The sequence below is a fragment of the Pinus tabuliformis genome, chromosome 8, assembly GCF_031772625.1.
Source record: "Pinus tabuliformis cultivar Carrire ecotype Pingquan chromosome 8, CPIR1, whole genome shotgun sequence".
Lineage (NCBI taxonomy): Eukaryota > Viridiplantae > Streptophyta > Pinopsida > Pinales > Pinaceae > Pinus > Pinus tabuliformis.
The window spans coordinates 1372392240-1372464328 of NC_142294.1; the positions used below are offsets into that span (position 1 = coordinate 1372392240).

The window sequence follows — 72089 nt, forward strand, 5'->3', positions numbered from 1 at the left end:
TAATCGTATATTTGTTTATAACTTGTTCTGAATTTTAATTGAAAAACTTCAAATAACAAACTTTGATTAAGGCTTCCCATACACCAAAATACTCACACATATATAAAACAATAAAAAATTTAACTGGATGAATATTAAAAATTATTTTAATATTGCTAATTTTTCTCAAAATTGAATATAATGGGGAGTTAGTTAATTATGCAAATAGTGCGATAAATGTATATGGATGATTGCAAAAAAAAAATAGCTAAAGAAATAAACATTGAAGATTTGGTGGTGTTGGGAGATTCACTTAACCACCATCTTTTTAGGGGATCTTTGCTTAAAGATTCCAAATTGCAAAGAATTATTGATTGAATCAAGAATTTGAAACTAGCTTTCTCTACTATTAGCTTCTTTCATGTTTCTTAGATGGGTTGAGAATAAGCAATTCTGCTATAAATGATTTCACTACTAAAGATGTAAACTTAAATGCAATAATCATAATGAAAAATGATATTCATTCCTGGCAACTATTCTTTAACAATGGGTTTCCTATGCACTGTAAATTTCTATTATTTTTATTATTATTTTTTTGTGATTCATAAACCTTGGAGAGTCACTGCTATGTCCACAAAATATTTGTACCATCCATAACCTATGACTTTTTAATAACAAATATACTTTAACCACAAAAATTGAACTAATTAAACAAATTCTCAAAACAAAAAATATGAATATTTTTTATAAATAAGATATATATATAACTTTCTATAAATATAACAAATTTATATCAAATAAAATATAACTATCAATTATTAAATAAACAAGGACATTTACATCGTATGCATTACCTATAAAAAAAATCATCTTAGAAATTTACATCGTATGCATTACATATAAAAAAAATCCTCTTATTTTTAGGATATCTAAGCATTATTATTTAAAACCAATTTCATCATTAACCTTTAACTTAATAATTGTTATTTTTTAATCCAACTATTCTATTAATTTATACATGTTTTTTTTTTTTTTTAAATAAATAAATATAAATAACTTTCAAATAAATCTAAATCAATAAAATATTCTTTAAATCCCTACCTTCTCTTCTTTATAATCTAATTAAAAAAAATATTATAAAATAAACCTCCCATACTAAATGAAATATTTAATAAAAATTATAAGTTAATTCAAATAAATATATCATGGCCACATAATAATCTACTCTAAAATTAGTTTTGGAATAGAAAATGGAAGGGATGTGTTTAAGAGCGCAGTATTACAAGTGGCGTCCACGTCCGATTCCACTACATGCGATAATGCAACGACAGAAAATTCCAATTCCACTAAGTGAAGGAAGTAGGTAGATGAGGAGATGGTTGCCATCTCCATGGACGCTGAAAATTTGTGAGAAAGAACAGTAAATTGAAAAGGCGTGTTTGAACCCGAAAACACGTCGCCCGCCACCAATTAGCAGATGACTAGATATATCCCCATCAGTCCAGAATCGTCCCTTACGGAGATCCCAATCAACCAATACAGCACTAAAACAGAACTCGTCACTGCCAAAATTTCAACGCCGACGCCCGTGATGTGATGGGCAGTGTATCGAAAATAGAATAAAATATATATTTAAAAATAGTATTTATATAAATTAAATAGTTAGTAAATGTTGATAGGCATCAATTCATAATAAGTATCATTAAATGGTTAGTAAATGTTGATAGACATCAATTTATATTATTCTATATTATATCTGATTTTGTCGACATATTTTTACGGATGGAGTAAAAAAACTTTTCTTTGAGAGTCTTGACATCCCTATTATATTATATAGATGTGGGGTTTGGGATTGCAGTATATCTAGAGAATAGGGGAAAAAGCTCATCCAAAAACAATTTATAACCTACAATTTCAAGATTAAAGGAAATACTCCTTACTCCATCCTTTTGATTGAAGCTAGCCTTTCTCCCATTAAAAGCATGACAATGTTTAGGTGTCTCTTTACAACAGGGAGTCAAGAGGTTCCCTAAAATTTCTTTTAACTCTAGTCAAAACCCCTACTTGTGGCTCCAGGCGAGGATAGCATAAGGATACATAGCCTTGGATGTACCATTGGGGGATAATGAAAAGATCGTCTTGGGAACTAAGGATAAAATAAAAAATACTATTACTTCCAAATTTAAGGATAAGTTGCATAAGGATACCTACTCTTGGATGTACTATTGGGGGATAAAGGAAGAGATCATCTTGGGAACTAAGGATAAAATAAAAAATACTAGTACTTCCAAATTTAAGAATAAGTTGTGGGACAGTAATGAGTTAGAAGGAAAAACAAATCTAAGGTATTATAAAGAGGAGATCAACCCTAATCTTACTAATTTGAATTATCTTTTTGATTTAACTAGTGCTAAGAAGCAAATTCATATTAAGAAGATAAGAACTAATTCTCATGAGATTTGCAACCTTGGTCAATTCCTAAAACACCTTGGGACTAAAGAGTCTATCACTTTTGTCATTTTTACAATACTAAGAAAGTTGAAGATGAAAAACAATTTCTCTTGGATTTTCTTGCTTTTACTCACATCCATTCCAATTTTCAAAACTTTTTCCACACTACCAATCTTCTTGACTTGTTAGACCATATTGCTTTTAGTGAAAATTAATCATCGTCATTATCATCAAAATCAGAAAACAAATTAAATTATAACTTTATTTTAAATTATTATTATTATTATTATTATTTATTCGTTAGGTTATGTGAATCTTTGAAATTGTTAAAATACCTAACATGTAATTTGAAATGATTAACATGCATGACATGGGGTTTGAGTAATCTCGATGGCACCTTACCCTTTTCATCATCTACTCTGAATCCCACACAAATTATTATTACCATTAATTATAAAAAATAATTAACATATTTAATCAACCTATTCTTAATAGTAACTATTCTCTATCTAAATTATTTACTAAGTCAAATGCAAACATAGAGGTTGCTCATCATTATGACCTGTAAATTGTAGAGCGTGCTTCCAAATGTGGACCCGGCTTTGGAGACTTCTAAAATGCTATTAAAGTCAAATACCAAATATAGTAGTCAATTAATTTGCAATCAATCATTCATTTAAAAACACTTCAAACCAAAACACCCAAAAATTGATACCTATAATTATGGTCAAAATTTTAATAGCAAAGCTCAACGCAGCAAGATGTGGACCCAGCCTAAAAATCAGCTCGTTTACATATATCCACTCAAAAGCAACTATGACAATAGAAATTATCAGTCAGAATTCATTGCGAAACTCCACATTAAATAATCGCGATCGCTTAGTAAGCATTATGAGAAGCAAAACTAATTAATAAATCTCCTAAGTTTACACTTGTTTTAATTTGAATTAAATTTTATACGTTTACATAAAGAGAAAATGGAATTTTATAATTTTATTTTAAAATTGAATGAAATTGTATACATTATAGAGAAAATAAGATTTTATGTATTTTAGATAATTATTTTTTGAAAAAATATGAGCTATGGATTTTTGGAAAAATGAAAATAATTATCCAATTTTCAATTAATTCATAATTTACTTAAAAATATATCTTAATTATATATTTACACAAAATTTATAACTAACACATAACCAAAACTAAAAACAACTATTTTTAATTAATTTTTTTTTTTTTTTTTAAAACAACCTAGCACAATTCCTAAATGAAAACCACCCAACACAATTTCTACTTCAATCAAAACAAAACTATAAATAAAATATAAAATATTAATCAATAATAAACCATTTAATCAAACTAAACACAAAATTAAAAAACAATCCTATGCTTTAACATAATATACACAAATCAATAATAAAACAAATGTTGCCCAAGAATATATTTTTTATTAAAAAAATTAGAAAATATATAATTAAACTTAATATATACGGATAAATAAAGTGTGATATTTTAAAAGATAATTAAAATGAGAAAAACAATAAATTATTTATTATAAAAGCAATAAAAATTTTAAAATTAAAATAACAAGTTTAAATAAACTACTATCAATTTGTATAACTCTCAATACCATAGTATTAACTTTGTGTAATGAGTAAAAAATAACATAAATATATATCATATATTATGCTAATAATAAGTAAATATAATATTATTATATTTATAATATATTTATTAACATATATATAATAATTACTCTTTTAAATTTAAATAGTTAAAAAACTTTTGGCTTTTATTATTAGTTTTTTTATATATAAGTTCATTTCCTTTTAATTTTGACTTTTTTTCATTTCATTCTATTTTATTATAATTTTAATTCAATTGTGTAATAAGATTTCAATTCTTTTCACTAATAAAATGATATAAAAATTATTTTTTTTTCTATTTTTTTTTTTTTTTTTTACATTAACAAATAGATATAAATTAATTATTGTAATTCTTACCTAACACCAATAAACAAAAAAAACAAAACATTCAAGAACAAGGGCAACTGCGTAGCGGCAGTCCCTGCCTATCTTTATCCATATGCCAAAAAAACATGTGTTGCAAAAATTCCGGTGCAGGACAGGGAGTTCAGGGTGACTCATATTTAGAAAAAGGCGAGGATCTGTATGTTTTTATTTCCAATTAAAGTAAACAATAAGGACCGGCATGGCCAATCTAACTCTTCCTGTAAAAATCTATATGTCAGTTAAAAGATTCTAACAGAACTGAAGGCAACATGATATTGCGGACGCACATCAAAGATGTGGGCAAACAATTAACGTTGAAGTATTGACAAGGGAGCATTGTCCAAACGTTAATTCCAAATTCCTCCAATCCGTAAAAGCGTTTTTGTTATTATACCTGCCATAGGCATGGTATTATACCTGCCATAGGCATGGTTATGGCGTTCTCTGGGTGTTGACTTAAGATTAGTTGATGGTTGACCATCGACCTTATTTTATCTAAACCAAAGTTTCTATAAATATTAATTAAAAATAAATCTTAAATATCATTTATTTGAAATATTATTGGCTGGATAACTTTGGAGTCTTATTGCGCAGTTGCTGCTCATTTTCCTTTTTAACCTAACAATGACCTATCCTTTAACCAAAGTTCATATTATCATTTCTATTTTAGGTTAGCATTAATCCATTTTAAGTTAGCACTAATCCACAGCATAAAATGTTATTACATTTTCATGAAAATGAACTTTAGATAATTTTGAATTGATTTTACATTGTAAACCGTGTCTAATTTTCGGTGTGGCTCTTGGCATGTTCACCATCTGCCATTAATTACTAAACACTATCTCTCTTAGTCATAAGCTGCTTGTAGTTCGAGTGAAAGAAACATAAATTTCTTGGCCTGACTATCTATTCAAGGCTCCTGGCTTTGTTCTTATATGTATGATGGTTTTATTGCTAGCTCTAGTAACCAGTAACTCATGCCTTCCAGCATCATTCATAACTTGCCTCCCCCCTCATTCGTAACTTGTGAAGATTTGCTGATGTCTCTGTAGTTTGTACCTTGAAGTTTGAAGGGTTGGTAGCCTCAAGAATGTCTTGCAGTTTATATGGCAAGTATTTGAATACATGAACATGATCTCGCAGTTTATATGGCAAGTATTTGAATACATGAACATGATCTCGCAGGTCTTGCAGCTTGTCCTCAAATTTGATTTCATTTGTCCTAGAATTAATTTCACTAAATAACGGTATGTGACTGTTCTCTCTTCTCCTTTTCCCTCTGGTTCTTGGATTTGGATTTTGTTTTTAACATGCAAATGAACAAGAAGAACATCATAAAACCTGCCACACTTTTGTCTACACACCTGCATCGAAGCATACACCTGAGATTGGCCCATGCTCCCGAAGTCCAGTTTAGGGTCTCCTGTTCCTTGACTTCAAGGTCAACTTCGCCTTCTCCATAAGGGGGCGCAGAGGCCTGGAGGTTGACGTCACACTTGGGAGGAAATGAAATCTAGTATTTTCATTGGGCTCTGAGCCTGTCTTTACGCTTGAATGAAAGAAGGAATGGTGTATAGCTTTTTAACTCTACTGGATCATCAACTTCAACAAATATTATGACTTTTCTGGTTTGGAATCCTACAATTCAATGTTGTATCAACACCCCTGATGGTGACCAGTTATAGTAATGAAATATATAGAAAACAAATTGAATCTAGGGATTCAGATGAAAAAAGCAATTTCTTTCAATGGCGGATCAATGGCTTTCCTGTGTTGATTCTTCGCATGATTAGCTAATTATGCTTCCTTCTCTTCGATATCATTCAAGGTAAACCGCTAGTGGTAGGAATGGATTTAAAATTGATGCATTACATGTCTCCTACCCAAGTTGTTCTTAGCCATCTCACTCCTGTCATTTTCCATTCCTAAAGCTTCTACCCAAGTTGTTCTTAGCCAGCTCACTCCTGTGATTTTCCATTCCTAAAGCTTCTAAGGCCTCATCAGCGGGTTGGTCTTCCCACTCCATTTAGGAAAACACTCGGGTAGGAGACATATGTAATGCATATAGCCATCCTTTCCCATGAGCTCGTCATTTGGCCAAGCTCTGCACGCAAACCCCATCACTGTGTAAGTCCGTCCCATTCTTTTGGGCATCCTTTCCTATGGGATCGTCATTTGGCCAAGCTCGACATGCAAGCCCATCACTGCAGCAAGTCGGTTAGGGAAACGATTCTCTATGCCAAACTCCCAACATTAATAGATCGAGTCATCGCATCAGATCATCACATCACATTACATCAGATCTGGGTTGCACACAAGCCCACCAACCCATGATCAGATCTGGGTTGCACACAAGCCCACCCACCGACGAGCGAGAGTCGCAGTTGGCGCTTTACATTCTCTAAACGACCTTCAGCTATGTAGATCATTATTAAAGTTTCATATCTTATGTAGATCATTATTTACATAACAAGTAGCATGAAAATATAATATTGATTTAAATTAAGGTGACAATAATTAATTAATCGAATTTTTCTAATAGTTGTCACTACTAGATGCATCCTGCCACATGTGGGCCCTCTTGCATGTAAACCGTGTTTCCGCAAAAGTCTCATGTGGGCCCTCTTGCATCTAATACGTGTTTTGCACAAAAGTCTCTGGAAAGTACTAGCTGAGTAGTTTTAGGGAGATTATCATAGTTTTAGAGACTACAATTCCTGTTATGTAAAGCACTTTATCATCAGTTCAATTGTTTGAATGGTTAAACTGTTGCATCCATTAATGTTGTCCTGCGCTATTAGGATAACTGGTGCAACCATTTTCTGCCCTTGTCCTTTGACTCCACTGGTATCAGGTTGCACCATGTCTGCTGCGCCTTCCTCCTCCAGGTTCAAACAGTCCGAACAAATCACCCAGCGTATCATCTTTCCCCTCCACAACGTGACCTTCCTCCACAGGTTGAATGAGACATTTCTCGAATGCAACCTCCTTAGTAATCCAAGCCTTGTCTAGCCGCCAACAAAGCTGAGCATATTGACCAGATGGGAGGCTGGCTTTCAGTTACAACAAATGATCTCTATAGCCTTTACCGATTGATTGCAGCTAGTCTCTAGTATCGGAGAGCAGATCTATCACTTTATGCTTGCATCAGGGTACAACGGAACCAGGGTTTTTAGAATGAATTCCATTCACCTCTTTCTCTAAAAAGGAGAGGAGGTCCAACTTATTAACCTTACCATTCAATATTTCAGAAAGAGAGAGCGTCATGTTTTCCGATTCTATATTTATATACAATCATAGATATATAGTGTATCACCAAATAGTAACCTTACCATTCAATATTTCAGAAAGAGAAAGCGGCACGTTTTCCGATTCTGTATTTATATACAATCATAGATATATAGTGTATCATCTGAAAAAAAAAAAAAGGGAAAGCGAGCGTATCATCTGGGAAAGAGAAGGGAAAGCCAGCGTAATTACATATATGTAATTACATTATTCCAGTGTAGTTCATAATATTGCTATCAAGTTTTTTTTTTAGTTTTTGAAAACAAAAGATATATTTGCAAATAGCAGGATATCCTTATTGCAAATAGCAAGATATCCTTAGCATATGCCTAGGACACAAGATGCATTTGCAAATAGCAGGATAAAATCATATGCCTAGGACACAAGATGCATTTGCACATAACAATTTGAAGACACAATATGATTATCTTATGACTTTTGAATGCACAAAATATGACTATAAATAGTAGTAAAGAAGTACATTATACACATTTGGTTTCTTCTTTTAAATTTTCAGTATTTCTGTCATTCTTGACCCAGGATGCACTTGCACATAGCAATCTTAAGATACAGTATGATTATTATATGATTTTTGAAGTTTCATTTTGTATCAGTTTCAGAGAGTGCTTCTATTTTGTTTTGTATCAACGTTTTATTGATACAAGGATCCCGATCTGGAAAAGAATTGGAGCTTGTTTTGTATCGATAAATTATTTATACAAGGAACCTGATCTGGTTAAAAGAATTAGAGCTACCACAGCTCTGGAAGTTCGATCCACTGGCATTCAATACATATTTGTTCCATGTGTTCATGTAAGACTCTCCTACGGATGTGCTTTGATTGCTGTAAGACTCTTGGTATGGATGTTCTTAAAAGAAATTTATTTGCTGCTCGTGCGCTCAAGTGCAGGATGCCACCGCTTTCAAAGTCATTGCCATAAGAGAATTAGTTGCGGGAGATGTTGCACAAGCTCCATTCGGATACCGCGTGAACAAACAATGTTTTTACTTCTGAGTTGGGCCTTGGAATTTAACAGAGTTGATGCTGCCAGTTCAAACTGTCCTAAATTGCAATGTTGGTTTCATTTTTGGTTTCCTGGTTGTGTCTTGTTTCGGCAGGTATACCATTGCATTGCAATCTTGTTACAAATGTTTTTATTACAAATGTTTTTAAAATGCGTAGAAATAAGTACACGAATTATATAATCGAAATGTTAATTTCATATTCGTAGAATCCCACAAAAGCGTTCGGTGTCACGGATGGAGATATGCGAAGCATTAAATTAAGTATACACAGATAAAATAATAAATATACGATATTTATCAAACAACTTGCCGTCCTTTGCAACGAACAACGTGAAGCGGATAATAAGACTCCAAAAATTTTCCGCACCAAAACTTTGGTAAACTTTGGTTAGACTTAGGTTAAAATGGCAATATAATAAAAATATAGTAGTCAAACTACTCGGTCAGCGATCGATCGATCGCCAATAGTCCCAGGCAGGGACTAATAATAAATAACTTCAACAAACCATAAAGAAACAACCCTAAATAAATACAAAACATTGACCAAGATCCAAATCACGAAGTAGTATGATTCCAACTGTCATGTCCCCGCTTCTAAGTAACAATTTTTTTTTTATATTTATCAGGTTTAACCGTACCCATGTTACCTTTTGTGGATTATTTTACCATTCACCAATGGTTAGTCTCCTCATGTCGCTATATACATACCACTTGACATATGGTAATGGTTTTGTTTAAGAGTTGATGTACTAATTTTTAGATCTTTATTAAATCTCTGTATGGCTTTACGCATGATATCCACGTGACATTCAGTCAGGTGGTGACTTTTCGTTTCTCTCTCGTCATCACATGGCATCCATTATTCGCTACTATGTGTATTAACTCCTGCCCTGCTCCGTGTTATACGAGGCCGACAGGCTGTCCAATATTTTGCCTTGCATGGTATTCCCCGCCTCATCTACAGTGGAGAACGCCCCTTGCTATCCAACGGTGGCAGATTATCGTGGGTTGCCATCCTAATCTTTCAATTGCCTTGGATGACGGGCTCATTTGGTTAGGCAACTCTCTCTGTGGCCTGCTCTGGCTCCGCTCTTGCATTCAGTCCCAAAGGGCTCAACTCACAGACCCTGCTCGAATGCCGACAGATTTGTCACAAACCCTTTAGGTAATCAAATGAATAGAGTCTAGTTTTCCTTCTGCATCCTTTGGGCTAGGCATTCCTTCGTTTCACTAAGGAACTCATGTTTTTTTTCTCACATGTATCATGCATCTGCAGGTTGGCTTGGTAATGGAGGCATTCTACAGCACCGAACGAGTGTTGTTCATTGGGTGGCCGGAGTTTTCCTTTAGTGGGTAAGTTTCTTTGGTAAGGATCGAGGATAATTTCTTTGAAATTTTTACTGCAGCTTGCTTTACATCCACCGTTATCTAACTTGTGTTGCATGGGTTGCTCTCGTACAGGCTGGGCGTCTGTCCCTCACACGGTGGCCTAGACATGACTAAGGGAAACCCCACCTTCGTCCTGTCCAGAGTTCCAGGTATGGGGAAACCTACCGGCCGTGGCCTTGTTTGTTTGCTTCAGAGGTTCTCTTATATTTTAAGGAGGGCAATTCTCCTGGTTGCTTTCATATTTTGATGAGCGAGGGAGTGGTGGGCATTTTCGTCCCCTCCAGACTCCAGTTTTCCATTGAAATGACTATTTAATTTTAATACTAGAGTTGGCATCCGACTACAGTTTCTCTGCTCAGACCATTGTGTATGTATATAAACTTTCACGCACCCTGTTGTTCATTTGGCTCACGGCAAATTAATCCTCTTGCCTACTGGACTGTATTTTATTGTAAAAGGTTTATTGCTTTTATCAACAGGGTAGTCCCCTTGTTAATGCTTGTTAAAGATTACCACACTGCGGCTTTTCTATACAGGAGATATAACTCTTTTTGTTTCATAGTTCATGGTCTCGCACAATTTTTACTTATGTCACGTTCTTTTTTTAAAATGCAAATACACATTCAGTTAAGATAGTGTTTTAGGTATTGTCTTGCGGCTGGTCTTGTTCTATATGCATGCAATATTCTACGTCGAGAGGGTCCGAACCCTGCACCTCATTCACAGTTTTGTTTGGCTTCTTTCTCATTAGTTCCTATTTGCTACCAAGTTCTTAACTTAGTAAGATGTGGAAGGGTTAACCGCGGGAGGTTAGTAAACCTACCCTACCTATTTGTTCTTTCATGTGCATTACCCTGTTTTTCTTTTGGGTTTTTCCACCGCTTAGATTTTGTTCATGGAGCGGGTCTCCCGCTGCGCCATACTATTTTCTGGCCCTATCTCATTACAAGGGAAAAAAATCTTACAGCACCCTAAGACACAACTTGTATTACTCTCTACTTTAGAATTGGTGATTTTCTTTATGGTTGGTTCAGCTCGCAGCAAGGCAAGCGCTGGTTTTTCTACTTATATATGTATATGTCTTTTTAGAATAGACTCAGTCCAAAAATTGCAAGCCACTAGAGAATATTACTGATCTTTAATCGATTTTGCGCACTCTCCTATATTCGGGTCTGTCTGTGCTTTGCATAGTGTATTCACACTTTGTTTATTGATGATTCCCTATGCGGTTGGTCTAATTTTCATTGTCTTCCTAAGGGTTTCACTTTCTTTCATTCTCTGTCGCCTGAAAACTGATCATTACATATGGTATAATTCCTCACAATGAATTCATTCTAATAGCCCTTGCCAAAGACTATTATCGCCCAAATTACCAACATGTTTTAGTTTCAAAACTGAGTAGAGAAAAATTTGTCTAATAGAGACGTTATAGTAAAGTTCTGGGTTTGACCCTCTTCTTGAAAACGTACTGCCACTACTACCTGGAAGACAATTTACATTAAGAACTACCTGGCCTTCCTATTTACTTTTTTTTCCTCTTTTTTTTTGTACCCTTCCATACTTCTCTAAAGGACTGCAACCTACAGAAATTAAACCTTTTCTTTTCTTTGTTTCAAGTCAGGGCCACATACCTGTGTCGCCTCCTGTAAATGCACCTTTTCTTTTTATGTTCCGAGTTAAGGTCACCACTGCTCTCTACAGCTAGTCTTTCACCCGACCATGAGACTGTCTTTCGAGACCAATCTCCCCCCTAGCTTGCTCAAAGACTACCATCTTTGCTAGTTGCACGCGCTCTGTGCCCTTACCATCTGATCCTCACTAGACGCGGTAAGCCCTCTCCCTTTTTCCTGCTGCCTGTCCTCTACAGCACAGCCTTTTTCTCTCTCTTCCCCCTCCTCTTCCTGGAAACCATTCCACGATTGGGGGAAAGAGCAGTTAGGGTTTTTCAACTGTTTTTTTTTTGTATATATGTCTTAACTTCTCTCCTCAGAAGTTACAGGATATCCCTGTTCTAGGAAATCATTTTTTCTTTATCTCCATTTACTGAAAAAAATACAAATTTATGCAACAGGTAATATTCTTTTTTTTTAAACTATGGTAAATAAAATATTTAAAATAGTCTGGGGATATGACACCAACCAATGTGAATATGCATAGTACCACACTAACTTCAATGAAACATATATAACCTGTTTCCACCATCAGAAACTCATACATTAACAAGGTGACTAGAACAAAATTTATGAGTCATTGATTATGACTTGTATTAGTATAATGATATAAATTAAATATTTATACTATCTATTTTGTTTTATTCTTTATATAATAGAAATTTTAAAAACGCTATTTCAAAATATATAAACTAGAAATTGTCCCAAAAGGTACAAAGAGAGGCCGATAGGATTATTAAATTAGAATTGTTGAATTTCTCTAGAAGAGATGTTGGTTCAAGCCTAACGGATGAGCAATTTGAGCTGGCTAAAGGCCTTCTAATTGTTTTTTATTATTGTAAAATTATATTGATAATTCATATTATACGATGGATGAAATGTAAGTTAATGTTACAGAAAACTATTGCCAAAGAAAACTATGACAATCAATTACCATTTGCCCATAAATAAAATAGTAGAAGAAAAGGAAACTATTTTGCACGTGGCATGAAGTTGGAAAAAACAAACTATCTCTCGCTAGGATGTGTTGCCACACAAAGTCTCTGCTGAGTCTGAAACAAGTGCTGAGTTGATTGCTTTAACTTGCCTGGAATAGCAACCTTGAGTGCTTTGATAATTGTACATTTGTTGGGTGCTGGTGATCGTATCGTCTCCTCGTGCATTTTGATTATTATTCAGAGAGTTGAAGAACATTCCACTAGAGTCAACAACGGATACATTTTTATTAAGTGCATTTGAAACATTTATTACAACCATAGGAGCATTGAAATCTAAATATAAAGTGAAGAAGTCATCAACTTTAGAGGATAATTCTATTCCTGTGGCTGCCTCTACAATAACCTTACTATTGGTTGCTATCGTTTGGTTCACAATCTGTCACTCTCCAAGTGCTTGAAAAGTCATTAAATTATCATACGTGAACTCTTGCGAAGTATTAGTAATGAGCTTGCCATGAGAGGATTCTACCCAGCCAGAGGAAGAGATCCTCCTATTGCCAAATGTGTGAAATGATCCATCCAGCTCTTTGAAGTTTGACACCAGAGACAACTCCAACTCCGGCTCCTCGTGTCCAATCAATTGCCCTATGATTGCACTGCTAGAGTTCCCATCAAGCCACAGGTGCAAGTTCGCATCTATAAACCAAACATCCAGAGCATTGGTCACGCCGAAACCGAATGTGTGCTCTTTTCCATCCAACAGTTCCCCCAAAAAGGGTGTAACCTCAATCTCATAACTAGGCAGATCAAATGTCCCAATACCAACCAAAGGATCCCAGAACTGTGTATCAATCCCTCCTGTATAAATCACAGGAAAAGGCCACACAACACCTACAAGGACCCCATCGATAAAGGCCACCAATTCTCTAAAAGGCCCATTACCAGGTCTAGTCAAATTATTTGCCTCAATATACACATTGGGGGGATTGTTGTACCAGAACTCATCACGTTGATGGAATGAAGCAAAAATCTCCAAAACTGCCTTGTAAGCGTTAGGTGGTAGTTGCAACGACTTCGACTGCACATCAGACGAATTTTCTATCTGAAACCAGGATCCCCCAATATGAGAACTAGGAAGCGAAATAGGCAGAATCAGATCTGCAAACCCTGTGTTATCTAACCCGTTATTCCCAGAATCTCCATAAAAATTAAATGTTATATTGACATGATAAACCCCAGTATAAGTCTTATCAACTACGTTATCAAGCTGGACTTCAAGGATTTGAGGCTTATCTAACAATGAAGAATATTTAGTAATATCCTTCTGAATGATCCATTCAATCAGTCCCCCATTGGGTTCTGCTGTACAAGTGCGCAGGATCTCCACTTCACTCAACCACACCCCTGCAATACGGTCATACTGAAACCCATCACACGTTGCCTTCCACTCCATCACCACTTTCGTCCAATTCTTCTGACAGTTTGGGGGTGGCGTATACTTTCCTATAACTGGAGGATAATTATACGTGTACCCAAAATCGTGGTCTAACAGTTGGACAGAGCATGGATTCTCGTGGGAACCTCGATGGGTTTTGTAACCTCAAAAAATTCCTCAGCATTGCCTTGGAAGGGAGACAGATTTACCCGGTCTCTGGGTGGTCGAGCGAATGTAGTAGAGACCTCCCTTGGCCTCCGTACGTCAATGATGGCAAGAGTTGGAGTGGCCAGCAGTAACATCACCAGCATCTGCCAATGGATCTCCATCTAAATGCAAAATTCAACAGTCTACTGATCAACCCTCTGCTCCTTGCCCAGAACTTTATAATGGAAAGCTCCTTGACCAGTGCTTTATAATAGAAACAACAAGGCTGATGCATACTCTGACGGGTGCATGGCGTCCAGAAAATCTTGCGTTTTGCCAAAACGAGCACCCCAGCTTTTTCTTCCACCGGATACGCGGAGATAAGGCCACTAGATTTTTGCTTTGAAAACATTACCAATGTAGGAATTTGGAAAGACTGTTGAAGTTCCTCGAGGTGAAAATATCATCACTTAGGGTGCCATAAACTCCACGAACTCTCCTCGAAGCTCGACGCACAGATGTCAAGTGGAGAGTAAAAGTTTTCCGTGCTTTCTTGATTTTCTGTTGTTTCGTTTTCTGGTTCACATCAACGATTGAAAGTGTCTCACCTGATCGAACTAGTAGGGTAAAAGTGTTGATGAAGAAGTTGATGTATAGGAAGGCCTATCGGCCTAAAAATAATTGAAATAATAAAATATTAATGATTAAACTTGTACTTTCTAAATGTAATGTGGAGTAAATTTAAAATTAGAATAAATAAAAAAGTAAATTTAAAATTAGAAAATGGTCATTCTAAGGGTTTTCTTCCCAATTTTTCATCATTACCTCTCCCCACCCCGCAAAAATTCAAATAACTATTTCTCCGCGGATAAGTACAAAAAAATAGAAATTATGAAAAAAGATATCATAGATCGGCTGACAGAAACTCGCAGCAATCGGACTGATTTTACAGCCCGCACTCATGGTAAACTTCACACTATTAGAAAAAACAAATGGATCATTCTGGTGTGACTTGTCATTTTTAATTTAATTATGCATTTTGAATTGTTTTCGAAATTCAATGAACATAAGCACGCATGGTAACTCTCAAACTAGGTTAGAAAAAGCATTTGGATCATCAAGTACGCATGGTAACTTTCACACATGGATCATCAAGTACACATGGTAACCTTCACACTAGGTTTTAATTTAATTAGGCATTATTCAATATTTTCGAAATTCAATGAACATAAGTACGCATGGTAACTTTCACACTAGGTTAGAAACCTTTACACTAGGTTAGAAAAAGCAAATGACCTTCACACTAGGTTAGAAAAAGCATACGGACCATTCTTGTGTGACTTGCCATTTTTAATTTAATTGTGTATTTTGAAGTATTTTCGAAATTCAATGAACATAAGTAAAGTTATTTGTTTGTCTTTATTTAAATTTATAACATTTTTCAAATATTTCAAATGGTATACACAAAGTAAAATTGACAAATGGAAACTTACATAATGACGGACACTAAAAACAAAAAATGTTACATCTTGAGATTGTAGTGTCACCTCAAGAAAAAGTAACTGTGATGAGCATCATAGCAATGAGAAAAAGCATCTTCAATCTCATTGGTATGAGCAAAGTGGGATCTGACGAGGAACGGCTTATCTTAGGAGGCAGCCAGGAGTGAAATGTACTCATTCATTCACAGGATCACAAAGACACACAGTCTGCAAAAATGGCGAGGGCATTAGGGTTTTCAATTGCTTTCATTTTGGCACTAGCAGTCCTAGCGGCTTGTAGCGCAAGACAGGATGAACGTATGATCTCTGACTCTTTGTTTTTCACTTTAACTTTGTAGATTTTTACATTTTCTGCTTAATATTACTTTTCAACACAGTCATAGTATACATTAATTTGAATAAATTCTGAATAGAAATATGTTAAGCAGGATGTAGTTTGTTAAATTAGATGAAAATACAATAATATTTAGTAAACAAAATAAAAAATAGTAAACCAATCATTAACTTATTACAATATAACGCAAAATATTTATCTCTATTACATAGACTAATTCATCAATTCCTCCTGCAGAGGGAATGCAAACCAGTAAAGGACGAAAATTATCTGAGAAGTCTCAGGTAATAAAAGAGGATGTGATCTCTGTAAATTACCCAACAATCTGATAAATAAGATTGGCTGATTTTTGTTGTTATTAATTACTTTGCAGGTATTTGCAGAATATGAGAAAGTTGCAGAAAATGAGAAGGGATTTCGGAATACAGCTAGTCCAGCAAAGTTTGCAGAGGACGGTGCCGCATTCAATGAAGATTATAAGGATCCCGGAGCAAATACAGACCCCCATGGTCCAACTCCTCCGTCCACTTAGAAAAAACAACTCGGCAGGTAGCAAGGATATGGCTTTATGATGATCGCTTATAATGTTTAGTGAGGTAGCGAATCCTGTAACTTCTTTACAGCCTATTGGAAGTGGGCTTTTCCTTCCGGAAAAAATGTGATAGGTAATGCAGTAGAATATTCAGAACAGTGATAATAGTGGAGTAGTTGATATGGCTGCGGCGTGTATGGATGTGAATCATATAATATAATATCATTTCTTAAATATCAACTCTTGTATGGATGTGGGTCATATAATATAATATCATTTCTTAGATATCAACCATTGGATGCATCACCATTGTAGGATGTGGATCATATAATATAATATCATTTCTTAAATATCAACCATTGGATGCATTCCCATTGGATTTTTATGCCGTGGTTTAAATAAGCTTGTATATTTTACTGGTATATTTGTTGAGTTGTATATTTTAGGGTTGTCAAGTCAGTTTTTTATCTTTTATAGTAGGAATTGACTTTGAAAATTTTTATTTTCATATTTATAATTTAAAATGCAAAAATGTAATGTATTTTTGGTATTTTTGAATGTATAAATATTGTGATATTTTTTGAGGGAAAAATATAATTTATGTAACAAATTTTTGAATATAAAAATAGATTTGATTTCTTTTTTATTTTAAGTATTTTTTGTTTAAATTTAAATTTACTATTTCTAAAAGAATATAAAATGATTTAAAAAAATACTAAAAAGGTAAAACTTATCTATATTTTAAAGTATAGATTTTTTTTTATATGAGTGGTTAAAGAAAAACATATTTTAATTAAAGAAATCATAATTTGATTGAAAAAAAACTTTTTATTATTATTATAAACAAAATCTTCATATAAAATGTAAAAATGTTATATATTTTTGGTATTTCTGAATGTATAAATGATCTAATAATTGTTAGAGAAAAGTAGAAATGATGTAATATATTTTGAATATAAAAATAGATTACAATTTTTCTTTAAAATATTTAGATAGCGTATATTTAAATTATTCTAAAAAAATCTAAAATAACTTTCTAAAAAAATCTAAAATAACTTAAAAACTAAAAGATAAAAATTATTAACACTTAAAGTATATTAATTATTAACCCTAAAACTATATCAATATATCTATTAGTTAAATTTAATAACCATTAATTAGACTACAAAAAATTATTATATGAGGAGTTAAAGACATTTTAATTAAAAAATTTACAATTTCACTACAAAAAGCTTTATTACCATATTAAAAAATAAAATGAAAAAACTACACTTATTAAAACCACTTGACAATATTTATATTTTTATGTTTGTTTGTGTAAAGTATTATGTGTGAATGGTTGTATAAACAACTAATGATTTGCTTCGTGTGAATTTAAAGGCGGTTGTCTATAACGCGACTTTTTGAAAGCCTTTCTGGCGGGGTTTTCCGGTGAAAATCCGGCAGCAATTTATTGAAATCTCAAGTTTGATAGCTAGTTTCTGCACAATCAAAGCGTCCCAGGGGTTTTTCAGGGTGCTGAATCCAAATATGCAGTTAAAAAAGCATTTTAACTGCAATAAATCATGATTTAATTTCAATTTCTTCCGCCGGATTCCATCACCGAAATCTCCAAAAAATCGCATTATGGACAACTCCAATTTAAAGTTGATGCGTTTTTGCGTTTTTCACGGTATTTGTTGTCAACATATAATAGCAATGTTATAAAACTATAATAGCAATGTAAATGTTATAATAGCAATTCGAATTGACAATTCTGATTAATTTATAAATAATTTTTAGCATGGCTTGAATGATTTGAGCGAAATAAAAATTGAAATGGTTGGTTTATAAATAGGGAAAGGAAAATTTTGATTTCATTTAGTTTATGAATAGGAAATAAAGTAGTAGGAGAAATTTTATGGAGCATGTTTCGAGAGTGAAAAGTAAAAAGGTTCAGGGAAACATAGATAGTATAGTCATTTTGAATGAAGATGAGGGAAATAAAATAGGAGTGCTTAGTTTATATAAAAATATTTGATTTATAAAAAGATATTTAATTTATGGGTTGGAAATATTTTTATGCTATTTATTTTATGGAAATAGGAAATAAAAAAGTAGAAGAAGATATTTTATGGAACATATTTCCAATGTGAATAAGATTTTGGAAAACTCATGTACCAATTTAGATTGAGTTTAGAGGAGTTTTAATTAAGGTAATTTTTTTTAATAATGTAAATTTCCAAAAAAAAATATGGAAGAGATTTGAATATAGAAAGAATTACAAATATATTACACAATTAATTTTTCATATATATCACATTAAAATATTTTATTTATGGTCCATGTTATATTAAAATTTTTTATTTTTTATTAATATACATTTAAATACAATTTCTTCTATTAAGGAGTGTATATCTCCCCATATATTTAATAAATATTTTACTTGATGTTTATATTAAGATATTTTATTCATGATGTATATTGAAATATTTTTAAAACATTTACTTCCTACTCCATATTATTATCATTATTATTATTTTCAAAGAATTTTTTATAATAAAATTACATGTTGAGTGTGCATGAAGCATTAAAAAAAACATGAGTGATAAAGTCCAAAATCAAGCATTTTTAGCATATCTAGAGGCATAAATAAGAGTACATAGCATATAGAATAAAGATCAAAGGAAGAAACTGCAAGACGATACGATAAGTCTAGGAGTATGGTAAAAGGGACAAAAATAAGATTAATGAAAATACTTTGTTTCCTTTCATATATCATAAAATTGTAATAAATCATGTGGTGTTTGTGTCATGTGTTATTCGTTGGAGGCCTTTAATGAAGGGTCTTGGAAAATAAATTGATGTATCTTCATTTACCTATTTGTTGATTTTCCATACTCCTAAAATCTTGAGTAGCACTTTCCTTAGAGATGGTTTCTATTGTACAAGTCCTTTCTGTGTAAATATGTTGACAAGAGATTGATTAAAACATTCTTTCAGATTTAAGACTCCCTTAAGAATGGAACATAAAGTGTGAATATGACATTGTTGCACTTCATTAAACCAATAGAAAACAATCACGGAATCACCAAAGATCTACAATGAGTGAACATATTTTTCTATGTTAAAAAGGAGAAGTAGCTTGAGGCTGAGTAGCTTTGAATAATTGTTTGTGCTGCTTCCAAGACCACTCTGAAGTTTATAAGTGATTTTCCTGGGGGTAGAAGATAGACCCTTCTGCACATGAACCATATTTTGAAGCTGCACCATCCAAGAAAACTTAGTGGATGGATCTGTCCACCTATTCTACTACCACAATACGAGGGCTTGAGAATTTTCTTTGAAAGGGAGGAGGTCAAAGTTTGTTTCCACCAGGTCTGGGACCAAAAATCTGTCCTTGAAATGGGTATGTTTATGACATTCCATAATCCCTAGTATACAAGGAGTGGTAGGTTTTTGTAACACCCTAGAACTGTCAACATTTTACATTTACTTTACCATGAAGACTTGGTAAAATTTGATAAGACAATTATGGTTCATAATAAATTATTTGATTATTTTTATTATTATTTTATTTTGTTAAAAATTAAGAAGCCTTGGAATTTACGGGAAGTGACCCAAGAAAAAGATTTCAAGCATTAGAAAATAATAGATTGTTAGTTACAATTATACCTCCTCATTTTCCCAAGATATGAAATATCTTAGTGGGAATAGGAGGATGCCAAGGATAGAAAGATAAGAAGCTGGAGGAATTCGTGAAGAGGAAGGATAAAAAAAACAAGGTAGGAAGTTGCCAATAGGGTCTTGAGCTAGATTATAAGTGAGTGGAGACCTCAATTAAAATTTGTGCAATAATGGCTGGACAAGAGGTCATGAGGCCAGAACAGACCCTAGAGGTCAATGTCTCTATACTATTCTCAAGGTTGAGAGCTTGGGGGGAGTTCAGAAGTAATCGCCATTCTCGTGATTGGGAGGTGAGGTCAATTCCCCAATAAATTCCTTGATTGTTATTTGTTAGATAAGTATTTGGAAACTTTGTGTAGATACGAAAAAGTATTCTCAGTTCTCTTGAATGATAGGTTTGGAAGAACAATAGAGGAATTAAGAATATAGTGGTTGGTAATAGAGTTATTGTGATGATTAGAATATAATGATTTGACTGAAGATTTATTTTCCTTTAAAAGATGAATAATGTATGTCTAAGGAAATCTATGGTTAAAAAAACTTCATTGTAAATAGGTTTCGAGCACCCCCTTGGAATCATAACCTGTGAGTGAGTTTCTAACATTAATTAAATGATAAGGTGACTAGCAGAGCCTCAGGAAAGTGTCAAGCCAACTGTGATGACCAGTGAATAAAATGGTAATGATCGAAAATGGATCCAAAACACCATCTAAGTCTTCAAAATCAAAACTATCGCAAAAGGAAAACCTTCACAAAATGGAGGAAAACACTATCGAGAGCAAAAAACATGAAGAAATTATGGAAAACAGGCCTATTGGAGGTCAAAAGAATGATGCACAAGAACCGTCGGATCTGGCTGATCAACGGTCTAGTTTCGATCGGCATATCACAATCGGCAGAGGCTATAGGAGGCTACCATATGAAATATGAAATAGTGATCAATGCGGGTCAACAAGGATCGTCAATCAAGCGTGCAGATCGACGGCCTAGGTTAACTGGCAATATCACAATCAATAGATTACAAAGGAGCGCTTACAAACAGCCCGGGGTCTATGCGATATGCAATTGCGATTAATCGCATCGCAATATTGCGTCAAAATAATACAACGGAGTGGGGATGCTATAAATATGAATTGCGATAGTCAGACTCGATGGGGTTATAGATGATATTTAACATATTTTGGGGTTGTAGATGATATTTAACATATTTTGAGATTCAGAAAACAACATTTTTCTGTGTATTTCGCATTTTTGCCAAATAAATGAAATACAAAGGAAATGTGCCCGATGTGATAAAACCGGACCCAATGGATTTATAGATGAAAATACATAACATTTCAAGTCCGTGATAAAGCCATTTTGCATGATTTGTAGTGTTTTAATGTATTTTTCAAATACAAAGGAAACCTCAGCACAGGGGCACTTGCGACTTGCGATATCGATTACAGGCAGACCTGATAGGAGTATAGGGTGGATTTAAGGATATTTGAAGTCTGATGAACTGTAGCTTGGTGAATTTTCCTGTGTTTTTAGTGTATTTCTTTGTGTAAATAGGGAATGCTATTTTTGGGGATTTCAGAGGCCCGATGGTTCCTTCCGTTGCAGAACAAGTGGCCATCTTCCTTGGAGACATTATGCCATGATTAGTTAACGCTCAGAGGCGATTTGAGTGGACAGAGGCTGGGAGCCAGAGAGCCCCGAAGAGGAAACAAACAGACAATGCTGATTGGCTTAAAAGCCACAGAAAGACAGAGACAGAGACAAACAGTGCCGAGACAGAGAGAAAACAGAGCCAGAGAAGGAGAGAAAGAGTCTGTGTACTCAAAGAGGCTTGAGGGATTCAAGAAAATTCCTGCTATTTTGTATCTGTTGTGTTGAGACCCAAATTGAGATCACATTTTGTAAAACTCTACTCTTGAAGACATAATAGAGAGGTCACCACTGAAGGCTAGACCAGGAGACGTAGCCCAAGAGTTTTGGGTGAACTCCATATTAAAATTGTTGTGTTATGTGTGTTTGTCTATTATGTTTATTTAACTGCTTCCTTGTCTATGTTATTCACAATATTATCGATCCATTGCACTAAGTAATATAGGCAAATCCATGCACATGAGTCTGTAATATCTTAAAATTAATCTAAGATCTTCAGTTTTAGATCAAGTGGTATCAGAGCTTTAGGTTTTCTAAGGTTAGACAAGCTTGTGCTGGATTGTTGAATGCAAACTTAGGTCAAAGCTCCAATTAGGAGAAGGAGAACTGGTTGAGGCTAATCCAGAAATTGGAAGAGTCTATCCTAGGAGGAAAATGGCAGAGCAAATTCCATTGGAATCATAATCTCAATTCATGGATAGTTTCATGACCATGAGAGCCATGGTAGAAGAGATGTATCGAGAATTCAAGAAGGGTCAAGGTGAAATCACTTCGACACCCAAACAAGATAAAGGATCAGAAACCTTCTCTAGATGCCCCAATGGGTAAAGGGAAAGGGGAAAAGCTTCCTCCATCATCTCCTCCACCATCACCTCCATCATCCTCATCTTCTAGCCCTGAAAAGAAAAAGAAGAAAACGACTTTGATTAAATTAGATGTAAAGTTTGATTTGCCAATCTATGATGGAGAATTAAATGCAGAAAAGTTAGATAACTGGATTAGATAGATTGATGTATATTGTAGGGTGCAGAATATTGATTCAGAGAGGAGAAAGATTCAGCTGGCTAGCCTTCACCTTGGAGGAACTGCACTAGTGTGGTGGGAAGGCAAGACACGAGCTGATTTGAAGAAGCATGGTAAAAAAATTTCTACCTAGAATGAATTTGTTTCTGCCATTAGAAAACAATTCTATCCACTAGCTTATATGTAGTAAGCAATGATGAGTTGGAAAACTCTTCGCCAATTAAAGGAGCAAAGTGTACAAATCTATACCCAGGAATTTAGAAAAAAAGCTTCAACTCTAGGCATTTCTCTAGACTCACCTGAACTTTGCTGAAGTATATAGGTGGTTTTCATAGCTATTTGAGGCACACCATTCTCATGTTTAACCCCACTAGCCTAGATGATGTATCAGTTCAGGCTACACATCTAGAGGCTAGAGGCAAGAATGTGAACCCAGAGATTGGGGGATCATCAAAACCCTCTGCAAGCAAAAACAAGGAAAAAAAGAAGTTGAGATGGAAAGAGAGGAAGACAAACATTGTATAGAAAGGCAAACCTTCATGCACTCATTGCAATAAGGATGGACACGATGATGAACACTGCTGGTCTTTGCATCCAGAGCTGAAACCCAAGAAGTTCGGTGGTAAGAAGAAGAAGATTGATGCTGCTATTCAGAAAGACTTGGGGTCAGACTCAGGTGATGAAACAACAATCACAACCACAGGTATAAAAGGTAAAATTTCTGAAGCATCTACAAGCAATTCTGCACAATATATTGATAATGAAGAAAATGAGAGGAAAAGGCATGAGCTTTTTCATATTAGAGTTATTTCTAAGCATCAAAAGATTGATACTTTATTTGATAGTGGATCACAAGTAAACTTGATTTCTAAAGCAATTGTAAAGAAGCTGGGACTACTAACCACACCTCACAAGAAGCCATATCCATTAGGTTGGGTATGTGATAAAGCAAAGCTACAAGTGACTAGACAATGTAAACTTAGGTTTGCATATTGGGTCAACATTTGTAGATGAGGTTGAGTTAGATATAGTTCCCTTGGATATATGTGGAATTGTTTTAGGAAGTTCTTACTTGTATGATAGAAAAGCCATTTTCTATAGAGCTGAAAATAAATATCAACTCACTAAAGATGGAATAGAATATATTGTAAGAGCTCATAAACTCAAAAATAACTATTCTCTCATAAACTCAGGGTAGATGAAAAGAATTGTAAATTTATGCATGCAATTTTTACTAATGGTTGTAAAGGAAAAGAAACCTAATAAAACCAATGTATTTGAGGGCTGTGATGCCAAATAGAAAGCTGATTTAGAAAAATTTGTTTCAGAATATGATATCCTATTTCAAGAACCTAAAGGTCTACCACCCAAAAGGGGAATAGTACATGAAATTCATTTGCATCAAGATGCTCCATTTCCTAACATCGAAATGTACAAGTTATCCACTTTAGAGAATGCAGAGATCAAGAAGTAGGTAAAAGAGCTGCTCGATAAAGGGTTCATAAGACCAAGCACATAACAATGCGGATCTCCAATCGTGTTGGTGAGAAATAAAGATGGTTCATGGAGGATGTGCATTGATTATAGAGCACTGAATAAAATAACGATCAAGAATCATTATCCTCTTCCTCGCATTGATGATCTGTTAGATTAGCTGAAAGAAGCAGTTTACTTTTCCAAGTTGGACTTGCATAGTGGCTATTGTCAGGTCAGAGTAGCATAACAAGATGCATGGAAGACTACTTTCAAAAAAAAGCAAGGGTTGTATGAATGGCTAGTTATGCCTTTTGGCTTAACTAATGCTCCTACCACTTTCATGAGAGTTATGAATGATGTACTCAGACCTTTTATTGATGATTTTGTAATTGTATATTTAGATGACATTCTTGTTTTCATTAAAACATGGGAAGAACATTTGAAGCATGTAAAGCAGACTCTAGATGTTTTGAAAAGAGAAAATCTCTATGTACAGTTATCAAAATGTGAATTTGGCAAAACATCTTTAAATTATTTGGGTCACATTGTAGGGGGTGGTGAATTGAAGATAGATCCCTCTAAGGTTGAAGTCATTATGAACTGGCCTAAACCCAAATTTGCTACAGAAGTTAGGAGCTTCCTAGGAGCAGCACAATATTGGAGAAAGTTTATTGCTAACTTTTCCTTGATTGCAGCTCCCTTACATGCTTTAATAGGATTGAACAAGGTGTTTCAGTGGGGAGGCAAACAACAGAAAGCCTTCGACACCTTGAAAGAAAAAATTAGTACAACACCAGTATTAGCACTGCCAGATCTTCAACGACCATTTGAGATTGAAACAAATGCCAGTGACTAGGCCATGGGAGCAATGTTGATACAACATGGTAAACCCATATGCTATCATTCTGAGACATTTAATTCTGTAGTAGTTAATTATCCCACATATGATAAAGAATTGTATGCATTAGTACAGAGTGTGAAAAAGTGGAAACATTACCTAATGGGCAAAGAAACAATCATCCATACCGATCATCAACCACTTCAATATTTGCACTCACAAACTAAATTGCAGCAATCAAGACACTATAGGTGGATGGGTTTTCTACAACAGTTTCATCTTGTCATCAGATATAAGAAGGGCATACACAATAAGGTTGCAGATATGTTATCCAAACAAATCATAAATGCATCTACTATACTTAAGCATAACTCAGTAATGCATGAAAGTTACATTTAACAATATGCTCAAGATATAGATTTTAAAGATGTATATGCAACTTTAAGTCATGGAAAACAGGTAGAAGAATTGGCTTATTATGTTAAGGACCAACTCTTGTATCATTTGGGAAAGTTATGCATTCCACAAACTGGAAGAGTTAGCATAATCTAAGAAGCACATACTTCTCTTATATCATGTCATTTTGGTGTAAGTAAAACAATTGCACAACTGCAAAGGTTATGTTATTGGCCAAGAATGCATGAAACAATTTCTAGATATATTAAAGGGTGTACTATGTGTGCTAAAAGCAAGCCCAATAATAGAAAATTTGGCTTGTACACTCCACTTCCAGTTCCTTCTCGTCCTTGGGAAATTCCTTCCATGGACTTTGTTGGGGGATTGCTAAAGTCTAGAAAAGGTCATGACTATTTATATGTTATTGTGGACAGGTTCAGCAAAATGTGTATTTTAATACTTTGTAACAAGCATATTATAGTTGAACAAACAATGAAGTTGTTCCTTCAGCATGTATGGGTTCATTTTTGGTTACCCACTTCCATTGTATCTGATCGAGATTCTCGATTTGTTGGGAAGTTTTGGTCAAGTCTGTAGGAATTGATGGACACTAGACTAAAGAAGAGCACAGCCTTTCATCTGCAAACAGATGACCAAACTGAGATAGTCAACAGGATAGTGATCCAGTTGCTTAGGGGCTATTGCAACAAGCATCCCAAGCCTTGGGATGAACATTTGTGTTATGTGCAACATGCTTACAACCATGCTAAGCACTCTTCTACACAGAGATCTCCTTTTGAGACTTGTTTTGGTTTTACACCAAGGTCTCCCTTGGATTTTGTCTTTGGAAAAGACATAGCAGTTGATGGACACAGTGGTGTGGAAAAAGAAACCAAGTTCATTGAAAAGATCCAAGAAATTCACCAGGTAGTGCAAGAATAGCTGGAAAAGAGCCAGGCCAAGTAAAAGGCAAGGCATGACAAGCATCGAATTGAGCATAGCTTCCAAGTTTGTGATCGAGTTTGGATGTATATCAGCAAAGAAAAAATGCAAGGTGAAGGTAAGAAACTGAAGCCAATAAAGTATGGGCCTTTCAAGATACTTGAGAAAATTGGTGAGAATGCTTTTCGCCTTGATTTGCCAGCTTACGTGCACATCTATTCAGTAGTTAATGCAGAGAACTTGAGACTTTTTGAACCTTCATTGATTGAAGATCTCGAAGAGCAAATTCAATTGCATTCTATTGATGATCTGTTGCCTGAATATCTCAATGAGTTGCATGAAGATACAATTTTGGATAAGAAGGTGACAACTACGTGCAAAGGCGATGTTGAGTACCTCAGAATTGGACTCAAAAAAGTTCAAAACCAAGCAGTGCATGATGTATAGAAATTGGATAAGTGAGGAAGCTATATCCTCACTTGATCGATGCTTAAAAACCAACCTTTTGTGGTCCGAAATCTTTTTCAGTGGGAAGGCGTGATCCAAAATGGATCCAAAACACCCTCTAAGTCTTCAAAATCTAAACTATCGCAAAAGGAAAACCTTCACAAAATGGCAGAAAACACTATCAGGGGCGAAAAACATGAAGAAACAGTGGAAAATAGGCCTATTAGAGGTCAAAGGAACGACGCACAGGAGCCGTCGGATCTGGATAATCAACGGTCCAGATCTGATTGACATATCGCATTCGGCAGATGCTATCAGAGGATACCATATGAAATATGCAATAGCAATTAGTGCGGGTCAACAAGGATTGTCGATCAAGCGTGTAGATTGACAACCCAGGTTAACTCACAATATTGCAATCGATAGATTACAAAGGAGCACTTACAAACGACCCGGGGTCTATGCGATATGCGATTGTGATCAATCACATCGCAATATCGTGTTGGAATAATACAATGGAGTGGGGCCGATATAAATATGACTTGCGATATCCGGACCCGATGGGGTTATAGATGATATTTAACATATTTTTAGATTCGGAAAATGACATTTTTCTATGTATTTCGCATTTTCGCCAAATAAATGAAAAACATAGGAAATGTGCTCGATGCGATAAAACCGGACCCGATGGAACTCATAGATGCAAATTCATAACATTTCAAGTCCGCCATAAAGCCATTTTGCGGGATTTTCAGTGTTTTAATCTATTTTTCAAATATAAAGGAAACCTCGGCATAGGGGCACTTACGACTTGCGATAGAGATTACAGGTGGACCCGATAGGAGTATAGGGTGGATTTAAGGATATTTAAAGTCCGATAAACGACAACTTGGTGAATTTTCCTGTGTTTTTAGTGTATTTCTATGTGTGAATAGAGAACGCTATTTTTGTGGATTTCAAAGGCCCAATGGTTCCTTCTGTTGCAAAACATGTGGCCACCTTCCCTCGAGACATTATGCCATGATTGGTTAATGCTCAGAGGGGATTTGAGCAGATCGAGGCCGGGAGCCAGAGAGCCCAAAAGAGGAAACGAACAGACAATGTTGATTGGCTTAAAAGCCATAGAATAACAGAGACAAAGACAAACATTACTGAGATAGAGAGAAAACAGAGCCAGAGAAGGAGAGAAAGAGTCTGTGTACTCAGAGAGGCTTGAGGGATTCAAGCAAACTCCTGCTGTTTTGTATCTGTTGTGTTGAGACTCAATTTGAGCTCACATTTTGTAAAACTTTGCTCTAGAAGACATAATAGAGAGGTCACCACTGAAGGCTAGACCAAGAGACGTAGCCGAAGAGTTTTGGGTGAACTCCATATTAAACTTGTTGTGTTATGTGTGTTTGTCTATTATGTTTCTTTAACTACTTCCTTGTCTATGTTATTCACAATCTTATCTATCCATTACACTAAGTAATATAGGAAAATCCATGCACATGAGTCTGTAATATCTTAAAAGTAATCTAAGATATTCATTTTTAGATTAGGTAACAATAATAAACATGCTAATATGAATTCCACTATAAGACTAGCAGATTGTGCTGAACAAAGCGATTGAGTCTATATGCAGATGCAAGAATACTTTGAAAGTAATTTTATCTTCCATGTCTATAAAATCTTATAAGCAAGAAACTACTTAAAACAAAGTGAAAAAAATTTAAGTTTAGAAATATTTGGAAGAAATTTTAGATGCTAGGTCGAGCCAACATGAGTCGAAAACCCGAGGTCTATTTGAAAACCCAAGAAAACAACCCAAAAATCAGTTTGGAAAAGCCCACAGGCAGGGAGTATAATATTTTCACAAAAAAAGGAACACAAGGACTTGAAATTAATCCCTCATATTATTCAAATGGTAGAACATAAATTCATGCAATTCGATTTATAAAATGAAAGACTGGAAATCATTATCGAATATATAAATAACGCATAACTCAAAGTCATGAATAGAGTTGAACACAGAAAAGTTGCAACATGAAGTAAATGGAAAAACTCATAATAATGTAACTTATTAATCAAAATACAAATTACTGTTCAAATAAGTGCCTAGGATATTGCATAGTCCGACTAAGGAAAGCATACATAGCTACGAAACATGCCAGAAGTGAGAGTCCTTCCATTGGAGAATTAACAAAGTAAATTTACAACAATCCTTGACATGTAGAGAAGGGTAAAAAACCTGACTTAAGCCCGAGACTCATATGTTAAGAAAATCCCTTCATATTAAATAAAAAATTGGTCACGACAGACCCAAACCCTATGAGGAAATTCTACCTCTTAATCTCTAAATCCTTGTTGACAGGATAAACCAGTAGACTTTGCAATGCCCTCAACAAACAAAGGTAGCGTTCAAGAGCACCTAGGAAGCATAGAAGGTTTGTTAGTTGGAGCCAAATTTATGGGTGTTTTCTTGTAAGAAAACATTTACAATGATAGAAGGGTAAGAAATTACCTGTAATCACCAACCTCATGATTATTAATTTAGCACAAATGAAGTTTAGACCCATGAAAAAGCAAAAACCAATGAAAAATAAAAAAAATATACCTGTAGGAAACCCTTGTGAAGTGGGGAAACCTAATTGAGGAATAATCAACATAATATACAATGTTAGTATGAATAAAAATCTCCCAATATACCTATAAGGAGTTAGAAAATGTAGGGAGGTCTACCTAGAGGACCCGATGGAGCCAAAGACCAAGTTGTGATAACCAAGATTTCAAATCAATGGTAGGGGATAACTAACATAGTCGAAAGGATAAAAAATATGAAGTTTGAAGGAAGATAAATATAACTAAGAGTATGTAGGGTAAAACCCTCACCTCAGCCAAACTTGGAGCAAAAGCATTCAAATCGAAGAAGTGAAATGAAGGTAGAATCAGTAGGGAAAAGGAGTTGGTTACCTTATCTTGTGAGGATAACGCTGAGTTGTTCGATCTAAACCTAGCAGATCGAGGGCTGGATCTTCATCAAGTGCCCTGACGACATAATATTCTGGATAATTTGGTGCTAAACAAATAAAGTATGGTCATACAATTAAGTTCATATGTGTAGCTTCAGGGAGGGGTGGCAAGGTCCTCACCCCACATTGTCACTTTTTACTAATGTTTCTAAGCGAGATGAGGAGAGAAGCGAGTTTCATATAACCAACTATTGGAGATGGATTTGAGCCTATGGCTAAAGGGAACCCAGAAATGTGGGTTCAATTGGGAGAAGAATCCCATAACATGAAGGGCATGATGCTAGAAACTATACAACAACTATAAGAAAAGATGGCCAACTTAAGAGATTATAATGGAATAATGTGATTGGAATAGGGAATATTATGAAAATAATCTCGGAAAGGCAAAATCTAGGAAATCTTGATCCCAACCCTGATAATGAAAACATGATAGAAACACATTAATAAAGAGAGGACAATCCAGAGTCCGAAGGAGCTTTCAACAATAATGAGGAAGAATATGATAACATTTAAGTTTGCAAGGGGACGAAAAGACATAATGTTGAATTGCAGGAGGAATTTAAAAATATTAAATCCACAAAATTTGGTGGGGAGATTGAATAAAATGCAGAGGCCTAGTTGATTAATATGGACAAGTACTTTCAGATCTATGAATATGGCGATAATTTAAAGGCTAGGCTAGCTAGCTATCAACTGCAAGGAAAAACCAACATATGGTGGGAAGAAACTAAGACACTATGGGGAATTAATGAGAAGGACGTGAGATGGGAAAGTTTTCAGAAACATTTTAAAGAAAAATATTTAACTGAGCGATTTTATGATGAAAAAGCTAAGGAATTTCATGATCTAAGGCTAGGACATATGACCATTGATGAATTTGTAACTAATTTCACATCCTTACTGTGATATGTCCCTTACATTTGGGAGGATAAATATAAGGTACAACGATTCATTAGAAATATGCTGACATTTATGAAGGAAAGATTAGAATTTGACAATCCCAAAAGAATGGAGGAGGCAATTCGTAAGGCTCAACTTTGCTATCAAAAAATGAAGAAAAAAGGAGCGAGAAAAATAATTTGGGCAAGTAAGAAAGGATAGAAGAACTACTGAAGTGGAAAAAAAACAAAACCTGTTGGTACCAAGAGCATGCAAAAATGGCAACAAAGTAAGCAATTTAGGAAAACTCAACATAAATTTAGATTCAAGAATGAGCCCTCATAAACTGAAGTTTCTAGCAAACCTGAACGAAGTCAAGCAACAAAGCCTCCCCTACAATGTTGGTTCTATGGGTAACCTCATTTTTATAAGAACTATTGACATTGTACTAGAATGGAACCAACTATGAACATTCAAGAGGATTCTATGGTTGGAGAGGTAGCAAGGAGTATCTCAAGAATCAACATTTCCCGGGAAGATCACCAAGCAGAACATCAACCTTTGATGTTAGAACTAGAAGGTAAAATAGCTAACTCTATTGTTTCTATTTTGGTAGATCCAGGGGAAAGCTTAAGCTATGTCAACCCCAAAATAGTTGAGTCATTTTGGTTACAAGCTAGTAAATATAAAAACCCCTTTTTAGTAAAACTCATTATCAAAGCTAAATGAAGGGTGAATGCTAAGTAGACAATTGTCCTATTGAGGTAGCAAGACAACAGATTAGATTAAATTTGAATATGTTACCTTTAGGTTCCTACGATGTGTTGATTAGAATGGATTAGTTAGAAGGGCATTGGTCTCTAGTGAATTGTAAGGATAAAACCATAAGCTTTCTCACTTAGGATGGTTGTAGGAAAGAGATTTGAGGAATAAAAAGGCTTGTTAAATTATGAATGATTAAAAAAATTAGTTAAGTAAAGGTCTGTTGTAGCGGATACAACCACCCTCCAAAATTTTACCTCAACGTCATTTTGGAGCCTCCCTACCGACTTTTCACAACACCTTGTCTTAATTTGTCAAGTACACAAGCTTCAATGTTTTCCTTGCACAAAGGCCCTATCAATCATAGCTCGATGCATGCCCCTCACAGGCTGATCACCTGGACTTGGTCCAGTTGCAGGCTGAGAAACTCCAACAAGAAATTGTGCAATTCTAGAGGGAAACTAGCCTTCCCTCCACAAATTGCGCAATCTTGGCTGGCAGCCTACTGGGCCCAGAATTGTGCAATTCTAGTAGTCAACCCTCATAGTGAAAATTGTGAAATTTTCCCCAGCAGGGCTGCTTGGCCCAGAATTTGCTCAAATATGGGGAGAAATCTGCTGCTCTGCCAAACAATTGTGTAAATATTCTGGGGAAGCTAGCCCAGTTCCCACTTAGAAATTCATATTTTCTCCCAACAGTTGCGCAGCCTCTTGCATGTGTAGCTGAGTTGACCAGTTCCCTCCGAGATTGAGAAAAACATACTTTCATGCATGGACTACTTCTCCCAAGGAAGCATGCAAAGGAATCCCTTGTTTCAAGGATCTATTTTTGGCAGTTGGAGGTTACATGCAAGGATCATTTCAGAGACCTCCCACCAAGTGTCATTTTCCCTAGATTTGTGGAATGTGCATCACAACCTTGATGTTATCCAAACTAATCAACCAAATGCTGCAGAGCTCATTCCTCACATCCACCTTGCAGCTCTGACATCCCACATCACATCTAGGAGTTGTCAACACATTCAACTTAGCTATTTTGGGGTAAGCCTGCTTCCCATCTCTTGTGTTGCATTCCTGACACGTTTTGTGTTTCGATTTGTATGAACGTTTTCTGCTTTATTTTAGTGACTACTTGCTATTTTTTTGATACATATTAGCTTGTACTAGCACCATTTAAGTTTTTGTTGCTATCTCACTGCTATCACATGCATGAAACTGTTTTTGACGAATGATCACCAATTCGGAGACTTGCCTCACCCACATGCATGTTGTTCCATTTTATGAATTTTTCATTCACCATTTGCATCCATGATCATTCACTTATGCTTACACTCAGTATCTCCATGCATTCGAACTCACATTCGCGTTTAGTTTCCCGTCGGCAAGTTTAGGGAACCTCGGCTCGGACTTTGCCTTCACTAAGATAACATTAAGCAATTCGGGGAAGGAAGGCTCTATATTCCTCTCTAGAAATGCACATTTCTGCCCATGCACTCTCCTCCAGAACTATTTTTTGCATTTCCGAGGGACAATGACTGCTGGCCTAGAAAATTGTGCAATGCAGTGATTGAGCCTGCAACCATTGCTAGCTGAGATTGTGCATTTCTCAATTCCAGTAGTCAGCAGCTAGACTGGACTATGCATTGTGTAGTTCCAATAGTTAGTTAGTCTTCGAGCAGCCCATAATGTGCCTTGCACAGTCTTGGTAGTCAGTTTCCCAACCTCCCGGCTGAAATTGCATAACCTTCATGATCAGTCACACAAGTATGTTGCAAGTCAGTTCTCAAGTTCATTTTGGTTTTCGACTGATGGATTGCCTACCATGAGTGTTGCCATGTCTCCAGGTATTGCATGTGTTCATTTTCCTCTCAGCAGTATAGGTACAATGATTTCCAGGAGAGTTGAGATGAAGACACCGTTTAGAGCACACTCGGGGATGCAGTCGATCAAGTGTCTATGAACTTTCCTACCCATGGAGACATCAAGTTGTTTGTAGACAAGGACATCGAGATATAACAACAGCAACATCACAACAAGAAACATCATGATCAGCAGCTGAAGGCAGCATACCAAATGCAACGAATGAAAGAGGAAGGTTGTTGAAAACACATAGGCAGAACAAAGTTGCGAGCTCAAGCATATCCACTGATGATGAAAGAAACTTTGGAGACTCGGGCTATGAGGTGACGGTGCGACATGAAGATTGCGTGAAGATAGAGAATGGAACAAAGAAGGAGTTTCATGTGATGAAGAAGCAACCCAAGGAAGAAAATGAAGCTACATAGATAGATGAATGAGTTGCAGCATGAACAAAAACAATAGTGGGCACAACATGCATTCACAAATGAAACTATTCCTGCACAAGTCGAAGGTCCATCCCAGTAGCTGGCACGGAGCAAACATGGTGAGTAGTGTTGTTGATAACATGCAAGGGATTCAAAATCATACATGTCATTGTGCGCACACATGCAATCCAACCCATTCAATTCACTCACCAAGGCGAAGATAAGAATCAAGTCCAACTGGAGTTGAATATGTACTTCGGCAAGTTGATGCGCATGACCACCAACACACCCTGAAGGCCAGCACAGACATTATGCATCAATGTGTTGCCAGTTCTGCCACAACTAAGAAAACCATATGCATGTTAGCAGATGAGTTGGATGAAGGAGCCGAACCAATGCACCGATTGCAACGAAGGTGAGGTCACAATGTAGTGCATGCACACCATCATGGATGCACAAGCTTGGCGTCAACTCAGCACCTTCACCATCACAAGCATGTCAAAGATTTAGTCTCATCACAATGGACCAAGTGTTAGTGATGTCTTGCGTGGCTTGCTGAAGTCATGTAGTCTCACATGAGTACATGTGCATTGTAATGTATGTCTAAAGTCAAGTGTCGATAGTTGGATGTAACAATCAAAGAGTAGATGAAGAGTCATGAGGGTGGTTGAATTGTCACAAAGGGGAATGTCATGGGTCACCCCACCCTTTGCTATAAATAGTCCCTCATAACTCATTATATAGGCTTTTGTTTAGCCAAGCTTCCGATAAGACCTGTTTGGAGAGATCTTGGACAATATTCTAACATGCCTTGGCTTCTCCACTACACAAAGCTAGTACATCTCTTTGGAGGAGCAGGAGGATGTGGTTGTAACGTTCCATTGTTGGAGCTAGTGGTTGGACATGGATGTATTGTATGATTGGAACTTACACTTATTTATATGATAAGAGCCAACGTATTTCATGCATATGTTGTATTGTATTCCAGCTATCTTGTTTCCTCTAAATGGCATATGTATTTTCTTTCTTACACATGCATGTATGGAATATTTTGTATGAGTATGTATGGATCTTTCTGAAATGTGTTGTTGGTTTAACCATCACTTTGGATTGCTAGCTAAATTGCTTTCCAGCTTGTGATGCATCTTCACTTGTGTGTTCCCTTCCCATCTGAGTACTATTACAGGTTGCCAAGGGGCGCACTCATCTAAACCCCCATGTGTTAGAACCTCTCATGTACCTTCCTTGGCTCACTACAGCTGTCACACCCTTGCTTCCAATAGAATCATCTTACTTGTCTCTGTGCAAAATCACGGTCAAGGAATTACCATACGACCCACTGCTGGGACTCCTACACCAAACGGTCTAAGGTATAATTGGGACTTCTTATCGGGGAGATCCCCTTACATGTTTGTGGGTCCAACACCATCAATAGTTTTGGTGCTAGAAGGAGGGCCAGATGACAAGCTAAGTCCTCACATCTATTTTGAATCTCTACACATCTATCATGACTAACTACTGAGTTGCTCTTTCGAAGTGCATGTCCTATGGAAATGACTTCATTATCTCGTAAAAGCTCTCGGATAACTTGTCTCATAAAACATTTGATGGTGGAGGCTACATAGCCTTGGTTAGGCATGTGGTTGGCATTGTAGGCTCATGTGAAAGACATGGATTCTTTGAAGAACACATGAGGTGTGCACTGTTCATCTACATGCTTTGAGGGCACCCAATGCACTGGTGTGCCACACTGCTCAAAAAATATATTCATTCTATTGCTCATCTGGTTGCAGAGATAGACCATGCTTTCAATCACTTCGACTATAAAGCACAAAACAAAGAAATTTTAGAATTACGGAAAGAACATGATGAATCCATTGAATAGTTATACACACGCTTTGTAATCTTGCATATCGATTCCATGAAGATGATATTCATTCGGAATTCCTCGATGGGAGATTTAAGTATCTTCTTCACATATCTGAAAATCCATAATTCTTGAAATCACTCGAATCTGCCTTATACTCTAGTGATGGAACTAAGCAATCACTAGCAGACATAGTCACTGTCACATGTGACTGTCCTCCTTCACCTCATCAGATATCTCCATCATCGCGGAGTGATGTGGGAGATCGTTTACATACCTTTGTTGAACTGTCACATCCTCCCACCCCACCTACTCTTGATATTTGTGCAAATTCAGCTTGCAAGCCTATTGGTTGTCACATGGATTCATTCCCTCGATCTCTGTCCTTGAGTTCTGTTGATCCTCTAGATTGCACTATCTTGTGTTATTCCATTCTGAACTCCTCACTTATTGTGAATGAGGATCAAGTTGTCGACGGAGTTGGTGTTATGCAACCGACCTGTGCCATCATTCATGATGAGCGTGTGCGGGAATCTAAAGGAGAATTCACGGTGAAGGATGAAGCCTTTTCAACTGTGCCTCATCCTCTTCATCTTGATATCCATTGTGATTCCTCCACTACTATTTTCCCCTGCGAAAACTCATTTCTGGATGCTCCTACTTCTGATCATTCACCGGACACGTCGGATGTCAGTCCGTCATTACGGTGGGGAGAGGAAACATATTCCTCGGGAAATTCATCCAATCTGTTATATATCTTTATTGAAAACATAGAGGTCAACATCTTTTCTTCCCATCTACCCCTCTCCTCGATTCATAAAATCATTAGGATGTTGACGAACATCTCAAATTTTTTGATCTTGGTTGTCGTGATCTATTCACTTCCTCATCTGATCATGATGTTCATTCAATCGTTGTTAATTTGTCTAAGACACTGGTCTACAATGATCTATCTGTCAACAAAGTCGAAACCTCCTAGACGGTCGAGGCACTTCAGCCCGAGCTGATGGTTATGTCAGGCCCTTGCTATCCTGGGGTTGGTTTCACTTCCTATTAGGAAATTATTGAAACACTCAAGGATCCTCATTAGTCTCTGCTTTGCATAGAAGATCAACCAACCAACCAGATTTCACTTCCTCCACTCGAACTACACGATCCCATCACTCATGCATTGAAGGAATCTTACACAAACACATGCGTAACATAAGTGGTCTACCTTTCTCAAGTTCGCTTGCATGTCACAGTCAAGAGAATGCATACACTCAACATCTGCATACATTATAGCATAGTACCATCGTAGCTCCATAGAATGCATGTCATGTACTTTCACTCATCTTTTTTCTGTGGTTGTTATTAAGCTCGTTGTGTGTGTGTCTTCACTGTTACATCTTTTTGGTTTGTTGGTTTTCACAACTCTCTTGTTCGCGAACCATGCCTTCACCAACATGGGTCAACCAATGCACTGGCGGATGCATTGGAAGTATTGATTCATGTGAGATGATCCATGCACCGTTAGCTTAGGGGTAGGAGTATGTTTGCGTTCAGTTGTTTGCATGCATGCTTGTTTTCTTACTTACTTTGTTTGCTTGCTTGTTTGATTACTTTCTTTGCTTTCCCTTTTCCTTCTTCTCTTGCTTTTCTTTGTTGTTTGCTAGTTTGCTTGTTTCATTCATATGATAGTTTTGCATGAAACCATGTATGACTCTTAAAGCAAGCTGGGTAAAGTACAAGAGGCCTTGTGTGGCTATCACTACTTGGTTATTTGTCATCAAGCCTCTGTATGAACAACTTGTTACTCTTAGTCCATGATACGTTGAATCAAAATACGTATTGTTCAAAGTGAACCTTGGTGAAAACACAATGCATATGCGCTAACTAGTGTCACCTACTATAGTCGGTTTTTTTTGGGTTAACCCTTATCAGCTCAGTCAAGTAGAGTAAGGTGAGAGGGAAAACTTTAATAGGCACGTCATAGGTATAATAAACTACTTCTCTAGTGGAACAACCACTTTTGCTCTCAATAAGTTAAGATCCCTCTTCCACCTCTGAAATGAATAAGTGCTATGCAAAGTCACAAAAATGAAAAAAAAAAGTAAAAGAAAAGTTTGAAGAAATGAAAAACAAATAAGGAGAAAGAAGATAAAGGCTTCCTATGTAAAGAAGTGATGCAAGTAACTCCGCTGGAGTACTGACCAGGCTCGCTAGTAGCAAAGCCATGCTTTTGTTCCTATGTGACTCCACCGAGGTACTATCCAGGCCTGCTGGCAGCAAAGAAACACTAGAGATGAAACAAAGACTCTGATGACTATAATGCTTGTGTGTCAATATGCCCCTCAACTCCAATTGAAAACAACTGTGTTGTGTTGGCTTGGAATGTGTGTCAATTGACCAAGAGCTTGGTAGATACTACATCTTACAATCAAGCTAGTGTGAAACCAAGATGAGTTGAGAACTGAAAAATACTTCCGGAGGTGTTAGACTTGATTTTCATGAACTAGGTCCATTAAGAAAGCTAGAGTTCTACCAGTGCGTCACCAAGTGTTGTAGCAGCTACAACCACCCTCCAAAATTTTGCCTCAACTTTGTTTTGGAACCTCCTGTTGTGGGGAAAAATGCCTATGCAGGACGATCCTATCCACCTAAGGTGTGACAGTGCCTTAGCAACAAACAGAGACAGCTATTCTAGTATTCTTCCTTTATGAATTAAGAATGAAGAGATAGATAGATGGACTAACCGATGTCTTCCGTTTGTCCCTCGATCTGACTTCTCTTCTCTTGGAGAGTTCCCAGCTACTTGCCTTCTCGCTCGCCCAGCTTCAAGAGGTTGCTGCAAGATCACAAGAAGAGAACACTACACAAGACATGGATTCATATTCATAACTAGTTCAGGATTAGAAATAAACTAAACATACTAATGCAATCATACATCAAAATTACATCAATATATAGGAGAAACCAAGATAGCTTTATTGATGAATAACAAGGTTCAGGAAGAGATACAACCCAGAAGGCTCCAATCCAGCATCTCCTTCCCAGCAAATGGAATTCCTATCTTCACCCCCTTCAAAGCATTAAGCACCCAATGATTCCAATCTCAAACCAACAGAAATTCTTTGCAATAACAAAATTCCAGCCTCTCGATCTCATGGAGGAGAGATCCATATATAGATGTTTTGGAGAGAGGATGAGTCAGCTTGAGATCTGACTAGTGTCCTCTCTCTCTGTCAGTGCTTGATTCCACTTGGAGGTTCTTGCTTCCACTTGGAGATTTGGAACCTCTTACTCATCACCAGTCGAATTTACTGAGGCAAGTGTCATTTTGGAAGCTTCCTGGGTTTTGACACCTTGAGAAATGAGCCTGCCACATGTCCACTCTTGCTCAGCGCAGGTAGCCAGTGTTGGCTTTGACATTCAGCGCAAGTAGCCAGTGTTGCAGTTGACATTCAGCGCAGATGGTCAGTGGAGCCATTGACATGATCCTGATTTGACTTGTTTTTGAGCAATTTCTGGTGGAGAACTTCTGTGAATTGCTGTGGTTTGTTAGCCTTGTTCCTCTAGGGGTAGGAACAACATGTTTAGGTACTTTGGATCCCTTAGATTATGGACATTTCATGCTCAATGCTGTAAGGCACGAAAATGTCTATAACAGTTGCCCCCTAAAGTATGAGGCCGTTTATCGGGTGAAATGCTTTATCAGGGGGATCCGAAGTTCATCCAATGCTGGGAGGAGACCTGTAATACAATACAATACAATACATTATTTTTCATACTGCTTTCATGATCTAGCTGAGGCTGGCATTCCCATGCTCAGCTTTATAAATTCATTTTTCTGTACATAGAACAGACAATCGTCTGATGGTAGACTGATAATTTTGATGGAATTATCATCCTTTGAGTAGGATGATTATCTGCTGCAATGATGTACATGTCAATGTCTTTATCTTTCCTGAATATATATCGCAGCCTGGATGGATGAAACTAGATCCGGGGTCTTCAAACGCGTTCGATCTTCACTCTAAGTACAAGTCGATCCATGTGAGAATTGTTCTGAAGTCGAACATGGAAAGACATTGCTTGATTACCGGTCAATGATGTAAACCGTTAACAAGCGCAAGAGGAATCACCGATAATGATAATGACCCTCAAGGTACTGCAGTACAATTCACGTGGTGTGAATAAAGGACTTGGCGCCGAACACCACGCAAAATCTTTCGGTCGAAGGTCATTGATGTATACCTGTCGCCGGAAGTGAGAAACTTGCCATTGTGGCATGCAAGCTTCAAAGTACTGAAGGGGTTGTTCCTAGATCAACTTCTTGGATAATGAGCTGATGTCGACAAGAAGCGATTCGTCAAAGGAGGGCCTTAATGAATCCCACATCAGTGACACGGAACGGAGCTAATGATTTTAATGGAGGTGAAAACGATCTGTGACATATGATTCAGGGTGGCGGTCATGAAAGGATGAAGGATAATGTATGGCAGTGGATGGGACACGGTTGACTTTTTTGAACGACTTCTCTTGAACATATGGTGACACTGATACGATGGATCGGTAGCATTACCCCAAATATGGATGGTATGGCGAGACCATGGATGTGACCGGTGAATGAAACAACCCAACCCGATTGTGGTACGGAGGAAAAGTGTCATGTTCAAGAGCGACTTGCTACCATCAAAGTTTTCTTTAGTTTCTCCCAATTTTTCCCCAGTCATTGCTGACCAGTACCTCTTTATTTTTGTCAAGCTTGAGGAGGATAACATATGCTTGTTCTATAACCTACCCTTCGGGCAAGCCCATCGCTATGTTTTAACGAGCCTAGCGATAGTGAAACTCATTCTCGTCTAAAGACAAGTTTGTCGCTATTTAGTGATTTTAACGAGTCTAACGACAAAGATAACTCGGTGCTTTTCATTTTTAGAGAGTCTGAAAAGGTACATAAAGTTAACTCTAAAAGTCCTTTTTCGTCATCTAATCCCTTTAGTCCAAAAAAGTATAAAACAATACAGAAGGGATGAGTTTTCGATAGTTTTAACGAGCCGAACAAAACAAGCGCTCGATCTTTTTGTGCAATAATCCCTCAGGTCCAAAAAGATTAAAATCTAGAGGAGGGATAGCACTTCCGGTCGCTTTAACGAGCTGGAAGGCCAAAACTCGGCAATCTTTTCATATTTTACGAGTCAGATGAAAAGAGCTTAAATAAGACTCGTCTTTTGAGGAACGAGTGATGAACAGGGTTAGCAGCTGATTCCAGGTACAGGTTGGAATTTTCCAATCACGACAGTGTCACAAGGATGGCTAGGTGAAATCACTCTTCGCAGCTGTTCCTCAAAATGGGTAAACAATCATATGGAGGTGAACGATCGGTCAAATGAAAAGTGGAGGTGACGGTGCAAACACGACCAAGGCTTTAATGGCTGATAAAGTTACGTACACAATGGTTATTTACCGAAATAGGTTCATTTTTTAAAGAGCTTGAACGCGGAAAAACACTGCTCAAACTTATGTTTATTTTTTAACGAGCATGAACTATGTGCTAAAACTGCTCGGATCTTGGGTTTATTTTTTAACGAGCATGAACTGTGTGCTAAAACTGCTCGAATCTCGCGTTTATTTTTTAACGAGCATGAACTGTGTGCTAAAACTGCTCGAAGATAAGTTTGCATGCCCCAAGCATAACAACGCAAATCGAAATCGAGGTGCATGCCCCCTAAGCTTCATTGCATTCAACTTGGTGGTTGGAATGAAGGTTTACCTTTGAGATTTGGAAAGGGGATTGTTTCATTTTTTAATGAGATTGACACAGTAAAAGAACTATCCTCATGACTCCTTGTTTCATTTTTTTAACGAGGTTGACACGAGATAAGAACCGTCCTCGGAGTCCAAATCCATTAGATGTAGAAGGTTTCATATTCCACTGTGGCCACTTCTGCCAGATTACTTGGAGGCGGTAGGGAAAAAGTACCCATTAAAGCAGGGTCTTTTAGGAGACCTACTCCGATATTTTGGAGCGAATGATTGCTTTCATGGATCATTGGAATGCTTCCTGTAACTTGTGAACTGTTGGGGAGAAAAGTTTGTTGGTCGACGATTGTAATTCCTCCTTGGAAGGGAAATGCAATCTTCCTGAAGTAGGTCGACACAACTGCGGCCATGGCATAGATCCACGGTCTTCCTAGTAGGATGTTGTAATCAAGATTCCCATCGATGACTTCAACATCTATTTCTACTGTTTTCCCTCCTAGTTCAACTTTCAAGTTACTTAGGATACCATATGGGGTATATGTCCTTCCGTCGAATGCTTTTAATGTCGTCGAAGATCACGACAAGGTTGGAGATCCTAAAGTTTTCCAGCAACTCATTGACATAATGCATGTAGATGCCCCCTCATCAATAATTGTTCGATGAACAATTTTGTTGAGGGCTTTCACTTGAATAAGGAAAGCTAGTTGAGCTGGTAACTGAGGGTCCTATCCTTTATGATCAAAGGCCACAAGATTGGAATCCATTGGGTCAATCCCACCTATTGCTGATAATAAAGCTTGCTCTTGGGAGAAGCAATTTTGCGGTACCTCAAGTGTCGACATAGCGGACGGCGATTGGGCCAGGTCCTCTATCTGTGCTATTTTCGCAGAAGGATTAAATGTCGATTTGTGTACTGCTCCCTTTTGTGACTTTATCATTGGCTCAAGAACGATGGGTGGCACAACTTCGGTCAAAGTTGTTGTCGAACTACTAGGTTGTTCATTAGCCTTGTTGTTCGACAGCTTTGGATTCCTGTAATCTTTATTCCTCGTCAAAGCATCATTTTGCTGCTTTGATACAGACAACATAAGCACTTAGGATCGGGAAGCATTTTGATTAGCAACCAGTTCGGTTCCCGGGCTTGGAAACGGATCAGTCAACACAGCTGAGGTTTTCGAACTCTTAAAGAATCTTTTAAGCTCAGCTTTGTATGGACAATCTGCTGTCAGTTGATCCTCATCGCATATATGACACCCCGCAGGGGGTTTCCTTTTTCTCCCTTTCTTTTCTTCTTGCCCCCTGGTTGCTTCAGTTGTTTGCCCTTGTCGTCCGACACGGCACTTACTTCCGAGGCAAGAAGTTCCTCATTCGCATTTTGACCGGAAATCTTACGGGCCTTTTTAGATATAGCCTTTGTCGATTTCATGTCTGTTGCACCAATCACGCCATCGCCGGCATGAGAGTCATTGTTTGATTTAGGAGGAGGAGGAATTGAGAATTCCGGTCTAGGGGCATAAGGTATTTTGTCGTAGAGCGTGCCAGACTGAGTGTAAACCAAGTCCAGATATTGCGCATGAGCGATGACTTGCTCTTCCGTTACGACTCCCCCCTTTGCCAAATCTTCCGTGATGGCAGGAAGTAATGACTTGATAAACCATTCAGCTAATAGCTGATCGAGAACGTACGTTTTTACCATCCTACGACGACGTCGCCACTCATGTATATGATCAGATATGTGAGTGGCTGTTGTCTGTTTGAAGTTGGTTAGGAGTTCCGTTCCCGTTTCATACCTTATGGGTAATTGAAAATGGGTTAAGAAAGTCGTGGCTAGGGTATTGAAGTTGTCGAATGAAGCTCTAGGCAATTCGATATACCATTTTGCTGCCAGACCAGTTAACGTCCTCTGAAAAAGGCGAAGCCTAATCGAATCATCATTTAGGGTGTTTGATGAACACCACAAATGAAAGGTCATCACATGATTCGATGGATCTTCACCTGGATTTCCATTAAATTTAGGAATATCTGACGGAAGTTTATGCGGAATCGCTGGCCACCAAGGGGCATAAGCAATTGGATCATTCGTCAGTCGGTTTAGATCTGGTAATTCTAGAGTTGCTACAAAGGGCAACTGTTGAGTCAGGTTAGGCGAAGCATACCCAGGATAAGATGGAATCACCTGAGCAGTGGGTCTTTGCATACCAGCATAATGTATTTGATGCTGGCAACTTTGACAAGGTTGATGGGCATAACCATTATAATATGGTTGTTAGTAACCGCTTTGTAAATGCGATTGCCCATTACTTACAAAGACTTGTTGCTCAGGTCCTCGATATGATTGCTGGAATGGGGGTTGATGAGTTTGAACCAGCTCTGGTTGTTGGATCAGTTGTTGTTGTCCAATACTGGATGATTGTCCAAGATGAGGAGTCATAGTACTTGTTTGAGCCTGAGTCGCTCCAGATAAGGAGGCACTAACCGGAGGTTGTGATTGAGTTGTCGAGACAAGAGGCTGTTGTATGGCAACCTGAGAAACTTGGGGTTGACATACGACAGGTAGCGCTTGTACTTGCGACGCAATCACCATACCAGGTATAGTGGCAACATTCGACATAGGGTGGACTGGTTGCATTGAATATGCAACCCTTAGTTGCTGATGCAGTATCGGTACCCATCCGCTGGATGTAATTCCAGTTTGACCTGAACTTTGTTGTAAACTCCCATATGGTTGTTCTCCGGGGGGGAACAATGAAAAGGCATACTGCCCTCCATATGGTGGCAATCCAGTACTTAAAGGGTAGATTGGCCTTTGAAGACACATTGGATCAATTTGTTGAGTTTCAACATAAGAAATACCAGATGATAATCCGGATGAAGAAATAGGAACTAACCATGTCGTCGAAACAGTCTCTGATTGGACTCCAGCTTGTTGACAATTTGCCGAGACAGATGGTATACCAGCGAACATCGTTGGAGTAGCAGCAGGAGGTTCTGCCGCTGCTGTGTCGGATGACACAGTCCTGGATGTCGACGGTTGTTCAGACATATTTAGTCTATCCAAAAGATTTCCTAGCGATTCTACAAGAACTTTGTGATGAAGGTAGACTAACTTCGAAGATCAACGAGGGAAAGGTGATGATTATTCCGTTTAAAATAAATTTTAACGACGCTTGGACACAACTTGCTTTTTCAATTTTAAAGAGTCGAGAAAAAGCTAAAGATGACTCTAGTCTCCTTCGATGTTTTAACGAGCCCGAAGTGACAAATGCTCGGATGGACTTTTTCTGTTATAGAGTCTGAAAAAGGCCAAAAGAAACTGCTCTGGAGTTCTAGGCAGAGGGTGTGCCAAACTTTTCGCAAAATTGCAGAATACTTTTTAAGGTACGGGCGGTCGATCTTCCTGAATGCTGTGTTCAGTGCATTGCGATCAGTAGGGCGGCCGACACGGCTTCCTAAGGATAAAGGTTATATTCCTATAGGGGTCTCCCAATATATACGCGACGGTACGTGGGAGCACAATCCATACTGGCGCTATCGTCCCTCAGGAGGAATCACCCACCTTCCACGAGATCGACAGTCACCAGGCTTAACGACGCTGGAACACTTCTCTAGCCTAGACCTCTATGTTGTGCGTTATGTTGCAAAGCGTTGTTAGGTTCATTCAGTTTATTTTAAGTTGATCTTTTTTAGAAGTTTTCCTTTCTAGATCACCACGAGATGTATGGATACAATTCCTAAATGCAGTCTAAGATGATAAGCAAGCTTTATATCTTTTCAACTTTGAAAATCCTAGCTACTAAGGGAAAAGAAAGACACCATCTTTTCTCAAAGAGCACTCAGCACACTCTAATGCACTTTCCCTAAATCAAGCATGCAAACTTATCAAAATGCAAATGCACAATGCAGGTGTTTGTTTTCCGCTTTCTTAGTATTGATGCCTACAAAGAAATCTTTTTGTACAACTTTGAGTTTGCTTTTAAATGACAAATACAAACAAGTTTACTTTTTCGAAATCAGAAAGGGTAGAAGAGATTACAACACTTTACGACTTTCGAAATGAATACTTGTTTCAACACCTAAAAGAGACAAACTCAAACCAATAAGCAAAAGCAAATGTATAATCAACTGTAAACAGCCAATGAACTCTCTCCTAAGATCACAATCAACAGATCTGAATCAAGGGCTACAGGATGATTATTTCACTCATGCAAAGGAAAACTGTAAATGACGCCACAAACACATAAAAACACTCACAGTCCTTTGGTACAAAAGGAGGTGGAATTTAAGCAGAGAAAAGGAGTTATCAGACTGGTACTTATGCTGGTTACAGGCTGCAAAAAACAGAGATCAAAACAGGGCAACAAAGAGCAGAGAACCCCAGCTGCACAAGGAAAAACTGGTTCAGCGCAACCTCAACACTGTGGTTTTGACATTCAGCGCAGGTAGCCTTCACGGGACCTGCGTTGAAATGCAGAATGCCTTCACAGCAGTTGCGCTGAAGGAGAAACTCTCGTTTCTCACTGGGTTCTGGGTCACAGATTGCTCAATAATCAACGGTTTCAGGCCAAATCAGAAACACAAGCAAGGTATAATCAAAGGGATGCTTTGAGAGGGTACTAAGATCTATCACAAAGGATCATCAAATCATTTGTGAGTCCATTGTTCAGATCATAGACAAAATCCAGTGAAGGATCAAGGCAGCGACTGTCTACTTTGCAACTGAGAATAGCAGAAGCAGTTTGATTGTTGCTGTTGAGTCTATGAAGCAAACAATGATAGAAACACAAATAAAATGACTAAAACAAATCTCCCCAGCAGAGTCGCCAATTTGTTTTGGGGAAAAATGCCTATGCAGGACGATCCTATCCACCTAAGGTGTGACAGTGCCTTAGCAACAAACAGAGACAGCTATTCTAGTATTCTTCCTTTATGAATTAAGAATGAAGAGATAGATAGATGGACTAACCGATGTATTCCGTTTGTCCCTCGATCCAGCTTCTCTTCTCTTGGAGAGTTCCCAACTACTTGCCTTCTTGCTCGCCCAGCTTCAAGAGCTTGCTGCAAGATCACAAGAAGAGAACACTACACAAGACATGGATTCATATTCATAACTAGTTCAGGATTAGAAATAAACTAAACATACTAATGCAATCATACATCAAAATTACATCAATATATAGGAGAAACCAAGATAGCTTTATTGATGAATAACAAGTTTCAGGAAGAGATACAACCCAGAAGGCTCCAATCCAGCATCTCCTTCCCAGCAAATGGAATTCCTATGTTCACCCCCTTCAAAGCATTAAGCACCCAATGATTCCAATCTCAAACCAATAGCAATTCTTTGCAATAACAAAATTCCAGCCTCTCGATCTCATGGAGGAGAGATCCATATATAGATGTTTTGGAGAGAGGATGAGTCAGCTTGAGATCTGACTAGTGTCCTCTCTCTCTGTCAGTTCTTGATTCCACTTGGAGGTTCTTGCTTCCACTTGGAGATTTGGAACCTCTTACTCATCACCAGTCGAATTCACTGAGGCAAGTGTCATTTTGGAAGCTTCCTGGGTTTTGACACCTTGAGAAATGAGCCTGCCACATGTCCACTCTCGCTCAGCGCAGGTAGCCAGTGTTGGCTTTGACATTCAGCGCAGGTAGCCAGTGTTGCAGTTGACATTCAACGCAGATGGTCAGTGGAGCCATTGACATGATCCTGATTTGACTTGTTTTTGAGCAGTTTCTGGTGGAGAACTTCTGTGAATTGTTGTGGTTTGTTAGCCTTGTTCCTCTAGGGGTAGGAACAACATGTTTAGGGACTTTGGATCCCTTAGATTATGGACATTTCATGCTCAATGTTGTAAGGCACAAAAATGTCTATAACACCTCCCTACCAACTTTTCACAACACCTTGTATTGCTTCATCAAGTACACAAGATTTAGTGTTTTCCTTGCATAAAGGCAGCCTATTGATCACAACTCGATGCATTCCCCTCATAGGCTGATCACTTGGACTTAGTTCAGCTGCAAGCTGAGCAGCTCCCCCAAAAAATTGTGCAATTCTAGAGGGCAGCCAACATTCCCTCCCAAAATTGCCCAATCCTAAATGGCAACATGCTGGGCTCTAGAATAGTGCAATTCTGGTAGTGAACCCTAATAGTGAAAATTGCACAATTTTCCCCAGCAGGGCTACTAAGAATTTATGAGAATTTGGGTAGCAATCAGCTACTCTGCCCAGAAATTGCACAAATTTCTCAGGCAACCAACCCATCTTCCATTCAGAAATGCATAGTTTCTCCCAGCAGTTGAACAGCCTCTTGCATGTGCAACTGAGTTGACCAGTTCCCTCCGCGACTGAGCAAAATAGACTTACATGCATCGAATGATTCTCCCAAGGCAGCATGCAAAGGAATCCCTTGTTTCAGGGATCTATTTTTTGCAGTTGGAGGTTACATGCAAGGATCATTTCAAAGACCTCCCATCAAGTGTCGGTTTCCCGAGATTTGTGGCATGCACATCACAACCTCGATGTTATAAAAAATCGTCAACTAGACACTGTAAAGCTCATTCCTCACATCCACCTTGCAGCTCTGAAATCCCACATCATGTCTAGGAGCTGTCGGCACATTCAAATCAGTTGTTTTGGGTTAAGCATGCTTCCCATGTCTTGTGTTGCATTTTTGGCGCTTTTTGTGTTTTGCTTCATATGAACATTGTCTACTTGATTTCAGTGAGTGCTTGTTGTCATTTTGATACATATTATCTTGTACTAGCACCGTTTAAGTTTTTGTTGCTATCTCACTGCTGTTGCATGCATGAAACTATTTTTCATGAATGATCAGCGATTAAGTGACTCACCTCACCCACATGCATGTTGTTCCATTTTCTGAATATGTCATTCACCATTTGCATGCATGGTCATTCACTTATTCTTACACTCAGTATCACCATGCATTCGAACTCCCATTCACATTCAGTTGCTCGTCGATGAGTTTAAGAAACCTCGGCCCGGAATCCGCCTTCACTAAGATAGCATTGCGCAATCCGGGGAAGGAAGGCTCTTTCTTCCTCTCTAGAAATGTGCATTTCTGCCTAGGCACTATCCTCCATGACTATTTTGCGCATTTCTAAGGGACAGTGATTACTGGCCCAGAAAATTGCGCAATGCAGTCACTGAGCGTGCAGCCATTGCCAGCTATGATTACGCATTGCGCAATTTCAACAGTCAACATCTAGAATGGACTGTGCATTGAGTAGTTCCAACAATCATTTAGTCTCCCAATAGCCTAGACTATGCCTTGCACAGTCTTGGCAGTTAGTCTCCCGACCTCTTGGTCCAAATTCCACAGCCTTCATGATCAGTCACACACATATGTTTCAAGTTAGTTCTCAAGTTCATTTTGGTTTATGACTGATAGATTGCTTTCCATGAGTGTTTCCATCTCTCCAGGTATTATAGGTGTTCATCTACCTCTTAGCAGTACAAGTACAATGGTTTCCAGGAGAGTAGAGACGAAGACAATATTTAGATGACACTTGGGGATGCAATCGATCAAGTTTCTATGAACTCGCTTACCCATGGAGACATCAAGCTGTTCATAGACAAGGACATCAAGATATAACAACAACAACATCACAACGAGCAACATCATGAACAACAATTGAGGGCAACGTACTGAATGCAACAAATGCAAGAGGAAGGTTGTTGACAACATAGAGGCAGAACAAAGTTGTGAGGTCAAGGAGATCCATTGTTGATGAAAGAAACTTTGGAGACTCAGGCTATGAGGTGATGGTGTGACATGAAGATTGCGTGAAAACAGAGAATGGAACAAAGAAGGAGTTGCATGTGCTGAAGAAATAAATCAAGGAAGAACATGAAGCTACAAATATAGATGGATGAGTTGCAGCAGGAACAGTTGTGGCCGCAACATGCATTCACGGATGAAACTGCACCCACAGAAGTCAAAGATCCATCCCAACAGTTCGCACATAGCAGACATAGTGAGAAATATTGTTGATTAAATGCAAGGGATTCAAAAGCATGCATGTCATTGTGTGCATGCATGCGATCCAACCCATTCAACGCACTCACCAAGGCGAAGACAAGAAGCAAGTCCAACTAGAGCTAAACATGTACTTTGGCAAGTTGATGCATGACCACCAGCACATCTTGAAGACCAACATGGGCACTATGCATCAATGTGTTGCTGGTTCAGCCGCACCCAATAAAACTATGCACGTGTTAATGGACGAGTTGGATGAAGGAGCCGAACCAATGCACTGGTTGCAATGAAGGCAAGACTTCACTTCAGCAAGAGGTCACAATGGTGTGCATGCACACCATCATGGGCGACCAAGCTTGGCATTACCTCACCACCTTCACTATCACAAGCATGTCAAAGAGTTGGTCTCATCACAATGGACCGAGTGTTAGTGATGTCTTTCTTGGCTTGCTCAAGCCATGTTGTCTTACATGAGTACATGTGCATTGTAATGTATGTCTTGTCAAGTGTAAGTCAAGTGTCGGTAGTTGGATGTAACAATCATAGAGTATATGAAGAGTCATGAGGGTAGTTGAACTATCACAAAGGGGAATATCAAGGGTCACCCCACCCTTTACTATAAATAGTCCCTCATAACTCATTGTATAGGCTTTTGGTCGGACAAGCTTTCAATAAGACTATCTTGGAGAGAGCTTGGACAATATTGTAACATGCCTTGGCTTCTCCACTGCACGGAGCTAGTACATCTCTTTGGAGGAGCAAGTGGATGTGGTTGTAACATTCCACTATTGGAGCTAGTGGTTGGACATGGATGTATTGTATGACAGGAACTTACACTTATTTATATAATAAGAGCTAGCACGTTTCATGAATATGTTGTAATGTATTCCAGCTATCTTGTTTACTCTAAATGGGTTATGTATTTGCTTTCTTACACATGCATGTATGGACTATTTTGTATGAGTATGTATGAATCTTTATGAAATGTGTTGTTGGTTTAACCATCACTTTATATTTCCATCTAACTTGCTTTCCAACTCATGATGCATCTTCACTCGTGTGTTCCCTTCCCATCTGAGTACTATTACAAGTTTCCAAGGGGCACACTCATCTCAACCCCCATGTGATAGAACCTCTCATGCACCTTCCTTGACTCATTGCAACTGTCATACCCTTGCTACCAACGACATTACCATATGACCCACTGCTGGGACTCCTACACCAAATGGTCTGAGGTCTAATTGGGAATTCTTATTTGGGAGATCCCCTTACATGTTGGCGGGTCCAACACCATCAACAATGTCTTAGAAAAGGATTCTTGATTTACATTATACAAGTTGGATATTCTAATTCCAAAGAAAAAATAGTTACCTTAGAAAATTTACCTGTTGTTTAGAATTTTTTTGATATATTTCCTGAAGAAAGTCCATGGTTGCCCTAAAAAAGGGATATTGATTTTATGATAGAATTGGTTCCAGGAGTAGTACCATTGTTAAAATACCCCTACCATATGAGTATTCCAGAGTTGACATAATTGAATATGTAGTTACAGGAGTTACTGGGAAAAGGGTATCCCCATCCCAATGTGTCGCCTTGGGGAGCCCCTGTATTGTTTGTAAATAAAAAATATGTCACCCTACGACTATGCATTGATTACAAGAAACTAAACAATATGGGAGTTAAAAATAAATACCCATTGCCAAGAATAGATTATCTGTTTGATCACATTAAAGTAGACACTATATTCTCCAAAATTGATTTATGATCTAGCTATCACCAATTCCAATAAAGGAGGAGGATATTTATAAGACAACATTTCGAGCTCGATATGGGCATTATGAATTTGTGGTCATGCCATTTGGGCTTACCAATGCACCAATCATGTTCATGAGATTGATGAATAGAATATTTAACCCTTATTTGGATAAATTTATTTTAATATTTATTGACGATATTTTGATTTACTCAATCAATTTAGAGGAACATAAAGAACATATGCAAATACTCTTGCAGACATTGCGGGATCATTGACTATATGCTAAGTATATAAAATGTGATTTTTATAATGATCAAATACAGTATCTAGGGCATATAATCTCAGCTGAAGGAATAGTCGTAGATCCTGAGAAAATCAAGGCCATCATGTAGTGGCTTGTCCCCAAGAATGTGGCAGATATTTGGTCTTTCATGGGCTTGGAAGGATACTACCATCGCTTTATATATATATATATATATATATATATATATATATGTATGTATGTATGTATGTATGTATGTATGTATGTATGTATGTATATGTATATGTATATGTATATGTATATGTCTATGTGTATATATATATATATATATATATATATACATATACATATACATATACATATACATATACATATACATATACATATACATATACATATACATATACATATACATATACATATACATATACATATACATATACATATACATATACATATACATATATATATACATATATATATATATATATATATATATATATATATATATATATATATATATATATTTAATCATATATCCTATAACCTCTTTGAAAAAGAAAGGAAAAATCTTTCATTTGCAAATAGATTGTCAAAAAATATTTGATCTACTAAAACACTTACTGACTACAACCCCTGTGCTAAAAATTGCTGACCTGACGAAATAATTTATAGTCTATACTGATGCTTGTAAACAAGGATTGGGTGGAGTTTTGATGCAAGAAGGCAGGGTTATAGCTTATGAATCTTTAAAGTTGAAGGAGCATGAGAAAAAGTGTGGTGACATTACTTGTTGGGAAAAAAATTATTTTAATGACTGACCATAACAATTTAACAAGTTTTTTTAAATAACCTAATCTTAATGCCTATAAAGCAAGGTGGACTGCTTTTCTAAGTGACTCTACTTTGATATAAAATATATTCAAGGGAAGGAAAACTGAGTAGTTGATGCCTTGAGCTAGAAATTACATTATGTGTATGAAATCTCTTATTGTCAAATAGAACTTAACCTTCTCGACCAGATTAAGGAGGCTGCTTCAAGGGATCCATAATATGAATTTCTATGTTAGAATGCTAAATTAGCCCTCAATTATGGAAGTCAAACTGAGTTAGGTATGAGAAAAGAAGGTTTGTTAACTTATAAAGGTAGAGTCTATGTGCCTAATCAGCTAACTATTAAGCAACTGATTTTGGAAGAATTCCACAAAATCCCATATGATGCCCACCCCAGATACCATAAACTATTGAAAACAATAAATAAAATTTATTTTTTTCCTGTAATGAGAAGGGATATTTAAGATTATCTAGGAAAATTATTCGAATGTTAGCAAGTTAAAGATGAGCACCAATATCCAACAAGATTGCTACATCAATTACCCATTCATGAGTGGAAATGGGATGTAATTACTCTAGATCTCATAACAAGATTACGTAAACAAAAATGACACAATGACTCGGTCATGGTAGTTGTGGATAAGATCAGTAAAACAACCCATTTTATTCTCGTACAATCTACATACAAAGTTGTTCAAATCGCTGATATTTTTATGAGATAAATATTTTGGTTACACGACAGACCATGGGTGGTCATATCAAAAAGGCTCTTTTGAAGGAATGGGCACCCAAATTCAATTCAGTACCAATTACCATCCTCAGACTGATGGGCATACTGAACGTGTGAACCAAGTGCTTGAAGAAATGATAAGAATGTATGTTATGCAGAAACCAACCAAATGGGAATATTACCTTCATCTGGTTGAATTTCCATATAATAATAGTTATGATGCATCACTTAAAATGAGTCTGTTCAAAGTTTTATTTGGAAGGAAGTGTAAAACACCATCAAACTGGAGTAACCATGAGTATAGGCTACTCCTAGGGCCTAATATGCTAGTAGAAATGGAGCAAAATGTTAGAAAGGTTCAACAAAAGTTGAAGGTTTTCCAAGATAGAAAGAAGGCCTATGTAAATTAAAAAAGGACTTACAGGGAATTTCCTATTGGAGATCATGTTTATGTATGGGTTAAACCCAAGAGAAGCACTTTAAGGTGGGGTAGCTGTCAAAAATTAGCTCCCCGTAATTGCGACACGTTCCAAATATTGGCAAGAGTAGGACCTGTAGCATACTAGCTTGCACTACCTAGTCAAATATGTGTTCACAATGTATTTCATGTTTCCTTGTTAAATAATTATGTGTATGAACCTTGTCATATTATTAACGTAGGAAGTACAAGTAAATGTAAAAACGAATTCTGAATAGACACATAGATGTTCTTATTTTATAATTATTAATAACTAATGACCAACTTATGAATGTTTATGGCGAATTAGATGAAGAATTTATGGTATAACCTTTGCACATTCCCTAACATAGAGAAACAATGTTACAGAGATGAGTTATCATTGAAGTTAAAATGGAGTGGAGGAAATTTACCACGGAGGAGGCCACTTGGGAGGATGATGAATTTATGCACTCAGTATGTCGTGGTTTGTTCCAAGGGTAAGAATGAACACTGGGGATAGTGTTCTAAATTAGGGGGGAAGATGTAACACCTTATAACCATGAAAATTTTACATTTACTTTACTGTGCATACTTGGTAAATTTTGGTAAGACAATTATGGTTCATGAGAAATTATTTGATTATTTTTATTATTATTTTATTTTGTTAAAAATTACAAGCCTTGGAAATTATGAGAAGAGACCCAAGAAAGAGTTTTCAAACATAAGATAGTTAGAGATAGTTAGTGACAATTATACCTCCTCATTTTCCATAGTGATGCAATATCTCAGTGGGAATAGAAGGATGCCAAGGATAGCAAGATAGGAAGATGGAGGCATTCGTGAAGTGGAAGGATAAAAAATACACAGAAGGACGTTGCAATCAGGGTACTTTTGAGTTGGATTATAAGTGAGTGGAGTCCTTGAATAACATTTGTGCAATAATGGATGGATAGGAGGTCTTGAGGCTAGAACAGACCTTATAGGTCACTGTCTCTCTACTATTATGAAGGCTAAGAGCTCGGGGGAAGCTCAAACGTAATCATCATTCTCGTGGTTAAGAGGCGAGGTCAATTATCCAGTAGATTCCTTCACTGTTGATTATCAGATAAGTATTTTGGAAACTCTTTGCAGATATAGAAAAGTATTCTTAATTCTCTTGAATGATAGGAATAGAAGAACAATAGAGGAATTAAGAATTTAGTGGTTGGTAATAGAGCTACTGTGGTTATCATAATATAATGATTTGACTGAAGATTATTTTTCCTTTAAAAGATGAATAATGTATGTCTAAGTAAATATATGGTTAAAAAAACTTGAATTATAAATATGTTTCAGGCATTCGCTTGGATCATAACCTGCAAATGAGTTTTTAATGTTAATTAAATGATAAGCTGACTCGTAGAGCCTCAGTAGGGCACAAAGCCAACTATGATGACCAACGAATAAAATGGTAATGATAATAAACATGTTGATATGATTTCCACTATAAGACTTACACACTGTGCTAAACAAAGTGATTGAGTCTATATGTAGAGGCAAGAGACCTTCGAAAATAATTTTACCCGACATGTTTATAAAATCTTCTAAGCAAGAAACTGCTTAAAACAGAGATGAATAACTTTAGGTTTAGAAACCTTGGGGAGAATGTTTGGACATTGGGTTGAGCCAACATGAGTTGGTAGCGTTAGTTTTGTTTGCAAACCCCAACAGACAACCTGAAGATCAGTTTGGAAAACCCCAACAGGAAACAGGTATAATCTTTAAAAAAATAAGAAAGAAACATAAGGACTTGAAATTTATCCCTCATATTATTCAAACGATAGAACATAAATGCACATGAAAATTGATTTATAGAATTAATTATTGGAAAAAATTATTAAATATATAAATACCAAAAAGTGGAAGTCGTGAATAGAGTTAAACACATAAAAATTACAACCTGAAGTAAATGGAAAATCTCATAATATTATAAGATGTTAATCAAAATAAAAATTATTGTTCAACTAAGTGCTGAGAACATTGCATAGTCCAACTAAGGAAAGCATACATAGATATAGAACTTGCGAGAAGTGGTAGTCCTTCCATTGAAGAATTAATAGAGGAAATTTACAACAATTGTTGACATGCAGAGAAGGGAAAAAACCCTGATTTAAGCCCCAGAATCATACATTGAGAAAATACATTCATATTAAATCAGAAACTAGTCATGATAGACGCAACCCCTATGAGGTAATTCTACCTCTTAATCCATAAATCCTTGTTTAAAGAATAAACATGTATACTTTACAATGCCTTAAAAAAAACAAAGGTAGCATTCAAGAGCACCTAGGAAGCAGAGAAGGGTCGTTAGCTGGGGCCAACTTTGTGGGTGTTCTCTTGTAAGAAAACATGTACAACCACATATGGGTCAGAAATTACCTATAAGCACCAACCTCATGGTTATTAATTTAACAAAAATTAAGTTTAGACCTAGACAAAAAAAATAGTCAGTGAAAATTAAAAAATATATATGCCTGTAGGAAACCATTTTGAAATGGGGGAACCTGATCTAGGAATAATCAACATAATATATAATGTAACTAGTATGAATACAAATCTTCTGATATACCTGTAATGGTTAGAAAAGTTAGGGAGCTATACCTACCATACCGGAGTAGCAGTTTGGAGACATGATGGAAAATCTTGGAGGACATCATGGAGCCGAATACAAAATGATGATAACCAATATTGCAAGTTAGTGCAAGGGGATAACCAACAAAGTCAAAAGGATAAAAAAATATGAAGTTTGAAGGTGGAGAAATATAACTAAGAGTCTTTAGTGTGAAACCATTGGCTCAGCTGAACTTGGAGTAGAACCCATCAAACTGGAGAAGCAAAGTGATGGTCAAATCAACAGGGAAAAGGAGCTGGTTACCTTAGATTGCGAGGATAATGCTGAGCCGTTCAATCCAAACCATGCTGATTGAGGGTTGGATCTTCACTAAGTGTCTTCATGATAGAATACTCTAGATAATTCGGTGTCATACAAATAAAGTATGATCATAACATTAATTTCATATGTGTCTCATTGAGGAGGGGTGGCAAGGTCTTCACCCCACATTGCTACCTTTTTCTAATGTTTCTAAGCACAAAAAATATGTCAACCTTATAATATTAGAACATATAGGAACCTAAATTACAACAAATTACTTGTATATTAAATGTTTGTATCAATTGAAATAAACTTTGTTATTATCCTTTTATATAATCATGTATGTGTGTTTTACTCCTTGTGGAACAAGGATGGTTAGATGTTACAGTTTCTCACTTTTTTCGGATTTATAAGATCCCACCATTCCTTCTAGGCCTCCCTAAAATATGCACCATTACAATTCATGATAAGTCTGATATTTCTCTAACCATCTTCCATACAACTTCTGAGAAGAGACAAGAAATAAATAAATGATCAATAAATTGAATCGTGTTTTTGTAAAGAGCACACCATCCTAACCCTGACATACTGCGATGTTGGAGATGGTACCAAGAAGGAATTTTGTTTTCCAGACAACATAAAAATAATATGAGATATTTGGGAGGGGTTTTTAAGTTCCAAAATTTCCTCGACCACCAGATCTCTTCATTCAGCTGCCTATTTATACAAATGTGAACATAACCTTCTTTTGGAGTATAAATACCCAGTGTCGAGTGAATCCAATGAAGGGTTTACGAATCCTCTTACCTAATTTTAACATGGGCCATGTTTAGGGCCAACATGAATTTATTCCAAAGAAATTGATATTTAGGAGGTTGATTGAGGAGCTTACCCAAAACCCAACACTCAGACCAAATTGTACAGTTGAGAGTGTCAATGACATGATTGAGAGTGAACCTTCCTTGGTCATTTACAATCTAAATCATATCAGCTACAAGACATAATCCTTCACTGCAACCACCCCATAGGTATTTACCTATCTTTCCCCTCACCCCATTTCTAACTTTCCAACTAAGTCCCTCCTCAACCATAAGAAAAGAATAGAGCATACATTTCCAGATGATCGACATTTTTAGTATTTTCTTCTGAGGGGTCCATAGTTAGTATTTTATGGAGGCTAGAAATATGTATTTCTTGATCACAATTGTAGTCCAAAGACTTTAAGTGGAAAGCAATCTCCAACCACTTTTTCATCTAAAGCCTTTGAAAAGGATGGACAACATTTTAGAGCCCACCCCACCAAGATTTTAGTAGGGAAATTTTATCCCACCTAACCCATGAAGAGGTTCTATCTTCTTTGCTTCTCATCCACTTGAATCTATTATATAAATTATGCATATTATTTAGGACCCTAGCATGGATATAGACTAGGGACATCCAAAGAACTAGGATTGATTCTAGAATAGACTTGATGAGGACTAATATTCTAGGTCTATAAATCCATCTAAAACTCCATGATTTTATTCTTTTCTCAATTATTACAATAAGCCACTACTAGTATGCCCTCTTGTAATTATTTATCTTTATGTATAAGCCTAAATATTTCATGGCAGTTTAAATTCTATAGAGTGAAAGGGAAAGAGATTTTATGTATAGGAAGTTTCATCCTGAGATAAATCAAATTGAGGTAGAAATTATTTATTCTCGTTAATCAAGATATCCATCGATTTGTGAAACATATTGAACACTTCCTTTATTGAATCCAAATGCCACTGAGAGTTGACATCACTAAATAATAGAACATGATCAACTTTATAAAATGTGTAATAATCATATTTTCAGCCACCCATACCCCATGGAGATCTCCCCTCCTTTTTTCCTCTTTGACTAATTTTTTGAGGCCCTTTGCAACTAGAAGGAAAAGAGGGGGCAAAAGGGGCAACCTTTCCTTAACCCTTTTTGTGCTTAAAAAACGTTTTATGTTGCACCATTAATAAGAACCACAAAGGAGATATATGAAAAACAACTCATACTCTAATTTATAAATGGTACCTAAAAGCCCAAGTGCATGAGCATAAGTCTTATATAACACTAAATTACATGATCAAACACTTTTGATAAGTCAATATTGATAATCATACATTTCTTTTCCACAGTTTTAGGTTGTGAATGATCTCCTGAGCAACCCCTATAGATTCATGAATCTATCTGTCCTAGAGGAATGTAAATTGTTCATTGGAGATGTTAGTAGAAAGGATTAACTTTGGTTTATTCAATATAATCCTGACTATGACTTTGTATATGGATTTATAGAGTGAGATGGGGTTGAAATCATCAAAGGTATGGGCATCATTGATTTTTGGGATAAGGGAAATAAATGTAACATTGAAAGAGGGGAGCATATTCCTCGAGGAATAGGATTCTTCCACAAACCCTAAAATATCATCCTTCAATAGCTCATAAAATCCCAAGAAAAACTCCACCAACAAGCCATTAGGCCTAGGGCTTTATCGTTTTTTAAACATGGAGAACCTTTTGGAATTTTGGCTCCAACCCAGGCTCCATAAGCTCCCTATTTTCCTTAGGGTTGATAAAATGAGGAAAATATTGGGTCGTCCGGATAATTTCGACTGTGGTCACTTCCTACTGAGATTGAAAATGATTTATATAGCGATTTAACCCAAGTCTGGCTAATTCCTGAAACACTGAAATCCTTCCTCCATCTGGATTATCCAATTCCCAAATCATATTTTGATTCTTTCATCCTTTGGCATAATTTTGGAAAATCTTGGTGTTGTCGTCTATGCTTGAAGCTAGGTGACCCTACTCTTGAGTCTCCACATATCTTCTCTATCACTCATGATTTTATTTTTCCCCTTTTCTAGGGAAAAGACTTTGATTTGATTCCTCATTATCATAACCATCCCCATTAACATCTTCTAATATAATTAGTTCATTTTCCACAATTATGAGAGTTTCATCATCTTTTTTCTTTTTTCAGGCTTCCCACTAAATGTAAAACATTTTTCTTTTCTTTAAATTTGCATCAAATTGTTCTTCCCTTGATTCCCCTTGAATTTGATCATAATACGAGTTTTCATTGAGCCAAGAGGTGCATAATTTGATACCAAGCTTGTTAAAGGCTCCTATAAGCTCAAGAAAGATAACATAGTGGTTAGATTCCCCTCCAGAGCCAACCCATTGTTTGAAGAGTGGTATTCTCCCCAAAAGGGCTTTTGTCATTAGAAATCGATCAATTCTATGGGAAACTCTATTATCACTATTTTGTCAGTTTTTGCATGTGGGGTGAAATTTAACCAAATCAATGCCCCCCAACTTATGATATTCTGAAAGGAATTGAAAGACGTTGGTATGGCCATCAGGGTGAGAGTGACAACCCCAAATTTCTAAGGCACCTAATGAGAAATTTAAGTCACCACCTATAACCAAATTATCTATATTCATTAAATATTTGGACATCAACGGGTCCTATAAATGATTTCTGTCCTAATAGCTCGTGTATATGTTAATGATATTTAGTTCCATATCCATATCCAAGGAAAATATGTATGCTCCCAACACCATGTTAGCTCCTCACAGGCCCAAATGTTTTACATGATTTAGATTTACACCCAACACCAAACCACTAGATCTTCCTTTGGAATTAAATGCGTTAAACCACCATCTAGGAGAAAATGATCTTAGAGTGTTCTTGGTCATATCTCCTTTACCTAGAGGCTATTATAAAAAAATAATATCCACCTTGCTTGAATTCACTAAATACTTTAGGGCCAACTTCTTGGACGAGTTGGCGAGACCTTTGCATTTAAATGATAATACCATCATAAAAATATAAGATCGGGGTATTCCATTCTCTAACGACCCCATCAATAGAATTCTATTTCCCTTCTATAGTTTCTAAATTAGCCATATGATTGGCTTTAGATATTAAATATTTCCTTCCCTTTGTATTCCCACCAGGCTTAATGGGGGAAAATTTACCAAGGCCTCCCACATACTTAAATGTATCCCACTCACCAACCCGATATTGTAGGTTATATGGTTCCTTGGTTAATGATTGGTTGGGAAGATCCTTATACAAGTCATGATTACGAGGCAGGGTACAATTAGATGTAGAGGGGATTGGGCCGAAAAGGATCTAGTTTAGAGTTCATAGGAGAGGGAATCAAGGTAGAATAAATATCACATGAGGGAATTTTGACATTCATTTTAAGGGAAACCAAAGAATTAATTAAAATTCTTACGATAAGAGTGGGAGAGAATTTACCTGGAAAGGATGCCTCTCTCGATATTGAGGTTACTTTGAGGTCTTTTTGTTTAAGGCTTTGTGGAGGCATGTCCATGTACATTTTATCCACATATAGTCCTTCAATCTGCTTCGTGTTTACCATAAAAAAACATCCTTCATAACCCTTTTAACAATAGGTTCATTTTCTTCCTCCCAATCTGTAACAGAGAAATACTCCATTTCACTACCCTTTTCAATTTGAGCTTCGTCTCTTCCCTTTGACTTTCATGGTTCTAATCTACTCGCATAGGGTGTTGGATAATCTCTCAGTAGGTGCTCGATCAGATGATAATGGAAACAATGAAATGGAAAACATTCGTAATCTAGGGTTTGGGTGCAAGAGTAGCCTTGGGACTTTATAATTAATTCATCAATGAAACCTTCATGAGGGTTTATAATTACTAAAATTCATGTTAGATATTTTCTTCCAGTTTATAAATATGAAATGTCTTCCTCAAGAAAGGTTCCCAACTTATCTCTAATGCATTTGAACATTTCAAGGGTCCATAATTGTGTGATAAGCCCTAACATCCTTACCCATACAAAGACCATGTCTAATTTTTCTTGGTTGGCATCAAATAAGGGATGCCCTCACTTCAAAAGGGTAAGAACCAACTTAATGGACCAATCTTTGCTTAAAACGCTACAAACCTCTTCATCTAACTAGAGAAACAGCATAAACCATCCATGACAGAGGGAGGTCACCATCAGAGGAGTAACAACCACCTCCTTACATGTCTTTGTTTCCCATTCTCGCGGAAATTCTTGAAGGTATTTCTTGCCCCTCGCTTGGACAATAATGTCACTTTTTGAGGTTTCCACAACCTCATCTAGTAACATGACTTCACCCACCACTAAATTTTTGTGCCATTCCTTAAGTTTGCGAAGCTACCCTTCTTCCTTTTTTTGGGTGAATTTTCCCCCTATTCTGTAGTTTCTGGGTCCTTTAGGTTTTAATATTTTCTATGATTGAGTCAGGTTTTATTGTTGTCTAAAGAGAAACCTTGATTTGATTAATCTTTGCAAAACTATCCGCATCAATATTCTCGGAAATTTCTTCCTTGTTGGAATGACCAAAAGAAGGGTGGGTGAAAATGTGAAGTTGGGTTAAAATTTTTGCCCTTTTTTGGGAAGAAAATATCATTTTTAAAACTTCTTCAACTTTTGGCAAGCCAAAGAAATATTCATGTTTAGAATTTAATTACACATTAAAAAAATACTTGTCAATTTTTTTTTTAGCTTTCTATTACTTATTTTTTTCCATTTTTTTATTCAAATTTGATATGTCAACTTAGCAATTGTTTGACTATGTGTTCTTTAAAAATCAAGGGATTCATAAAAATTCATGTTTTTTGGCACTTGTGTGTTCTTTGTTAACTTGGCGTTTTTGGAAAAAATGTCTTTCAACAATCTAGATAGACTCTGCTTCGATATCGTTATATTTATGAAAGAAACTGATGCACTTAATAATTACTAGAATTTTTTCAATTGAACCAATATCAAAAAAGTGTAGATTTTGATGATGTTAAGCATAGCGTCAAGTTTCTCAACGTATTAGGTATAAACTAAAAATCTAAAAGCTACCCATTACAGAAGATGGACCAATGTAATGAACCATAATTTTTTTTTTATTCTTTTACCATGTATTTTGGAAGATACAAAATTTTGATTTCATTGAATCGTAATGACCTTCAAAAAAATTTTGCACACATTTTATTAGAAAATTAATTAAAATTAGAAAATATCTATGAAATTACAAAAAAATTATATCCACTGAAAGTATATTCAATTATGCAAATGAAGATATTAGTTCCAAAATTAAATTCACCAAATTTGATGGAGTTTAACCATTCTGAAGATGGAGAAAGGTGACCAGAGCTGAGTTGTTGTAGAGTTGTAGGTTAAAGTAGTTCAGATGAACTAAAAACACATTTAGTCGAACTTGTGTTTGTTGTTGATGACCCATTTAAATAAATGAAAAATTAATTTGGCCAAATTAATTTAAAATTTCGAGTGATTTTTTTTTAAAGTTTGGCGAAAAATGTGTCAATATTTTCCTTCTGCTGGAAAAATGAAATGTTGTGACCCTCCAAAAAAAATGTTTCACCTGAACAATATAAATAAATGAATCTGAAACATTATTTTCACACTCTTTCCTCATTTGGAGTGAAATTTTAAACTAAATCTTCTATGTTGAATTTTTTAAAGAAATTTGTTTGGGCCAAATTTTTAAAGTGAGTTTTTTGGGCTTAATTTTTAAAGTAAGTCTTTTGGGTTGAATTTTTAAAGTGAGATTTTTGGGTTTAATTTTTAAAGTAAGTCTTTTGGGCTGAATTTTTAAAGTGAGGTTTTTGGGCTAAATTTTTAAAGTAAGTCTTTTAGGCTAAATTTTTAAAGTGAGTTTTTTTGTCTGAATTTTGAAAGTGAGTTTTTTTTAAAGTAAATCCTTTTTGCTGAATTTTTAAAGTGAGTTTTTTTTTAAAGTAGGTCTTTTGTGCTGAATTTTTAAAGTGATTTTTTTGGTCTAAATTTTGAAAGTGAGATTTTTTTTGCAAGATTTTAAAATTGACTTTTTCGGTTTGGATTTTAAAAATCTACATAGATTGAATTATCATGGGAAATCAAAGAAATTTCAAGAGAAAATATGATCGAATAAGAGACATTGAGGCTTATAGAGAATACTTGAGAAACTATTACAAAAGAAAGAAGGAAGAATGCTTAAAAATTGAAAGGGAAAATCAATAACTAGAAGTTGAAGCACGGGTGTAAATGAAAATATTATAAATGATATTTAAAATTTAACTAGTGTATTGTGAAATTCAATTTTTATTTGATGAACTAATTTGAAAAATATTTTGCAATGTAAATTTTGAGAGATATTCCTCATAACATTGATGCTGAGATTCAAAATGTTGAAAGACAAACTGAAAAAGACAATGAACCAATGATTGATGATGTGGTTGAAAGAGATTCAAGGAAAGAAGTCAAATCACCATAAGGTATGTATATATATGTCATGTGTATTATTGAGATTATACATATTTATTACTTTCAAATTCATTCAAACTCTATTTTTTAATTTAATTATTTAATGAATATTTATACCCGTTTACATTTAATTTTCATATGTACAGATGAAATCAATATTGATGATGAGATGTTAGAAAATGTTGACACTAACAAATATGGAGATAAAAAAGTTGACCATGTTATACGATATAATGTTAAGCTCATTATTGATAAGTTATTCAAAGATGAAAATGTGATAGTTAAAGTTCAAATTTTGAGAGGTCACTTAACATCAAAGAAAATAAAAGAAGCTACAACCCTATTGGGTATTCGAAAATCAACAAAAGACAAAAAGGTGAATGAAAATGTGATTCAAAATATAAATAGTGCTTTAAAATCAATTGGAAGATCTAAGAAGAAAAGTGATATAGATGCACGTAGAGAAATAGACATGGTAGTGGTTTCATCAAGTACTAAAGAAATTTGTTTGGTAAAATCTATGGCAAAAGTGTTAGGGACCTCACGAAAAATATTGCAAAAACATAGGAAATTTCAATTCCAAATAGATGTAAATGATGAGATCGCTTGTTGGATAGTTATTTGAAGGAAATCATACAAATATAGTCTTGAAGAGGATGTTAAAAGAAGTATATGAATATTGGATGAAAAATTCACGTGTTTCACCAAAAGGAAGGGATGTGATGCAGGAAGAATAACACAAAATCAATATGAAGAACATGAAAAGCATATATTGGAAGCAAATTAGATAGATTCGTTCAATAATTTCATAGAAGAGAATCATGGAATTAATGTCTCAATCAATACATTTGTGCAATAAAAACTATGGTATGTTAAACCTATCACTAGTAGAAAATGGGGGAATTAGTGATTAGGTGACTTAAAACGTTAGTCACCACAACTTTTCCAATTGAAATACTACCAAAAGAGAGAAATATTAAGTGAACTAGCTAAAAATGACTATTTTAGTCCCGAGTTAAAATATACGACTAGCTAATAAGTAATACAACACAAAATGACTAACGTGAATGACTAATTTAGTCCAGGAACAAAAATATGACTACCTAACAAGTAGTACAATAATATGAATCACTCATTTATGTTAGCCATTTTAATTGTGTCACTTCAACAGTCTAAACTTGCAAGTGATAGGGGTTTAAAGGTCGTTATAAATGGGTAGAAAGGTTATAATTCCTTAAACACTTCTTTAGTTGATCAGTGGATGATTAGAGTTATGGAGCTGATTAGAATCTTCATATTTATATCCTTTGACCACATTCAAAGGGAATTAAATTCAAAGGCTAACAAATTATCCAAAATGGGAGTGGGCCAAAACCTCATTTTTCAACATGACATAGCCAACTATATATGTTGCAACAACCTTGTAAACTTATTTAGTGGGTTTCACATCCATTTCACATTTATGCTTCGTCTTGCAAAGTGATAGTGCCAAGGAGAGGGTCTCAACTTTGATGAAGGAATGTTCACTTAGTACCACTACCAAGTTTCCTTTGTGAAACTTTTTAAATGTCTTAAGTTTGCTTCACAACTTCTCATGGTGCTTAAATTACTTGTTTACACCTCTAAGTGAGACTACAACCCCCCAAACTCTCTAACTATTTGACCTCTTCATCTGTTATTAGAGTCTTCATAGACATGCACTCATGCCTCAAATAGAACATAACACTAGCATGCCAAATGTGAATGATTGTTTCCTCTTTTAATGCCTCATTGAAACCACATTATCCCACTACTTAAAATGAAATGTTCATATCTCAAGGAAAATCAACTATTTTTCTTATGACAACCTAAATTATGTGAGTGACTAGCAGAGGACTCCATGTTCTCAAGATGAAATTATATAGTATCACAACCCAATTTGCGCAACAACTTGAATATATTTAAACTAAAGAAGGTTATGTACCCTACTCCTTCCAAATTTGACACATGAATTTTAAGAAATTAACACTGGATTTAAACTATTGAATCCATGTACTATATACTATACTTTGTTTGTACGGATGTAATATGCAAGAGTTACACCTAAATGTTTTCAATAAAACCAAGTTAAGAGAACATGTTTCCTTCCAAAATCTCAGGTTCGCTTCCATGAATTTTAACAACAAAATCATTACATAGAAACCATAACCTTAAAATTATATTATTATTATTATTATAAATACCACCTAATATGAAATAATTTTTTCCAAACACAACCAAAAGCATGTAATATCCAGTTAGTTTCTCAAATATAACCAAAATCTGATGTAAGTGAAAATACAATTTTTTTTTTTTTTTTTTTTTTTTTTTTTTTGAGTTAAGCTTTAATTTTTCTTTACAAAACCCATTCCAACCAAAACTTCATATATGTTCACTTTTAACAAGGTGAGAGTGAAAAAAAATATTTTATAGAGCCGTGAATTAAGGTTCTAGTAGTAGGAGACCCAATATCAAATGCCACCATCATATTTTCAGTCCAATGACAATTCCAAAGTATGTTCCATTTTTAACTTCAATGCATTTCCACCGTACATTTAGTCTTCTACACAGAGATGAGTACACACACCTCAGGTGTCTTGTTCAAAGTCCACAATTTTTTTGCATCCACACTTGTGTGTTTAGGTTTTAATCTTTGTGTTGCATTCTATTACTATTTGTAAGGATGAAATTGGAATTTGATAAGTTCTAGATGTAATTAATCATAATAAAGGAGTAGGAGCATAAGAACAAATAAGAGGATTAGATTCTTAGAAGGCTAATGTTTTGAATACTAGGGTGATTGCGAGAATCCTCCACACCTCATTCAGCCCCAAGGGAATGGAAAAGATGTTGCTAATCCCCAACCATAGCAAAATATATGTTAAAAATTTGAGAGGCTAGATGGTTGTATGTTAAAAAATTGAACTTTGGAAGGTTATCAATTGGAGGCAAAGCTAATGCACAAGCCTAGGGAAACTTGTACATGAAAAATTATAGAGCCTATGGTTCTTAGGGTTTGGATATTAAAAATTTATGCTAAAGCATGCTTTGGCAGATTCTGTATAGTGACAAACAAGGCAAAATTAAGGGATTCTAGGTTTCCATATATGTGAGTTTAGGAATTCTACCACACTTCCTCATATTTTAGAAGTTAATTATCAGAGAGCTTCTTCAATGGATGCTACATTCGACACCATTAATACTTCAACAAGTCATGATAATCCCAACAAATCCTTCGAGGTACACATTTATTTTGACGATATTTTCCTCCTATAAATATGGAGTTTGTCATAACCTCTAGAAATATGGCTAATGTATAATTATGTGGTTTTTATCCTATTACTGTCTATCCCTATTATATTCAAAGTTTTCACCTTCTTTTAGTGCAGTTGAATTAGACTGGCTTCACCTTCTTAAGGTCAATTGGTCCATGCCGGTAAAAATTACAATACAATACTTTAATCAAGATCACAATTTGGTTGTAAGTAGTTCACAGATGTTTACTGCGATTTAATTTACTCTCATTTGAAGTAGTATATAATTTCTCAATTATTTTTTGGTAGGTGTTTGGAAAAAAGTCACATTTATGCCCCCATCTAGTCGGTCTCTATATGTAGAGTTATACAAATGGAACTTTATCAAGGAAGGGGTATTTGTTTCTGACCTATATAAAACATCGTCTTCGCTTGGATAAATATGAAAATATAAAACAATGATTGGTTATATTAACATGATTTTTAGGACAACTGAACCCAGGTAGAATTGAGTGCACTTGAATTACCATTTCATGAAAAACCACAACACAAAGGTGGCCCTAAATTTTTAATTTTTTTACATGTCTCTGATATCTAGGTGCCATGAATTTTATCCCTACATCAAGATTCCCTAAGGCTACCCTAAGGTGTTCATTAAAGCCCTTGGGAATGGAACCCAGATCGATGATGTCAAAATCCAACTCCACGAGCCTTAAGGGGAACATTGGGGTGGGCTTGGGTGTGTAATATGAAATATGTGGCCTAATTTTAACTCCTACATCCATGTTTCCTCATGATTATATGATAAAGCATTCATGAATTAAATTTTGACTAATGTTATTGAGCTATTTTCTTATCTAGCTTCAAGGAGAAGTTAGAATTAAGGAGAGGGCTTGGGATTGTAATAAATGCACTTGGTATTCATATCCATGTGCCATAAGTTGAGGTTCTACCTCCAAGTTCCCCCACAGATGCCTAGTAGAGCCCTTGGGAATGGAACCTTGGCTAATGGTTTAAATTCATTTCATCACAGGCCTTAAGGAGTACATGGGTTGGGATTGGTTTGTAAGATGAGCACTAAAAATTCATATTTGGGTGACACAAGTCCAATTCACACTTCCATGTGCCCAATGGGTATCTAGGATAATAGGCAAGGGAAATCAACACCACACCCATTGGGTTTATTGACATTCATATTTTATATAGTAGCCAATTCCTTATGTCCGTGTAGATTTATTATAGGTAAGCACAAGAAAATATCTTAGACCTCCTAAAATATATAAATTGTATTTATTTTTGTTGTTATATGTAGGTATTTTATGCGTGGGTCATGTTATATTATTTTACTAGTAAACTATTGCAGAATAATGTTACATCATATTCATGGATGAGGTAATATAGTAAGATGATTATCTGAACAAATTATTTATTTTTCAGATCGCGTAGAACCCAAATGATAGTATCTCAAGCCTCCCTTTCAATGTAAAGGCTAACTATTTGGTGGCCACTTATTGGGACAATTAAATTTGTTCTTAACTATCTCTGTTTACCATTTACTTAAATGAGGCTAAGTTATTACCAATGTAATGATAAATTGTGGGACCAATAGAAATATTGGATTTATATTTACCTCATGGTAAACATTTTAGAATTTGTCACTATTGGGTCTTGGTTAAATGGTAAATAAGGGATGTTTCATAGTTCTTACCAAGGTTCAAATCCCCCAAAGGCACAGTTTTCCCTTTTAGGGCCATCTTTCCTATGAAAGTGGGTTGTTTTAATTGGTTGGTGCTCAATTCAAGTCTTAATTACTTTGGCACGGAAAATAATCCTCAGTCATGATTTATTAGCTAAAGGGATATTTTTAGAGTGTTGTAATCTGATTACATTTCAATGTGATATTCTCATATTGGAACATGGCATGCTTGTTGCATAATGATAATAATAAGTATCTCGCCAAAATAATTTATTTGGAAAATATTATAGCTTTCAATGGTGATATGGTTTTCATAAGTCAACCTACAAAACTAAAATAATGTTGTGTCACGCAATCGAACAATATCTCAGGTATGTGCTGCAATACACAAGTCAGAAATACGCAAAAAAACAATGATTACATGGATTTCCATGATACTGCTTTACATCCCCTCACGCAGTTGGACAAGACAACGCACCTAGGAAGCGCTCTCTCCAATAGTCCTGTTATACATACGCAGAAAGAAGACAATGATCCTCAGCATAATACTGCTCAAAACTGTGTCACGCTATTGAACAATATCTCAGGTATGTGTTGCAACACGCATGTCATAAATACGCAGATAAACAATGATTACGTGGATCTTCATGAGACACCGCAGGTTGAAACCAAATGTTCAGCATCGCGCAATCCAAAATCTAGCAACAACAACTCTACCTTCGTTGCCACCTACATCAATTACCCCCCATCCAACGCTCAATTAAATATCTCAACGTAGAAAATTAATGAAGCACTCCATGCAGCTGCCATTGACTACATCAAGAACTTGACAAATTCAGTAAACAAAACTAGAAACTTAATTAGAAACTCAACAGTAATTAACCTCTCAAAGCTAGCATTAGATGATAACCTAAAATCGCTTCTAAAAAAAGGTCTAAATTTCGCTTTATCTCCAGCCAAAATTCCTGTAAATGATATCATAAGCAACATTGAATTCATTATCAAAAACACAGATCAAAATGTTGAAGAAGAAATAAGGCAGGACGTTGCCAGAATTATCAGAAATGCCAAAACTCCTCCTAGCAACATATCCAAAGAAGAATCCAAAGCTTTAAAAAACATCAATAAAAACAAAAACATTATAATTTTAAAATTAGACAAAGGAAATGCCACTGTTATTATGGATAGGACAGATTATGATAATAAGATGGAAGAACACCTTAACAAGAGTGGCTGCTATAGAGTTCTTAACAAGGACCCTAGTAACAAAATCCTTCGCCGAGTAAGTAACAAAATTAAAAACTCCTCTCTTGAATCTACTATTAAGAACAGGTTAATACCTAATAATGCCATTATCCCTAGAATATATGGTGTACCTAAAATCCATAAAACCGGAGTTCCATTGAGACCCATAGTGAACATTATAGGATCACCCACTTACTGGTTAGAAAAATACCTTGCTAACAAACTTAGACCTTTATCCGGTAACACTCGCTCTTACATCAAAGATTCTGCTTCCTTCATAGAATGGATTAAAAACCTAGAAATCAGTGACAATGAACTCCTGGTTAGCTTTGACATAGTGTCTCTCTACACTATTATTCCAGTAGATGAATCCATAGAAGTATTGAAGAAAATTAAAGACCTTGAAACTGTGGAACTAATAGGCATTTGCCTTAAATCTTCATACTTCAGTTTCAAAGGAAAAATCTATGAGCAAACTCATGGTGTTGCTATGGGCTCTCCATTATCACCATTGATTGCCAAATTATACATGGAACATTTTGAGCAAATGGCCCTTAAGTCTTTCCCCTTTACCCTTGAAGAATGGAAAAGATATGTAGATGAAATTTTCGCTAAATGGAGCCATGGTTTAGATAAACTTAATGAATTTTTATCACACATAAAAAACCTCTCTAAACACATAAAATTCACTATTGAAATTGAAAAAGACAACCAACTCCCCTTCCTAGATGTCCTCCTTACCAAGAAAAATGGCAAACTAAGCCACCAGGTCTTCAGGAAATAGACTCACACTGACAAATATCTTCATTCAAATTCCCACCACCATCCGAAGCAAAAATTTGGTGTCATCAAAACCCTAGCTACCAGAGCTTCCAGAATCTCTGACCCTGAACATCTAGAGGAAGAACTTAACCATCTCTACAAGGTCTTTATAAACAATGGCTATCAGAAAAACATTATCCAAAAAATAATTAAAGAATCCACAACCAATAACCAAAAAAGGAAAACTCTTGAAAACCCTAGAATCTCCTTACCCTATATAAAAGGAACCACAGACAAAATTGCCAGAATTCTCACCAAGCATAACATCATGGTTGCCTTTACACCCCCTAACACCATAAAAAACATGCTTGATTCTGCTAAGGACTTAATAGACCCAAAAAATCACAAAGGAGTGTACTCAATTCCTTGCTCATGCGGAAAAGTATATATAGGTGAAACAGGGAGATCCTTTGGCATAAGATTAAAAGAACACATTAATGATATTACAAGAAACAGGTCAGAAACGTCAAGTCTGGCAGAGCATGCATGTTCTTCCTCACACTATATTTGTATGGAACAAGCAAAATTAATTCACAAGGAAGACCATTATTTAAAAAGAAGGGTGAAAGAGGCAATTTTAATTGAGAAGTACTCCAACAACATGAATAGAGACGATGGACTAAAATTAAGTAGCACCTGGAAACCCTTATTAAATAAAATAAAAAAGCAGTAAATACAAATTAATAGAATAACAAATAAATAAATATAACTAACCCTATCTAACTCTCTTTTAAATATAATTTAATAAGTCAACGTAAATAAACCTTCAAACTATTACTCCAAAAGCATTTAATACATAGCAAAGAACTTATATATATAACATAGAATCTAAATAATAATAATAATAATAATAATAATAATAATAAATAATTAAATAAATGAATAAATAAATAAATTTAAATATATACATAATCAATTCACTAATTAAACCATAAAATAAATAAATAAATAAAATATAAAATAAATAAATATAAAATAAATAAATACATTTAAATATAATCAATCAATAATTAAACCAGTCACTTAAAAAAAGAAAAATTAAATAAATAAATAAGTATATATATATATAAATTTATAATTATTAATCAGTTAAGTTGACATTAAAAAAAAGACATCAAGTATTTTTCAAATAACTATTAATA

At 36.0% G+C, this 72089-nt stretch overlaps 1 protein-coding gene and 1 pseudogene across 1 annotated transcript; one reads left to right on the forward strand and one right to left on the reverse strand.

The window, feature by feature from the left end:
• Positions 1 to 12829: 12829 nt before the first annotated feature.
• Positions 12830 to 14514, reverse strand: LOC149240611 (peptide-N4-(N-acetyl-beta-glucosaminyl)asparagine amidase A pseudogene; annotated as a pseudogene).
• Positions 14515 to 15944: 1430 nt separating this feature from the next.
• On the forward strand, positions 15945 to 17056 carry LOC149240612 (uncharacterized). The gene is made up of 3 exons (XM_089367335.1): positions 15945 to 16131; positions 16406 to 16452; positions 16542 to 17056. Exons 1-3 carry the CDS (start codon positions 16050 to 16052, stop codon positions 16698 to 16700), a joined length of 288 nt encoding a protein of 95 aa, XP_089223461.1. The 5' UTR covers positions 15945 to 16049; the 3' UTR covers positions 16701 to 17056.
• Positions 17057 to 72089: the final 55033 nt, after the last annotated feature.

Bases quoted from the DNA above. Each gene is read 5' to 3' on its own strand.
- LOC149240612 (XM_089367335.1), top strand. From the start codon at position 16,050: ATGGCGAGGGCATTAGGGTTTTCAATTGCTTTCATTTTGGCACTAGCA. The intron at 16,132-16,405 runs GTATGATCTCTG...TTCCTCCTGCAG, and splicing joins TAGCGCAAGACAGGATGAAC to AGGGAATGCAAACCAGTAAA. The intron at 16,453-16,541 runs GTAATAAAAGAG...ATTACTTTGCAG, and splicing joins AATTATCTGAGAAGTCTCAG to GTATTTGCAGAATATGAGAA.